The 66,945-nt window shown below is 31.8% G+C and overlaps 2 protein-coding genes across 2 annotated transcripts; both read left to right on the top strand.

Moving 5' to 3' along the window:
* Nucleotides 1-6,735: 6,735 nt before the first annotated feature.
* LOC123202776 (ABC transporter G family member 25-like) lies at nt 6,736-11,755 on the top strand. Its single transcript, XM_044618895.1, has 3 exons — nt 6,736-6,937; nt 7,074-7,914; nt 10,510-11,755. The coding sequence occupies exons 1-3, from the start codon at nt 6,803-6,805 to the stop codon at nt 11,541-11,543; spliced, it is 2,010 nt and encodes a 669-aa protein (XP_044474830.1). The 5' UTR covers nt 6,736-6,802; the 3' UTR covers nt 11,544-11,755.
* Nucleotides 11,756-21,912: 10,157 nt separating this feature from the next.
* Nucleotides 21,913-22,962, top strand: LOC123203601. Its single transcript, XM_044620038.1, has 2 exons — nt 21,913-22,708; nt 22,740-22,962. The coding sequence occupies exon 1, from the start codon at nt 22,049-22,051 to the stop codon at nt 22,664-22,666; it is 618 nt and encodes a 205-aa protein (XP_044475973.1). The 5' UTR covers nt 21,913-22,048; the 3' UTR covers nt 22,667-22,708; nt 22,740-22,962.
* The last annotated feature ends 43,983 nt before the right edge of the window (nt 22,963-66,945 follow it).

Here is a 66,945-nt window from a genome sequence, read left to right as displayed (position 1 = left end):
AACAATAGATTCAAGTGAATGCATGTAGAGTCGACAACTAGTTGTGTTGCCATAATGAAATTGGCACGACTTATCATGCCATGAGTTATGTCATGCTAAGGTTTGCAAACATGAGGGTCTTAATGGATTATGCCAACATATAACATGGTTGATCATATTTTAGTGGGTTTTTGACACGTCAATCTGTTAAAAGATAATTTTTTTTTAAATTTTATTTTTTGTAAGTTGTGTCATACTACACTGTAAACTTTTTGTGAGACTCCAACATGACTCGTTTTATTCACAGGTCACACTAAACTTGGGTTTTGTCCAAAATTTGTGGAGCCAACACAACTTACCACACCTCTAAAATGCATGGAAGGGTAATACTTGACCTTCGGAAGACCCCAACATTGAGCATAATTCTTGCGTCATTAATAAAATTAATTCAAACTACAAATTTAGGCATATATGATGGAGTTGTTACATCCAAGTCTGTTGCTTAATTCCATAATGTGTAAATGTCTAATCTCATTTGATTCACGTCTTTATCAATCTCTTGCTTGTATTATGTGTCAGGCATTAATCCATAATAGCTATGAACTTCGCTACGTTTTCTTGTGCAATTTGTGGATTGTAATACCGGGCTGAAAGAGTTGAGGAATTTAGATTTAAAAAACTAAGTTGAGCTTGAGTTTGCATGCTTGTTGACCCTTGGTCTACGAATTTGACGTGCTTATTGTTTAAGTGTCATCTCATCATAGATGTTCCATTCTTGGTGTTGATCCAATTACTATAAATGTTGCATGCCTCATGCGTCTCTTCACCTCACTTGTTCTTCAGGTGTTATTTTGATCTAATAAAACATCATTATACCTCATAGATTTGCCTCTAGTTCTTCATTCTTGTAGGTTAGCTACTTGTTTGTGTTTGGCTGTAAGCAACAAGTGGTAGTGTTTTGATTTAAAACATATGAATCTTTTGATTGAGAGAATTGAAACGGATCAGATGTCTTCATTTTTGAGGATGTCGGAGGAAGCATAAACATTGAATTAGGAAGAAGAAGATTTTTAGACTCCAAAATTTAAAGAATCCATTATGAATTTGAGTATAAAAATAAAATATAAAATACCATAAAGTTCTAATAACTTAAATAAATACTAATATAATTAAAATAATAAAGAAATGAGTTAATAAATATAAATTAAGAGAAAATTGATGAAATTAGAGAGAGTTTAGGGTAAGAGCTTAGTTAAGAAAAAAGATTGGAATGTTTTATAAATAAAAAGAGAAGTTTACAGCATTTACAATTGGTGGAGGTGGAGAGTACAAAAAATTAATTAATTTTTTTTCAAATTTCTATACCAATGTTAGTTTGACTATTGTGATAATATATATTTGAAAATTGACTATTGTGGTTAAAATTGTAATTTAAAAAAATTAATTCATTTGAGGATGGAGCCTAATCTAAACATTGGGCACTTGGCCAAACCTTAGATCTGATAAATGGATGGGTCAGGTCGAGTGCAAGTAGGTCCAATATAGGTGCAAGTTGAGAACAAGTTGAGTTATATGAGTAATGGTTTTTATAACTCGTATTGTGCAGATAAGGATCGCCTGCAAATTATCAACTAATATTAATTTCTTTCTATTTCTCTTTTTTTATTATTTTAATATATTTATTTTATAATTTTCAATATTTTCTTCTTTAAGTACATTAGGATTATGTGGAGGAACAAAAGTTTAACATAAATTATAAAAATGTTTTCTATAGATTTGAAGAATTTTAACATTAAACATAAAACAAATATTTATAGTAAAGTGTTTATTGCTCATATTCGTTAAATTTATTTTTAACATAACAAATTATTTAATTTTATAGTAGATTTGAGTTTAATTCATATTAAAAAAAGAGAAAATATGTGAAATTTGTATTGGGTCTGTTGCAAATTTGATGTTGATGAGGAAGGAGAAGATGAATATATAAAAAAAAAAAAAAACAAGTGACCTACGAACCCAAGGGCATACCCAGTCTACTCATAAAAATTTATTACTCATGGGTACAGGTTTAAAATAGGAATGGATAAAAGAAATCTAAAACTCATACCCGTTTTTAAGCAAATTACCTGTGAGTTATGTAGGTGATATGCCTATTTTGCTAGGTCTACCCGACCTAGACTTGAACACCCCCTCCCATGTCTGGACCGGCCTATATTATTTTTGGCACCTCTAGTTTATTGTATTCATGCATAATTTGTAAATTTGCATTAAATTTCATGTACATATTCTAAGCGTCTTCAAATTTATCTGAGTTTGGCATCCTTCATTTGAAAATGTTTTTTGTTTTGAAGTTTCGAGTACACATTCAAAACGTCTTGATATATGCATTTGTGTTTCAACGGGAATACATTTTTCATTAAAAATGTCTTTACTTTAAGCTTAATTCTTATGAATTTGCTGTTGGACTACACCCTTCAAAATACATTAACTTAATTTAGAGGATAGATAGTTATAAGTTTTTAATGCACTTATAACGTGGCGTGTGAAAGTTTGCTTGTCCCTATAAAATCAAGGACCTATAGCAGGATATATCCAAATAAAATAGGCCAGAGGGCTATTTCCCCACAACCCGCCACCACCCTCACCAACCCCCACAACCCCCTGCACCCCCAACGCCGCGCCAACCCACCCCACCCTGCCGACCTAGGCTTGAACGCCCCCTCCCATGTCTGGACCGGCCTATATTATTTTTGGCAGGTCTAGTTTATTGTCTTCATGCATAATTTGTAGATTTGCATTAAATTTCATGTACATACTCAAAGCGTCTTCAAATTTGTCTGAGTTTGGCATCCTTCATTTGAAAATGTTTTTTGTTTTGAAGTTTCAAGTACACATTCAAAAATTTCCCCACAACCACCCCACCACCCCCACCAACCCCTACAACCCCCAGCACCCCCCAACGCCGCGCCACCCCCCCTAAAACTTAATCAGTAAAACAAATTCCATTTTTGCTAGTTCCAATTACTTCAATATCATAATATTTGGAACAAATGTCAATTTTCAATCTTCACTAATGTGACTAGTTGATTATTCTTAAATCAACCCATTACTATTATAGAATGAAAAGCTTACCACCCACCTTGGCACAACAAATAAATTTAAAAGGCAAATTATCATATTCATATAAAAATCGTCTTTCATTTGAACTTCACGATTCGCAGTCACGTACTCAGAAGCAGCCATCGTGTATTTTGTTTCTTGAGTTTTAGGAGCACTTGATGAGAAATTTTGTTGTGTTGAAAAAAAAAATTTGAAGAATAGAAATCTAGACACTTTGTTATAGATTTTCATTGTGTCAGATACTAAAATTCTTTGAATCCATAGGAGATATTTTTATAATTTGAGGTAGATTTCCTTTTCTCCATGAAATACTTATCCCCTCTATAAAGTACTTGAAGAGAAGAATTTTGGATATTATGAAACAAATATATTAAAATAATAGGAACAAAAGGGAAGTTATAAAAAAATAATATTAGTGGAAAATCCGTGAATTGACCCGTACTCGTAGGGTCAAGTACAGATTGTAAAAATAATTATTTGTATAAATCAACTCGTTTTTAGCTTGCACGTATTTCACCCACACCTATTTTCACTCAACCCATATGTGGCCCGCCCATCCGTTTGTCAAATCTAAACGAAACACAATAGAACACACAACATCGTATATTATTCTTGTGTTGTACTAAAATTAGTGATAACATCATAGACGTATATATTCTAATCATCAGAGCAAATCACGTTAAAATAATTGTGTCATATCTAGTTTTTTTTCACTCGTGTCAACTCATATTCTCACACACCTGTAACACAATTATCCTATTCTATCGTATAAAAGACTCTAAATTATATATATTAATTAGAAATGGAAAATCGCACCAAATTATATGAATGGTTGAACAGATAATAATAAGCGTAATGAATTCATGTCACATGGGCGTAATGAATAGAATCTTCATATGATAAATGTATTAGATTTATAGAATGATTAATGATGAACAGTTAACCCAATGTCAGTAATTACAGTTACAAAAGTGGCAAAACTTGCAGTTTTCTGCTTCTCCCATCTGAATCTGAAGATAAATCAACATCTCTCTATTCTCAAAGGTTCTTTAATTAGATAGATTAAAAAATAATGATAAATTTGTTCGGTTGAGGATACTGACAAAGAGAATTGACATTCAATGAACCGAAGACATGACACAGGTCAAGTACTGCAACACTGGCTGGGTAGCGGCGTTTTGAACCAGTGACACCAGCTTTGTCAACTACCCACACAACTTTCTTTCTCTTTACTAAATTTTCTTGCTGCAGTTGCAGCTGCTGCTGGGCGTTAATTGTTGTTCATCCCAAATCCCGAAAGTGGCAGTAATTGCCCTTTCAGTTTTTAGGCTGCGAACTACTTCTCATTCCAAAGGGCTTTCTTTATTATACATGTATTGACTTAGTTAAAATAGCATGAAAACTCACAATGGAGTGTGTTTTTACGTTTCGAAAATGTTTTTATTTTTGAAACTCTCTGAAACTTGTAAAAAACGTTTCAGATCATTTTGAAATTTTTAAAAAATTTTGAAACATGTTTCTTTTAAAAGAAAAATAATGACATCGATTGAATACACATCTTTTGTATTTTCAAATTAGAAATGTCTTTAAATATTATATTGAATTTATTTCTTCTCCACTTTTCGATGTGTTACTTATCTCTTATCTAACATATTATATAAATTGGTGAGTATTGTTGTTTTTTTCTTAAATATCTACATGTGTATGCTCAAGAATAATTTACAATAGGTTTTATGATTATATTTTATAGTATTTTTTCTCTTCATTTTTTTATTATTTATTTTTATACTATATAAGTTTATATGTTTTTGTTATAAAAAATTTGGTATTTATAAAAAAAACCCTTATATTTTTCATAGTTATAAGTTTTTTCACATTTTTGTTTCCTATATTTTTAAAAAAATACATTTCTACGTTTCTGTTTTTGCGTTTTCACGTTTATTCGTTTCTGTTTCTGTGCTACATAGGTCTTAGTCATTGAAATTTTGATGCCAAATTCTGTATAAATGTTAAGTGTGTAGTATCTAATTAATGTCTTGTACATACTTTATACGTAATTTTTTTTTAGCATCAATCTACTTAAACTTAGCCCTTGGGTAATAAAAGGATAGAGTTGGACTCCCAGGGGATAATCTTGGATTCAAGTCTCTCCAATGTATTTGATGTGATTGGTTTCATTCGAAAAACCAGTTTAAATTAGATGAGATTTTTCGTTAAAAAATAAATCTACTAAAACATAATACTATAATTAACTTAAAAATACTATGCTAATTAAATAATTATATTATCAATATAAAGTCAAATAATCCAATTATATAATAACATCTCATTATTAGTAACCAATTTGATACTCATTTTAAATGTAATAGACCTGTTTACATCTAATTTTAAATACCTAATTAAATATTTAGATGATGTATTATTATATAATTGAGTAATCTAAATATCCAATCGGATAGAGCATTGAAGTCACAATTATATCGAATCCAGCTAAAAGTAAACGATATATTTTAGTTTATGCTCAATTTTCATACATATGGTTTTAATCTCTCTCTCTCTATACATATATTACTGAAAAATCAAACACGTAACAGGAATTATGTTAACATGCTCGAAAGAAATTGTTAGCTTTAATTAGTTATTATCAACATATAAACTTTATAGGTAAAACATAATTATATTTCAGGGAAATTATAATAAATGGCCAAATTACCCCTCTATTAAGCAAAAATATCTAATTTCTAAGCAAAAATATCCAAATTCCCTATTTCTAAGCAAAAACGCCCTAATTTTTTTTTTAAAATACCTAAATTATCCTTCATCACATTTATATAAACTCTCTCACTCTTACTATCATTACATATATTTCATATATCACTTAAATACTCATATTTACTCTCATTTTTATTTAATATCAATTACTACGAGTTCGTTCAGAAAGAAGAAATTTGTATTTTTGAATTCGAATCGAAAAAAATTAATTCGTGAAAACAACATTGAAAATAATATGTTATGAATAAATCGATATATTGAAATACCTTAGAATGTTAATAATAAAAAAATTACTTAAAAATCTAAAAAACAGATTTGAATTTTAAAAATTATACGTTCAAATAGCTTATTTCCCAAATTAAAAGTATTTTTACTTAAACCTTAGAGATTTAGACAATTTTATTTAACACCCTATAATTTTAGACATTTATTATAATTTTCCTATATTTCACATTATATATTATCAATTACATTACAGGTTTGAAAGATACTAAATAGTTCTATGAAACATCGAAAATATTCATGCATTTAAAATTGAACGATATGATTTTATGTTTGAATAAGGTCCTCTATCCACTGTACACACATTCATGCATGTACATTTGTATATGTATAATTTATGTTATGTCTCTCTGTCTTTCTTTCTTAAGAAAGAGGGAGACAGAAATTAAAAGAGAAAAAGTTACGGAAAGATGAACGGCGTTCAACAAAGCACTTTCCATGAACCCTCCTTCAGAAGCTGCCAAGTGTCACTCCCTACTGCCACGTACCTCTTTTTGCTGTGGGCATTTTCCTTTGACGTGGCAGCCACTCTCCACCAATTCCCCCTAAATAAATACCCCTTCATCTTCTCTACTTTTGGTCTCTCTTCATTCAATTAACCACCATCATTTTCTCTTCGTTATTTTCCCTTCACTTTTTCCTCCATAAAATGCCTAGCTTAGCCGCTGTTGAGCCTCCCTTCGGAGATTCAACCGACCGCCACGATCAACCCTCCCGTCATCCTCGGGATTCGCGTGACCAGCTTCCTTCTTTAATGTCTTCTTGTCATCCCATCACTCTCAAGGTAGACTTTTTTTTAATGTGTTTCAATAACCAAGTCAACAGGGAAACGGCTTGAATCGACGGTGCTTTTGATAGTTTTTAAAAGTACTGGGTTTGAAAGGAAATAACTAAACTTGACGAATTTTTTTATCATGCAGTTTGTCGATATTTCTTACCGGCTAAAGATGGAGAACAAAACGAAAGGGAGCAGCATCAGACGCATGATTAACCATGGACTTACAACGCCTAATCAAAGATCGACGACTAATCTTCAAGAGAGAACAATTTTAAACGGAATCACAGGCATGGTTTCCCCCGGTGAAATCTTGGCCGTCCTTGGCCCATCCGGGAGTGGAAAATCAACGCTTCTGAATGTACTTGCAGGGAGACTCCAAGGACAAGGCTTCACCGGAACAATCCTTGCCAACAACAAAAAACCAAATAAACACATATCAAAACTCACCGGATTTGTCACCCAAGACGACGTCCTTTACCCCCATCTCACAGTCCGCGAAACCCTAATCTTCTGCTCCCTACTCCGCCTCCCAAACACACTAACAAAAGAGGAAAAAACTTCAAACGCTGAGTCAGTCATCACCGAGTTAGGCTTAACGAAATGCCAAAACACGATAATCGGAAACAGTTTTATTCGAGGCGTGTCTGGCGGAGAACGAAAGCGAGTAAGTATAGCTCACGAGATGTTAATAAACCCTAGCCTGCTGATTGTCGACGAACCTACGTCGGGCTTGGACGCGACGGCTGCTTATCGACTGGTATTGACGTTGGAGTCGCTGGCGCAGAGAGGAAAAACTATAATAACCTCTATGCATCAACCGTCGAGCCGAGTTTTTCAGATGTTTAACTCTGTGATGTTGCTGAGCGAGGGGAGGTGTTTGTATTTTGGTAAAGCCAGAGACGCCATGGGATATTTTGCTTCGGTTGGATTCTCGCCGTCTTTCCCCATGAATCCCGCTGATTTTCTCCTTGATCTCGCTAATGGTACGTAAGCTTTAACAATTTGATTCCTTTTCCTCTTCGTTAATCGTTATAGTTTTAATTCATCCCTTTAGGGACTAAAATGAAATTTTTTAAACCTTATGAGCACTAAATTTTCTGGGCCAGACTTCACTATACATTTGTGCCCCATTCATGCTGCACAATTAGTATCATCATCTTTTATCTATTTCATATTTTATTTTTTTAACCTATAGTTTTATTATTATGAAATTCGTTACCATTATAAGCTTCTTTTGACATTATCTACCAGATAAAAATCATATTACTGTTTTAATAACATGTGATATTTGACTTTTTTAGAATCTTCTGAGTTCTTTTATGGTTTTATTGGAAAATTATGCTTGTTCTTGTACACGTGTCTTATTTTCTTTTCCATTATAGTATGAGACATGAGTTTCTGTTCAGAATATTTCGAATATCTTTAGGCTTTTGACCACACTTAGATCTATATATAAAATAAAATAATTTATTTATTATGTATAATCATATCCTTTTCTACAGGAATTTACAATATATGATCTTAATTATGGGCCACATGGATCATATCAATTAAACTTGTGAAATATCATAATAATAAGCTATTGACCAGAACAAACTGAATTAAATGTTTGGACAACTTAGTTGACTTACTTACATTTTGTTACCCATAAGTCGTGGAACTCTTTATCCTGAACAATTAATGTCCTCACATTTATAACATAAAGTCTTTCTGCATTTTCGGCGGATGCCATGCATGCTTAGTTAATTTAGTTCTTATTTTAATTTTTTGAGATTATTAGATCGGAATCAATTAGATTTAAAATAATAATTTTCAAGTGGGTAGTGACAAATAGATAATTTAATATTTATGTTTCACCCCTTAAGGAAGAAACCAATTTGACAACCTTGATTTGATTCAACAATTATAATGACGTGGAAAAATCTTTGAATAGGAATAATTTGGTAGGGTATGTATAATTAATTAATCAAAATAATTCAAAATGCAACTGTGTAGTTTGTAGATGAAGTGCATATCGAGTGGGTGGATCTCTGGACTCTTGTTTAAACAAACTTTAATTAAGATTAAAAGAATCAAAAACAGAAAGATTAACTTTGTTCTTAATTATTTAATTATCTTCTTAAATCTATTCTTGGTCAGCATGATTATTCTAATTAATTTGAATCTTAAGTTTAATGACTAGTGACGACATTGATAGCGTGAGAAAGCATCTTTTGTTTGTTACATAAATATATAATTTAGAGTAAGAGCATTTGGGAAGTGACACGTCGCATCCCTGTCTCTCGATAATGGTTGCCACTAGTTACTTGTTCTCCCTTTATATATATTTATATTATATAGTATTATATTTATATATAATTAACATATATATTATGTTCTTGTACAGCCTGTCTATATATATAAGATATGATTATGCCACATGCCTTATTAAAGATTAATTAGTTTTATATGTGTTCTTTTGTTTCTCAGATTATTTTCTTGATTTTGGTCTATAAACCTGTCCCGCATTCATCATGAATCCAAATCTGAAAGATCTTTCCTCGCTTTCTCCCTTTTTCCTTTCACTTTCAATGTTGAAGAAGAGCACCATTTGTAGAGAAGCCATTGATTCATCTTCATCTTTTTTTCCCATATTAAGAGTCCCATATTAAGAGTCGTAAAGTGTTCTTCTTCTTCTCTTCTTCTTTGTGGTTTAAAAAATTCAAAGAAGAAATAGTAATTAAAATTATAAAGTAAGTGGTACCAAAATAGATAGTGGTAGCTTCCACCAAAGGCTTTAGTGGACCACCAACATCGGTCAGCTTTTTTTTTCTTTCATATTCATTCGATATCCCTATTCTCTTTGCTACTCATTAATATCTGTCTGTAAATGACACTAACTTCGACTTTTAAACATTTTCTTAATCAGCCTTTTTATAATCTAACAGACATCCAATTCAATTCACAAACAAACCCCATTATTCCCCTTTGGACCAATAGCTTATTCACTTTAGGGTTTGAATCAATTTATTTTTTGGTATTATTATTTTATTAATATAATTAGAATTATTATTGGTTTGATCTTTGCTTTTTGCTGCAAATTAAAGCAACTCCACTAAGAATGCCTTGTCAATGTATTGCCTTTTCTCTTTTCAACTTTTAGTTACGTGTGTGTTTAATGAGATTCTCAATGTAATCTTTCTTCCATTAATCCACTAAATAAATTCATTCTGATACGTGTTTTATAAAAAATCTCTATCTTATTTATTCATGCTTTTGAGTTGTTAATTTCCTAATTAAGATTCCTTATTAGTTGCGTCTTCCATTTTATTTCTCCTCCTCGTGTTTCTTCTTTTTAGACCTTAACACTAATGGTATTAAATTAAATTACATATGTTTCATTGACAAATCCTCCCTCCTTTAAATTTTAGATCGACATTTGTAAAGGTTCAGTAGACATTAGAATTATATGGGTCATATTCGCAAAGACCCCAATGTCTTATCGTCATTTGCATTTTTTTACATTTGATTGGAATTGATGTTAATCAAATCATTAAATGTCTAATCAGTTAACTTTAATTCTTTGGATTTTTTCTCAGGTGTGTCTCATTCTGATGGAGCAAGCGAAAGAGATAAGCCAAATGTAAAGCTCTCTCTGGTTAATTCCTACAACAATTTATTGGCTCCAAAAGTGAAAGCTCTATGTATGGAAGCAGCAAATATTCAATCAAAAGAGGCAAATTTTATATGCCATTCTTCCTCGAGGGAACATCGGAATAATAATTACACATTCGGAGTTTCCACATGGTTGAATCAATTCACCATTCTCCTCCAGAGAAGCCTGAAAGAACGAAAACATGAATCTTTCGACGCCTTAAGAGTCTTCCAAGTGATTTCAGCTTCATTATTAGCCGGATTGATGTGGTGGCACTCTGACAACCGAGACATTCAAGATCGCCTCGGACTCTTCTTCTTCATTTCGATCTTCTGGGGAGTTTTGCCTTCGTTTAATTCAGTTTTCGCCTTCCCTCAAGACCGCGCAATATTTTTGAAAGAGAGAATGTCTGGTATGTACACTCTTTCGTCGTATTTCATGTCGCGAATCATCGGCGACTTGCCAATGGACCTCATTCTCCCCACAGTTTTCCTCATAGTGACCTACTGGATGACCGGATTAAAGCCCGAATTCGGAGCTTTTCTGCTAACCCTTTTGGTGCTTCTCGGCTATGTGCTCGTCTCTCAGGGGCTTGGCCTCGCTTTAGGGGCAATTATAATGGACGCAAAGCAGGCGTCAACCATTGTCACTGTCACAATGCTAGCGTTTGTTCTGACAGGTGGGTATTATGTGCATAAAATGCCGTCGTGCATGGCGTGGATTAAGTACATTTCGACCACGTATTACACTTACAGGCTGCTGATCGACGTTCAATATGGCAACGGCGGGAAAATCTCAGCTCAATTGGGGTGCTCGTTACGCCATGGATCAATAGGCGGAGACATGGAAAATGCGAATTGTAAGTTTGTTGAAGAGGATATTGTGGGGCAAATTAGCCCTGCGGTGAGCGTTGGAGTGTTGTTTTTTATGTTCGTGGGATATAGATTACTGGCTTACCTTGCCTTGAGGAGACTTTGATTAATTGAAGCAACTTTCTGAAGATGGCGATTGGAGAAATTTGTTGATGATGATGAGATCGCTGTTGAAGAGGGGTTGATTTAGATTCACACTAACTCATGTAATTTAAGCCATTCTAAGATGGTTTAATTCCGAGAGTAAATGTAAAATAAACAAGTTCTCTATTGTTTTACACGCAAATTAATGCCAACAATAGTATGCTTCATTTCCTTAATTTTTTTTTAAATATATTTATAAGGGCCCAAAGATTTATTCCCATCGCGACTCACAATTGCCTATTTTAAAAAATCTAAAATATCACCTATGAATTAATTTATGTTATGATTTTCAATTAAATTTAAATTTAAAATTATTATTTTAATAATATTATTTAAAAAATATATAATTCATTATATTTTTCTTTCTAAATTTTAAAAATTAATAATTTTATCTTTGTCTAAATTTTTTTTAATTTTGAAAATCACATTTTCCTTATATAAAGTTTTCATCTTTTTTCTATTTGCAATCACCCCCTAAAACTTTTATAAACTTTAGTTTTACCCCTTCTTGAACTTCAATTTCCAATATTCTCTCTGTCTGTCTCTGATCTCCTTCTTTGCCTGTGCCAAACAAACATCAGTCTTGTCTTAATATAACTTGATTTAGTTTCAAATCGTGTTAAGTTTATCTAAATGAAATTTTGTGTAAAAAACCTCAATCCTACTCTAATTTTTTTTATATCGTATCATGTCAAATTAAATAATCGTAGTGAAAATTGTCAGTTTTTAAAATTTATCTCTAATAGAATCAATTGCATTTTTACCATTTCTTCTAATTCATGATAAAGAAACCTTAAACAGAGTTTATGCATTTCAATAGATTAGGTTCTTAACATAGTCAAAAACAAAATAAAATGTCCACTTTGAGCTAAATCCATGGACAGATAACAGAAAAGAAAACAAGCAAATACTATGGACGTGATGGGTAATTAAAGGATATAATTATAATTAAAGTTATTAAAAAATACTATTGCATTCGGCACCTCTACTAATTATTTTTAAAGCCCGTAATTAAAAATGAACTTCGAATTAGTAAAAATGGCCGAAGGACTTATTCTCACCCAAGGTTCATTACATTCTCAAATTGATACCTATTAACAATTAAAAATTGAAATACTCATCTCTGGATAAATTAGCAAAATTAGTTAAATTTTTAAGATAAAATCATTATTTCACTAGTAATATATTAAAAATAATATAATATTTTCCATTTTCCTTCTACGTCTACAAAATTAACAATTTTTCTTAAGATTAAATGTTAAAATATTACATTTCCCCTTAGAGTTTTTTTCTTTTTTCTCTCTCTTTCTCGATGCCATCACTGACCCACTTTTATATCCCTTACATTTTCTGGCACTGTCACTGGCCGACTTCTATATCCCTCCCCTTTTTTGACACCGTGTCCGAATGAAGAATGTTGTCTATGAACCTTGGGTGAGAATAAGTCTTTTAGCCACTAAAAATTAAACGTCCAAAACAAAAATGAATATCATCGACAAATATACATTTAAAAAAAAAGCTTTCAGGTTATATACAATATTTTAAGTGATGGATGAAGAAATAAAATTAAAAATATTTCGCCCTTCAGGTTTTAGAATCAATTTCAGAATCTACAGGTTAAAGTCTTATTATACTAAACTGTTAAGGATAGTTTTGAATGTATCTGGTAGAACTGAAGTGGGATGACGAGTAAATGCCCTACTTGCAATTCTTTTGGGTGACATTGTTACTTTTCAAAACATCAAGGTAAATTACTATCTTGAACATATGGGTTGAATCGGTTATTTTTGTCCTAGTCGGAAGGGGTTGAAAGATTAATACTCCTGCAGAACCACATGTTACCCTTCGCCTCTGGCCCAAATGAGAATGATGGGCCAAGAGCCTGTGAAATTTTGGACCATTAATGAACTCCGCTCTACCTTTGTTTCTTCCATAAATAAGGTTTTGTAAGTGAATTTTCAATTACAAAATTTACCCAATTTTCTTTTATAAATTGAATACAATTTTTTTATATGAGCGGAAAGAACAAATGAACAATTTTAAATACTACAGATAACTTAATATTCTGAAAGAAAAAATTTCTTTAAATTTATTATTTAGTTTCAACAAACCGAAAAACTAAAAAATATAATTTTTTGATAATGAGGAATCCCATCTGAGCTAGACTCAGACGATTCCTTTAGGACTGGACCAATCACACTGAACGTATAAAATTATGAGTTTAATATTTGGTCCTATAATCATTGGCCCAGATAAATTAAGAATTTTTATACATAAAATTTTATTTTTTATCACTCAAATTATCCCTTATGAGATTAAAAACTAAAATAATCGTTTCCTAAAAATATTTGGTGTAAAAAATTTTGTTGATGTCCATTTAGCAATTGATAAAGACATTAAACATGTAAATGGTCAAGGATATATGAATTATTCTGGAGAATAAGTTAAAAAAAGAAAAAATTGAAATCTTAATGTTCAAATTTGAAAAAAAACAACTTAATTAAAATCTCTAGTAAACAAAGAATTAAAAAGAATTATGCTATAAGATTAGAATGCATCGTCTAGAATTATTTAACATTTTTAAAAAAGGTATAAAATAAATATTCTGTCCATCTCAAAATTAAGAATTAATTGAAGGCCAATGAACAATTTTCCACCCAAGGTTTGATGAAATGACAAATTTTTGTCTTTAAATTTGAAAAAAACCAGTTTTTTACAGTCTATTAAGGTCAACCGTTAGTTTTAATGACCAAAATGTATTTATGTTATTTTGTTTAAATATCATGATATGAAGTGAAAGTGGAGTTGTAAGTGTCATTTTTTAAAATTTACTAGGGGCAAATAAATATTTCCTCTATCTTGTTTTAGAAATTATCATATTTTTCCATATATTTTTAAAAATAGAATTTATAAAAAGCCTTAAAAATTTTCATTATGAACCATAAAATTTTTAAAAATTATAATTTACCCAAAACATATGACATTTACACCCTTATTTATACTTGTACTAGTATTTTTTTATTCTTAATTGAAATTAAAATATATTAGGGTATACAAATTATTTAATAAAATTTTGGGGGAATAACATTGTATAGTTAGAGAACTTTTTTGCCTTTTCAATATTTTTATAAAAAATTTAACAAATTTAACTTATGGATTGGAAATTGGCTTCAAGATTAAAGAGTGGGAATATGTCATTTCATCAAACCTTAGGTGGAAACAGTCGTTCAGTTTTAATTGAATTTGCAAAAAATCAAAAGACTATTTTCCACCCAAGGTTTGCTGAAATGATTATCTCACCCTATTATCCAATTCTATTAGTGTCTTTTGTTAGTTTTCAAAATAAATTACCGATTTACCATTTTCTAATGTAATGACAAAAGCACCCCTATAAATTAAAATACATTTAAATTATATATTCATACTTTGTTTATTTGAATGTGCAAAATTACCCTTTATATAAAAATGAAAATTTAATCATTATAATTAATGTTAATTTATCAATTTAATTTACCAATTTACTACAATTTATCAATATAATTAATCCACGACACATATTTCATTAAACATATAACATCCCTTTTCAGATACATACCCTTAATTGGAATAAGTATCTGAAGAGGTGTGTTAACTAAAATTTTCCCCAAACACACGATGCAATAAATAATAACGTAGTAAATAATTCACTTTCATAATCCCCAAAAGTATCATAAAATATAATATCAATCTCATTGTTTGAAATCCAATATCAAAAAATTGAGTACACCAATATCACAAATAAATTTAGATACATCAATATGAACCATCATGCCAAATAACCAAAATGCCCATGCCTCATGCGTTGTCTCGAGCTAACCGTTGGCTCATCGCTATCACCCTGTTACTTTATAATCTTACTTGCAAAACCACAAAGGAAAACAGTGAGTGAAACACACTTAGTAAGTAGGTAACCCTACGATACCCAATGTATTAATACACATCACAGTTAATCCCAATCTCATATGTGTCTTTTGATCAATTTTCTTGTGATATCATGATTCTTTCTCTAGCATCCCCAATGCCCATATGCATAATCTCGGGATCCGGCATCTAATCCTTAATGACGGTGTCATCTCAGATGATTAAAGCCAAATGATGTACGTCAACATTCAGACGCCTGGTGAAACATGAGACATCTTAAATGTCAATTCTGATCAAGCTTCAGGTTATGGATACCATATCATAAAAGTAAAGAGACCTCAGACCTGCCTTGTTATTGCACATGCATCTTAGATGCTAAGACGCCCAACGTCAATGCATGCATTAGTATCCCAAATGCTAAAGTGTCTTACACCGATATATAATCATATTAAGGTATTAAAGTCACATAGACTAGCCTTGATACTTTCACTGTCACACTACACACAACTCAGTGGCTTGATCACACTGCACATAGCTTGATAATATGTCACACTACTCATAGCTTGATGATATTGTTAGAATATGCCCTAAAAACCAATCGCTTTGTTGGTTTCAAGGGTTGTATATCTTGTATATACATTATTAATAAAAGAAGAGTTATGTCATACTTCACATGTTTTCTGTGTCACTTTTATATCTATGTTGTAGTAATATATTACATCCATATTAGCTACATACATGTGACATGTGAAAGGTCCCGATGAATTTTAATAAACATCATCAAATCGTTTCCTGCATAGGTAATCTGTTTGGGCAATAGTATTGCATAGTGGGTGTGTGCTATATCATCACAATATATCAGTGGATGATATTAGATATAGTGGATATATACATGGGTAAACAATAGAATCGTTTGATGATTAGAGAATTGATCAAAGGTTATTATATTATATTGTTTATCGAACGTGACTGCTGAACAATAATCACATGGGCATTAATATATAGTCAATGATACATCGTAAATCATACTAGTGTATAGATCCTTTGACTTAAGATATCACAATTGTGTTTCGTTCTGTAACGTATGGTTTATATGGTGTATACCATAAGGCTAATCATGTCTCGTTCAGAAGCCGTTTTGATCATATGTTGCTTGAGCGAGAAGACAAGTGATGATCATATAAGGATCTGTCAGCTCGACTGCTCCTGAGTTTCCATATGAATATCGAGAAATATGAAAATCTAAGACATTGACCAGTGTAGATAAAAGACCACATGAAGAGAGTTTTGATGTGACATGTTATGATGTATTACTTGATATTCGAAAAGATTAAATATTAGATTTTGATATTTCATAAATCCAAGTTTAATTGGGATGTAACGACGAAGGAATTGAATTACACGGTAAGTGTGAGTAAAAAAGGTTCATTTGACATTATATGAAGCGTGTACTTCATTGTGATGTAGGGGTCATGGGACATTAATAGATGACACCACATGATTAGTGGGAGCTTCGTTTTATAGCGAAAAACGAATTATATTGGTTAACGACAGTTTTGAGTTATATAGTGATATAATGAAACGTATCATTCGATATGGAGCCCACGACTATATCACTATGAACCTTGAAGGCCACACTCATATTTCAAGGAAGAAAATGATATTAAGAAACTGAAAATATTTATCTATGGTTGGTTAGCACTTTTTGAGGATAAAAATTGTGTTTTTTGAATAAAATTCGAAAAAAAGGTGAAATTATCATTTTGCACCTTTTAAATTATTTAGAAAGTTGCATGAATAATTTTAGGCACAAATTATTCAACATATGTCAAATTATGATTTACTTTTATTTATCAACCAATGGGAATTAGACATATGATTTAAACTTGATAAATATCAAGTTTTAGTTTAATAAAAGAGAGAGAAATGTAGAAAAATATTACATTTTCTCTTATTCTTCTTCTTTTGTCGGGAAAGCTTCCATTTTTCTTCCTTGAAGAGTGCAAGTCAAAGATCACTTATTTTAGTGATTCAAGCTTCCAAACTTCAAATCAAATTACAAGGTACAAAGTAGTTTATATATTTATATGTTTTATTTCTTGAAACAACATGTAAATTTTATATTACCATTGTTACATATGATGTGAATATGATCTAAAAATTTTAATTTTCTTGCCAAAATCCTATAGATATGTCACACTATATATAACTTAGTGACAAGTCATAAGATCATAGTACATCATTTTCAGTTTTCAACTCAAAATCACTTTGGTCGGGGTTCGTGTCATTGTTCATATAGTTAGAGACCTAAATTTCCTTTATGCCATCTTCTATATAGTCTGATACATTTATCCAATATTAATCTTATATTGCCTTCGTTAAGGCCTTAATTCATATTTTTCTTTCTTTCTTTATAAGGGTAGTTATTTCCAAACCCAAATACTCACATCGGAACTTTATGTACTTCACATATCTTTTTATCCAATTTTTCCTAAAAGTACTTAGGGGTGTGTTACTCATTCACATGGGCATGCAAACTAGACACATAGAGGGTGTATACTTTGGGCAAGACACATGGTCGTGTGTCTCATACGATATAGGCATGTGTCTATTCCCATTTCCACACTCACATGACTTCAATTAACATGGGAAGAATTTTCCTAAAAGCATATGGGTCCATGTCATAACTTTTCCAGAATTTAGAACTTTGTGTTTTTGCATTTTCTAGACTACCAAACACTGCCATCACCCTTTGAAAAAGTCATATCTCATGGCCAAAATCTTACTACACATTCCAACTTCACAATATATCAACAAACCATTGATTCAAACATAATTAACATGGCATAACACTGATTCAAAAAACACATCCAATTACTCAATCCACATAGCCAAGTTAATCCTTAACTCATACAGTCAAAACCATACTAAAATACCATAGTTCATGCAACAAGATCAAACATTCCTCAAGACGAATTAGCAAATAGGGATTTCTATTCTGTCATTATCCCCACCATAAAAATATAACAAGAAGATAGTCAAATTACAACTAATATTCATTCCTTCTAAACCGAGTATATACATACGTGAAGATATATGAATCAACTAAGTAATAATAGTTCCAAAACATAAAATCAATTACTACATCAACTCATTAATATCAAAATATGTAAATAATTTAGATACAACCACAATTACATATAACATATCCATTCATAACAGTATCGAAAGTTTCAAATTATACAAGGGAAGATCACTTACTTACCTTTCCTCTGACACCCAATAGCTCATCTCGTGGCTAAGATTAATCCCAAAAAGCTTCCTTTTGCATCTTTAAGCCTTAAAGACTCCAAAGTCCCTCTCATCTTTTTATTCTCTACTGAATAATATGTGATTTCCCTCAACCAAATGTGTCCAAGTTCTTTTTATTTTTATTAAAAAATCATGACACATGGGCGTATAGTATTTACATATGGGTGTGTATGTCATTACACATTAATGGTATATTTCGACATCTTTGTGAAACACATCTTTATCCAAGATTCAAACCTCTTGACTATGCAAGTGCATGACACACGAGCGTGTGCCTACTTATATACAGACATGTATCATGGGCGTGCATGTCATCCATACTTAACCAATTATCATACATCAAACAGGAAAATATTATTTTGCCTTTGCTATCACATACATGGGCGTCTAGCCTTCCTACACAATTGTGCAAGCCCAAATCCACCTACACATGATTTATTAAGCACAATCAATCACAAGCAAACTCAAGAGACTAAAAATAAACTTGGATGAATTTGCAGGTATTACAAAGCATGCTTACATTATCACTTTCATCTTCCAATAAACATGCACACACAAGAACCCCATAATAGAGTATCTTTCTTTTATTATTTCTACACTTTATTAATTCATCTAAAAGTCTTTGTTAATCTAACAATCTATTAAAAAATTTGAAAAAAATATTAGATCTTAAATAATTAATATTAATAAATAAAATATGCAATACGATCTAAAGGAGAATTTCAAAATTTAGATTATTTTATTTGAAGATATTTTTTGTAATCCCACCCTCCACCTGTTAGCTTTACATTTATTCACATTAACAAATCTACACCGTCAATTTGTGATTATTAATTTTTTTTCATTAGTCCAATATTGAATAATATGTTATATTAAATATGTTTCATTTTTACATTTTAGAATGACACACATAGTTTTCATTTTATGTGTTCCCACTTACCATGTCTTAATTGTTGTCTATGACTTGCAAGTGTATAAGTCAACCAAGTAATATAGAAAGATGTCGTTTTAACATAAATTAATTATCAAGTACTAATTCGTTTTGTAATTAGGATTATCAAAATAAATAAAAGGCTAATAAAGGAGAAATGAATTAAGATGTAACTAACTAGTCAAATAAATGAAAAGATGTAAACATCCAACAAATAAAGAAGTAAAATATCAATATAAAGAAGTCTAGGGTTTAAGATTTCAATATTAATTAGATGTGAGAGCTAACCTACTTTTGTTGTATAATGTTAATCAAAATCCATTAATTTCTATGATAATCAATTTACCTACAAAAAATTTTATATTTATCTCTGAATAAAACTCTAAGTTTCGTAGAGACATGAAGTAATTATATATGTATTTTTTAATATAACACATCAATCTACAAACAAGCAAGGTTTTATGTCTTAACACTAAATAGGAGATTAAAAACTCAATTACTAAATAAAATATTCATTATCATTGATCATAAATCAAGGCTGATTACATAATTTTTGAGAATTTATAGATTTATCATAAATACTAGAAAAAAGGTTTAGCTACTTATAACAATCATGTTGAAACTACAACACATAGTTAAAGAAAGAGTCATTTTAAATCAATTAAAAAAAATAGAGAAAGATAAGAAATACTTTTAATTCTTTAAATCTCGATTCTCTTGACTTTTTCTTTTTTGATATTTAATCTTTAATCTTCAATCTTTTCCTTATTTCTTAAAGTTTTCTCTAACTTAAAATTCTTTAACTGTTGTATTTTGATGATAGGTGATTAGAAAAAACATATTTTCCTTTACATAGTGTGCCACTCAGTCTTCTAATTCCATTTTCTTCTTTTCTTTTCCCCCAGTAATTATGGGCACGATTATGACTATAATATTGCCCATAATTGATTGTCTTCTTTCATGAAATCTTCCTTTTTGCTTCTAATTTTGTTTTGAAAAGGCTCAAATTTCTTGGAAACATCTAAAGCATGATTCAAAGTGCAGAAACAAAATCACACTGCAAAAATTAATAAAATTTAAAAAGTTCAACAAAATAAAACAAAATTCACTTTAAAAAAATACTATTGTAAACTCTATTTGTGTGTATTTTATACACACATAATTAATGCACAAATTTCTCATTTTTAGAAAACAATTATTTTTGGTCCAACACAATTATTAACGTAATATTTTCTAATTTTAAATCATTTTAAGATTGAATTTTTGAATACTAAGTACTATAACTATTGTATCTCTATGTCTAACGGATTTCATTAACGAAAACATTTCAAGGGGGTATTTGGCTTTTTCAAACTTAATGGATGGAAATTTGTCATTTTAACAAACCTTGTGCAGAAAATACTTTTTTGGCCGTCACAAAACATACATTCGAGAACAATGATGCAATGAAGTGAATGCATGAAAGTATTTGACCTTTGAAAGCAAGTGCAACATTGAGCATAATTCTTCGGTAACTAATTGAAACTACAAGGCAATATTGTGATTATTACAATTCATAAAACATTTAGTATAACTTTTCAAATGAAAAAAAAAAAATTGTTTCATTTTGATTTTTGATCCTATAAAGTTGATTACCTAACGTGCATAAATGAAAGGCCTCCACAGCCGAAATAATTAAAATTGCAAACAAGAGCTATCGCTTTGACCAATGATGGGTTGAAACCATTAATTATATTAATAATTTTATAATCTATATAAATGTGATCAATTGACTGCATAACCAACTTCTTCTTGTAACTCTGGTCCCAAACCCTAAAAGCTAATTTATTAAATGTTTCCATGTAACTCTGGTCCAACTTCTTCTTGAAACACTACTCTTAATAAACTATTAAACACTTCATTCAAATAATTAATATATAATTGCAAAAATTACTTAGGAAAAGAAAGATATAGCATATTGGTTTTTACTAGAACTCCAAGTTACTATGGAGTAAAAATTTGTTACTTGGTAAAACCAGATTCAGAACCAAGTTCTACTCCAGTGCTGAGTCAGCCTCACCCCTCGACTCCATGTGAATCCGATGTTCCCCCAACAACTCCCTACTGCATCCATCATCCATTCAAACATGGCCTTCCCAATTATCACCACCACCAGTTTGTTCATTCCCATTTTACCCTCCCCCTTCTCATTCCCTTTTTATGTCACAAAAATAATCAGCTTCGGGCTTCACTTCTACCTCTTTTGTATAAATAGAAACATTCAAGACAAACAACAATAATTGAAGTATTTTCTTCTCTCTTCTTCTTCTAAAAAGTCTTAAGGTATGAAATCCTCGACTAGTAGTAGCGCTCGTGCCCAAATAGTAGCCAAAAACCCTCCTTCCTGCAGACGAACGCCTTCATTTTCGTCTTCATCTTCATTTTCCTCCTGTTCGTCGTATTATACAGAGGATTCTCCCCTGGGTTCCGCCGCCCCGCTTAGATTTTCTGGTGTGCCATTTTCTTGGGAACACTTGCCAGGAATTCCCAAAACAAATAATAACAATAACAACAACAACGACCACAATAGCTTCCACAAGAAGGAATCTTTCTTGAAACAACTCCCTCTACCTCCTCCAGTCAGAACCCCAAACCTGAAAAAGTTGCAATTCGACGCTGATGTCAGATTCAAGAAGAAAGTCAACTCCAATGGCGATCACAGCTTCGGAAAGGATCCGTTTGTAGCTGCATTGGTTGAATGTTCGAAGGCCGACAACGATAAAGAAGACGACGACGTATTGACGAGCAGTAAGTTGTTGCGGAGAAGTATAAGTGGCAAGTTCGGATTTGTAAGTCTTTACACTTCTTGTAAAAGAACTTGTGCGGTTTCAGAATCTGTAGTTTATCTTCCGAGGTCTAGCCGAACATCTTATGATCTAATTCATCACCGCCGTTCACACTGAACTGAATTGAATTTCAGCCGTTGATCATCAGTACTACTTCTGGTAACTCATTGGAGGCCGGTGATGAATTCTGGAAAAATTATTATATTTCAGTTTTTTTTTAAATTTATTTAAGGATGTCCCAGTTCTGAAATTTATATTGTAATATGTTAATATTAATTTTGATATTATAATTAATTAAGAGTTTGATGTTGCTAGTTTGCTGTATTTCATGTGATGTTAATGAAGGCATTACCCATGTGGGAGAAAAATTTAAAAATTTTTACATTATAATCTTTCTTTTTTTTTAGTGGGAATATGAGGGTTGTTGAGCTAGCACTGTTGATGTTTGACTAGATTTTGACTCTATTTTCAACTCATTTCTGATTAGAAAATTGTAATTTGTTTACTGATAATAAGATTAGGGTTTGTTTTTTCTTATGGTGCCTTCCAAGAGACTTCGATACTGTTTTTTATTATTAAAATAATGGGATCACAAACCCATTTGGGATATTTTAAAGTCTTGAATTAATAAATATAAGATACCATAAGATATTGGATGAATTCAAAGAATTTATTAATTAGTTAGAGAAATTGGATTAGTTAATTTAATTGATCTTTGACCTTTCTTGATATTTTATGTGTTGATCTTGAAGTGCACACTTCTAAACAAGTTTCTTTACAATATTTATTACTTCTTAAGTGTTAATCTAATGTTTTTCTAAAGCATTATATATCCCTGACTTGGAGGGATTTTTCATTGATATTTTGAAGAATTTTTTTTTATAATTTTAATATAGATATAACACATTAAAGTTAATTAATTTTTTCTTTTAACTTTCAGGGTCAACTGAAGAAACTTGTATGTTTACTTGCTTTATAAATTTTCTTTTAAACCAGTGGAATTAGAGAACCAAGAACCTAGTAAAAACTTTTTCAGCTAAAGAGATTCCACTGGAGCTACAAAAAACTTAATTCAATTCATAAAAAAATTCTTCAGAGAACTTTATGATAAGAAACACAGAGAAATTGATAAGCATTTGCCCAATGGACGGACCTCATAATTGAGTTAGCAAAAGAGAAAACCCCACAAAGGAAGTGAAATATAAGCTAAAGTGCATGGATATTTTTATTTCTTCTTTGCCTAGTTTCAGTTGCCCAGTTCAGAAAGAAAAGAAGGCGATAATATTAGGAGCAACGGGTCCACCATCAATGGCTCAGCCACCAAGTTTTTTCAACTTTATGTGACTGAAATCAAATATTATCAGCTGTAAAGTATTAATGGCGAAAAATTAATTACAATCCTAAAATCATGGAAATTCAAAGTCATTATAATTATGAAGTTAGTTATTAGATTTGAGATTTTATTTGTTTGGTATAATTAGTCAAACGCTAATGTAAGCGGCTCAGCTCAAATGGAGTTCTAAAAAAAAAAATTTCAAAGGCATTATTAATATTTATGGCTGTTTATTTATTAATTTTATATAGAATATATAAGGAAGTGGGAAATCATACCATATTGCTGGATCTAATAATAAAAAATAATTCATATAATTGCCTTGCTGGATTTTATTTCAATAATTCATAAGCAAACGACAACGTATTTTAGGTCAAATTTTTCTATTTAAGGACATGAATTTTATAGTAAATTTTGTCTTCATGCAATATTATTTTATGAGCCCTACAGAACTTAGAGATAGAGATAGAGATAGATGCACATACTTTATAATAAAATTTAAATGTTGACACTGTTACGGGAGACACATTGAATTATATATGATAATGATATAAGATAAATTTTTAACAAATAATATGCGTATTTTTATCTATCGAAAATAAAAAATAAACATACCATAACTCGATATTTAAATAATTTTATATCATGAATATATACATGATTCTAACATATTACTATCAAAATATTCAAAGTTTCAAACTAAAGAATTATTATACTAGCAATATTATATGTACATATTTTAAATACATAAATAAGTATACATTTATGTGTATTATTACGTGATTAGGTGTTATTTTATCTTTAATTCAAAATCACTCAATCATTTGATGACACTCATAAGTATGAACTTATTTATGTACTAAAAAAAATACACATAATTTTATTGTTATTATATATATTATCAAAATATGTAGATACCCTTAAAACAATGAACAAAAAAGGCATGAAATCATGTATTTGCCTTTTAAACTTCTTAATTTTCTATATACTTAGTATATTTCTAATATTTGCTCACTCTATCCCCCCTTCTCCGCTTCAATCGAATTCAACAAATTAAATAAATAAAAAAACTGAAATAAAATAACATTTTAAAATAACTGAGAACTTTCTTTTTGTGTTTCCTTTGATATAATGTAAATATTGTAAAGTTTGGGGGACTGTGGAAGTGGGGGACAAAAGAGGCAGAATATCCGTATTGAAGATCGAAAACGATGATTTTTAACTTTAGCGGAATTCATTAATATAATATAGTTTTATTATAAACCACTTCTTGTTGCTCTGAATAATTAGATTCTTCAGCATCGTGCTTCTCACTTTTTCTCTTGGCTGTACATCGCTACATAATTGACTAATCACTAATGTATCGTTCTTTACACGGAAGACATTAATTAATGTTGTATTACACGACTTTCCATCTGGGGTCACGCAAAAAAAAAAAAAAAAAAAAAAAACGAAATTGAAACCAACATAGAAAGTATCTAGCTTTTTATTTCAATTCCTAATTAGAATTGAGCTATTACAAGTAGATTCAGATTTCAATTTTATAGAATTGAGATCTAAATATAAAAATATAGCTTTATATATATAAATAATCTATATAATTTTATATACGAATAATGATATATAATTATATAATTAAATAATTTTAAATTAAAAATAAAATAATATTTAATTATATAATAATATATTATTTATACATATATTTTTATTGAATATAAGATGGGTTCAAATTCAATTGATTTTCCTTCATGGATGGAAGGATTTAATATATCACAATGGATTAGTGACGTGAGAAGAAAGGATCTGATCAAAATCCTCCTCCTACGTAAGCTGATGTAGAAGTTGCCAAGCTTATTGTATGGAGAAAGGAAAGGGTAATAAATAGACTCAATTTTTTTTATATATGTAAAAATTTCTATCAAATAAATAAATTGAATTAGTGATTATTGACATAGGAATTGGTGTGAATGTTAGCCATTAGTTGGTGAACAACCTTTCAAAATTTTGGTCGGTTCATTTTAAGGTATCATGAGAGCCAATAGATGTAATCATGGACATTGCTAAGTTAAAATCCGAGAAAGCTGGACATTTGACAGAATTATGGATAATGTAATCAGAAATATGGTATATGTTCTAGCAAGAACCCAATGACGTAGGTTTCGATTCCTATTTTTATAGTTTCAATTCCATAAATTTACACATGGTATACAAATTTGTGTATAGTGCACATAATGCTACTCAAATTGCCTTCCTTGGCAGTCATAATACCTAGAGTCAAAATTTATGATAAACCATGTATATCCCTCAATATCTATGTAAAAGAGAAATATTATGTGTATTTATTTTTTATATATAATTTGTGTACTTAGATAATATATCATTACGTGATTGAATGCTGTTTTATCTTTAATTTAAAAAAAATCAATTATATAAAGATACATTATCTGTATATATGAATTGCATACAAAATGTGAGTATATATAGTTATATTATATTTTAGTTGAAATAAGTTGGACAATTTAGAGTCAATTAATTACCCCACCCAAGGTTTGGCTAAAGAACATGTTTCACCCATTGATGACATTAACCACATTTTTTCACCCTAAATTAAACTCATTCAAAAAATATATATGTAATGTTATAAGGGTAAAATAATGATTTTATAATCCAAAAATTTTTAAAAATAAAATATAATTATTTTGCAGTCTTACCTAAAACTTTAAAACATAATATTTTTACCCTGTAACAAGTTTGAAAACCTACAATTGAGCCCCTACAAAACTTTAGAAACCCTAACCCCTAGCTATTGACTAAATTATGAAAAGTTTTCTCCTTGTCTTCATTGTCTCTCATGCTTTGGTTGTCATCATCATCGTAATTGTTTATGCTCATCTCTAGTCGTCATCATCGTTTCTGCTTATCTCTTCCATTGGTGTTTTTGCTCACCGGTATCTTGTCATTATTATTTTGTCTTTTTATTATCTTCCATCTTTGTTCATTTTTTTCACATTAATGTCATCATTTCTATTCATTGTCATCATAGCTATTTTGGCTCGTTATTGTTTCCCATCGTTGTTAACACATAGGTGACTTGTGTTTGTGGGAAAGAATAGGGTGAGAGTGAATGAAAATGAGAAGATAAATGTTCAGATGCATGCAAATTTAATTTCTAACGGGGGTGTTTTAAAATTATTGTTAATTTGAGATAATATTATAATTTTGAAAATAAAATATTCACAGATAATGTAATAACTTCACTTGTTGATATTGTTTTAAAATATTTTTTGTTAACTGACTTTTATATCATCAAATGATGGAAAAATGTTTTTAGGGGCAAACCTTAGGTGGAAAAATCTAATTTACTCTACAGTTAATTTCATTATAATCACAAATCATAAAATCATCTATGAAACATGGAATTCAATAGTTTGGAAGTTGTAAAAACCTTTTTTTTTTTTTGGGAAATTATGCTTCAAAAGCAAGCTATATGTAACAATTACAATGCATTTTTTTTTTTTTTAATAAACTAAATGTGAGTCTTTGTCTCTAGGCATCGAGATTCATAAGCAAAATATATATTAGGAGCATCTACTTATCTCTTAAGAAACAATTTTGCTGACACCGATAATTATTTATTTGTATAAGCATCAATTTACCTGTAGATACTCTTAAATTATTATTATTATTATTATTATCTTCTAAATTTAGAAATAATAGATTAAAATGATTCGATGTTATTTGTTAATGGGACAACTAGCTGGCCATCTTCTTACATTTCCCCGTAATTGAAGTTTGAGAAGTGAACCACAAGCGTTAAGCCTACCATCATGGGCGAAACTACTAAAATTTTGGGAGTGAATTACACTTTCTCATCCAAAGTCAAACTCAGTTAATGAAATAACTATTTTATTCTAACTATTTTATTTTTTAAAATTATAATATAACTCTTAATTAACAAAAATTAAAATAAACATTTTAAATAATCAAATTATATAGGAACCCACTTATTTTTGTTTCCATTTACCTTCATCATCTTCTTTCTCTCTTCCTATATATAGATATGTTAATGATCTGTAATAATATGTTTAGTGGTAAACTGTAATTTTTAAAAATGACAAGCACATCCCCAAAGAATGGAATTCAATGTAACAAACTAAAGCTATAAATGTTATATTACAAACTATTAAGTCCACAATGTATTTTCGAAATACATGGGGTCTAAAAAGATTTCAAAAATTGATTTTTGAGTTTTAAAACCCTTTTAAGTGTTAAATTGTCAATTTTAAAATGGTTCAGGTTTTATTGTTGGGCAATTTTTTTTAAATTTTTTTAACAATAATGAATAATAAAATTACTAAGTTACATTTGTACAGTTAGTATTTTTTAAATATAGTTTGATTTTAGATAAGAAAGTGTTATTTATACCAGCTATAAGTGGAAAGTATTTTTAGGTCAAACTTTGGTAGGAAAAAAAGTTATTTACTCAAATTTTAGTGACGGAAATCTTGCCCAAGAAAGTTACCATATGTGTGTACTAGTTAATCTTTATTTATAAGAATTGAGATTCGGATTTTAACTTTGAAACTAAGTGTCTACTTCCCATAGCCTAATTAGAGAGCTAGAAGAACATATTGAACATTTATTCGGTGATAGAGATCATTCATTTGAATTGAATTTGAGGTGGATAGCCATATTTTTGGGACCCAAATTAAAAATCAATTTCTTGATAAACACATTTGTTTGTTTTCCTTTTAACAAATTCGTGGTTAACCAAACATTTCATGTGATGATTTAAGGCTTGGTTACCCTACAATAATTCGGTGGGTTGATAGCGAATTAAATAGTTGATTAGGGCAAATAACTAATGTGTACTATTCTTAATAAAGACTTTCATTTTTTTCAATAGGGGCGGATTTTTTTTTAAGTAATTCAAATCAAGGCATTACAAATGTGACAGAAATTTGAATTCAATTTTTTTTTAAATTCTAATATTTTATCAATTTTATTAATCTCTTATAAATAGAGGTGAATTTAATCCCAGCTAACGGTTTTGTCCTTATAATTATATTATTCTACAGTATATATGAATAGATCTTCACTTGACTACGTTTTCACTTTTTCCCTATGATTCAAGGGGTGTATAAATTGATTGGTAAAGATTATTAATCTTAAAAATATTGACTTTGATAAGGCTAATCCTCACATGTTATGATGTTAACAATAATATAAGTAGTAATTACATAATAAGCATGCAAATTAATAAAATGAAAGAGTAGTGGCTGCATCCAGAATGCAAATTGTCACTCATAAAATTATACAATAATATTATGCTTACATATTTTTCTAATTACCATATTGAGTTCAAAATTTTCTCACTTCATATTTTAGGTACCACCAAACTGTTGTGCTTTAATTTTTCTTGGATAGTCATATATTGTGGCCTTTGATAGTAACGTGAAACACATACTTACAATTTATTGAAGACGAATTAAAATAAAATGAGTCAACTTCCTCAACTAAACTGATAAGCATCGAACTTATTTATTAGAAAGGGATCTCTCATCAATGATAGTTATATTTCGTTTGATATTTACAAAACATATGCATTGTCGGCGCATGCATTGCATGACATTTACGAATGAAACTTTTAATAAATAAACTGTAAAAGTTTATATGTCCAGATTGAGATAGAAGTTGTGATTAAATGATATAATTGCTTTTTTTTTTTTTTTTACTTTAAAATCACTTAATTAAAAATTGCTAGTTTAATTTATACAATAATTTATTTATACACTCAGATATTTATATTCCTTTTGTTTATGGTATATGTACTGTCTTAACCCTCTTGTATCTGAAACTATGCAAAGAAGTTAACAAAAACATCAAAGAGATTGAAAGAGAGAAAAAACTTGCAACTAATTTCTCGAATTCATCACTCTTATAAATACAACAATTACAACATTTGTTACTTCTATACAGACTTGTCAATTTCAATCTCAATTGTTCAACTTGCTTCAATAAACACAATGAACAAATATTTCAGTAGTTGTTTCAACTCCAATATTATAAAGAGGTAGAAGATGAAACCCATTGCTATTTGATTTGAAACAACAGAAGAAAGCTTTTGTTTTGTTGTTGGTAAACCGTTGTGTTTTGATCCATTTCAATTGGAGTTACTAAAACAAAGAATAATATAATTTCCTCTTATAGCCATTTCTTCTTCCTTTTCTAACAATTGTTAACTTCTATTTGATCTAATTCTAATTGGATCTGATTTTAAATGGATCTAATTCTGATTGAATCTGATTTTGATTTGATTTAATTCTAATTGAATATGATTTTGATTTGATCTAATTTTGATTGAATATGATTTTGATTTGATCTAATTTTAATTGGATCTAATTCTGATTTGATCTAACTTTGATTTGATATGATTTTAATTTGTTATTTATTATTTATTCTATTTCATAAGATTATGATTCCATTTCAGATTACACTATAATACTATATATTGTATAATATTTCTTAGATAATATTGATTTGAGCTCATAACTCAATTAACAATTCTACATGACATCAAAGAGGTAAAATCGTCGTGTATTCCTCAATTTAAAAAACCCTAGTTAGTAAGTACGGGGAGCAAAAAAAATGGTACGTGAATTATACGGGTATAATACGGTGAATAATGAAAAATACATTTGTAAAAGAATGCCTTTAAAATTTGTATAAGGGAAAAATATGAAATGTGTATATATAGGTTTAATACGACACATCATCAATAATATGTTTTTAAAAATATGAAAATATTATAATAATTTTAGTATTTTTACAAATCTCCTATTAAAAATCAATATAACAATTCAAATATAAAGTATTTAATTAATTATTAAACCTAATATAACATAATATATAATCAAAATTCTTTGTACAATAAGTAATGTACCAGTTAGTTAGGAAAAAGTAAACAAATTAATCAGTTTAGATTTCAGACTTCAGATCAGCATGAATATTTGTATAAGTCATAAGGGAGGAAAACACAAACTTAAGGCTAGGTATTAAGAAAGAAATGTTGTTAGACTTTTTCTAAATGGCAGTGGTATTTTCGTAAATAATTGAAAATAGAATAGACAATTTTGTATTTTAAATTTAGCAAAAATTCGAAAATATGGTAAACATAAAATACGATATATGATTCGCGTTTAATGTGGGAAGGGCGTAAAATAAGCGTTTAATACGATTTAGGTTTAAAAATTCTTTTGAACGTGTTTAATACGTGAATAATACGCGAATTATACGCGTATTTACTAACTAGGTTAAAAACTAACCTTTCCCCCATTGATCTTTCCCCTACCCAAGTTATTTTTCCTTTTTCTCAATTTTAAAAACTGGCATTTTCCCTAAGTTTAGGGTTGCATATTCTCATATTTTCCCTCTTTGACAGTTGCCCTTACACTTTTAGAAGTTAGCAACTTCACCCCTACTGCACTTTCAACAATTTACAACTGCCTCCACACTTGCTTCATCATCATTCTAGTGACCTTTCCTTTCAGTGACTGGCTTAGGCATTAAGCTTTCTCACTCATTTTCTCCCTATTGTCATGCAAACGTTGCTCCTTTCTCTCACATGATTAAGCCTTATCTCTCACATGATTAAACCCTTATTCTTATCTCTCGTACGATTAAGCCCCTGCTCTTGTCTCTCACATGATTGATCCAACTTTCATTTCTTCCCTTGTCATGGCTTTCCCTCTTGTACTAGTAATTCTTCCCCCACTACTACCATTGTCGCTACCTCTATTTCTGAGAACCCTCATTCTAGTTTTCCAATAATGATGTCAACTCTTACTCCTAACATGATGTCATTGACTTCTCAACTTTTGTTTCAATTGCAGCTCTATGAGCTCCCACTACAGTTATAAGGAATGTTAAATAATATATACATATTCCTATTTGATCTAATTCTAATTTGATCTGATTTTGAGTTAATATGATTTTGATTTGCTATTTATTATTTTTTCTATCTCATAGGATTAGGATTTCATTTTAGACTACATTACAATACTATATATTGTATGACATTTTTTCAATAATATTGATTTAAGTGCACAACTCAATCCATAATTCTACAATAACACTATAGAGCAACAATATTAACAATTTCCAAACCATAATTTTTTCAACTTGGAAAGGCAAGATACAGACACAAGCAAACAATTCTTTAGATCATCTACAATCTTTTTAGTTTAATTTTTTGCTTCATAAACTGTTGCCCATAACATCCTCCCTCAAGCTAGAGAAGATGAACATCTTGACTGGCTTTCTTGTGACAACTTCATTATGTAGACTATGTTCCTCCTTTAGACTGATTTGACTATGCACTCAAGTAATCCTCGTTTAAACATAAAGCCACTTAATAACTTAACCTTCTTTTATTGAAAAGTCAAGTGATCCTCCCTTAAATATTACTACTTGCTGGAGCCACCTTAATAAAAATTCTTCACTAATTCTTCAAACTAAGCTAAAGGTAATGGTTTTGTAAACACATAAACCAATTGTTAAGTTGAAGGAATATATCTCACCTCTAACTCTTTATTCAACACTTTCTTCATGATGAAGTGTATATCAATTTCAAATTCTTCGTCTTTGCATGTTGTATAGGATTTGAGGCTAAAGTTATGGCACTGATGTTGTCACACCAAAGGACTAGAATCAAGTGTCTTCCAAGATAAATGTAAAAGCCACTTGTTGATCTTCTATCATCTAGATTCTTGGCCTAATCAACATTAATGCATCCCTCTAATATTAGAGGCAAAACAACCTAAAAGTGCAACCCATAATTCATTGTTCCTTTTTAATATCTCAGCAACCTTCTACAGGCTTGGCATTGTAACACAATAAAGCTTGCATGTACTGGTTGATCTTATTTATAATATAGTATATATCTTGCCTTGTTAGAGTAACATATTATATCCTACTACCATCTTATACAAACTTCTATCTAAGATTGATTCACTCTTTGTCTTTAAGAGGTTAAAAAAGGAAACCATAATGTAAGGAAAAATTAATGTTTGGTAGATTTTTGTTTTCTTCAGTAAGTCTTTAATATATTTGCATTGAGTTAGACTTTAGCTTTCTTCATTTTTGATAACTTTTATACCTTGGAAATAACACAAGTTTCCAAGGTTTTTGAGGGAAAATTGCTCATATAGATTTTTTATCATACTGGATTATAGTTTCTTATCACTTCCTATCACAAAGATATCATTTACATATACTATAAAATATATTACTTCTTCATCATTAGTTTTTAGTAAAAGAAACTTTTATTTGCATTTAGGTTTTGGGATCCCCTTTTAAGTAATGCTTCTTTTAACTTGTCAAACCACACCTTTGGTGGCAACTTCAAAAAAAAAAAAAATCCTTGATGAGTTTGCATACTATAGTAGGATGCTCATTAATAAAATATGAATAAATTATATTTTTGGTAATTAAACTGTGAATAATATAAGAATTTATATATATCATAGAACTTATATAAAGAAACACAAATCAATATAATCAATATATAACAATTCTAAAAGGGAAAACATATATTTAGAATATATACAAGCCTAGGAAACCATATATTTAGGATATATTTTAAGATAGGAAACTATATATTTGAAATATATCCTAGCATCCCCTCAAACTCAAGTAGACAAAGAATTTGTTGAATTGAGTTTGTAATGCAAGTCAAGAGGTGAAAGTGCCAATGACTTGATGACAATGTGAGTGTAGTGAACTAATAAACTTATCTTTCTCTGTAGGTGATGGTGTGAGTTCACTGAACTAATAAATTTATCTTTCCACGGAAGTGATGGTATGAGTGTACCAAACTAAAACCTCATCTTTTCGTGTACATGATGGCGTGAGTGTACCAGACTATAAACTCATTTTTTCATATAGGTGATGATATAAATGTATCAAACTAATGAACTCATTTTTCTCCATAGGTCATGACGTGAGTGTGCCAAAAGGAAATATCAGTAGGTAGGGCTGGATTCGAGTCGAGCTCGGCCCACAGCCAGCTCGGGCTCGGCTCAGTTTATTTATGGGCGGCTCGAGCCTGACTCGAGCTCAACTCGGCTCGGTTCGGCTCTGCTCGAGTTCGACTCATTTTTGGCTCGGCTCATTTTCGACGCGTTTTTCATATCAAAACGACATCATTTTGTATATATATGGATCAAAACGACGTCGTTTTGTATAAATTTTTTTTAAAAAAAATCTATTGAGCCAACCCGAGCTAGCTCAAGCTCGGCTCAAGCTCGATCGAGCCAAGCTCTGCTTGGCTCGTTTCGGGCTCGAATCTAGCCGAGTTCGAGCTCGAGCTAGCTTGGCTCGAGTCCAGCCCTACCAGTAGGAACACTTGGCTCTGACACTATGATAAAATATGAATAAATTGTATTCTTGGCCTATTAAATTTTATGAATGACAGATAAATTTATACATATCACATATCTTATATAAGGAAATACAAATTAATATAATCAATATATAATAAGGTAAAAAGGAAAAACATATATTTAGAATATATATTAACCTAGTAAACTATATATTTAGGATATATTTTAAGATAGAAAACTATATATAATTGAAATATATTTTAACACTGAAAAAACCAAGAATTGATTAGAAAATAAGAGAGAAAACGTAGATTGAATAACTGCTTTTTTTTTTTTTTATTAAGGTTTTTCAACAACTAACTTTTAACATGAGTTGTATTTTTAATAGGGAAAAGGACTATTTCCCACCCGTTTTTTATCCCATTCTCAAACTGATACCCACGACAGATCAAAAACCCTTTCTCCCACCCATGACCAAACTGCCGTCCATTTTTTCTATAAAAAGAGGGGTAAATAGTCATTTTATTGTTTATATTAAAAAATTAAAAAAATGATTACTTTTCACCCCCCATAGGTTTTAGAAACTAACATTTCACCTTTACCTAAAGTTTTTAAACTTTAAAAAGTAACATTTTCACCCTCAAACCTAGGGTTTCTATATTTTTTAAAACGCAGCTGCCCTCTATAACTTTCAAAAATAGCAGTTTCACCCCTGTTCTTCAACTTAATCTTTCAACTTTGTCTTCAGCGCGTCACTGGCCTCCTCCTCCTAGTGGGACGACGGTGGTGCGACGAGGAGACGGAGATCTCTTCGTCGCATGATGAGACGAAGAGATGAAGATCTCTTCGTCATACCACCATGCGACTCTCTCTTCGTCGCTCCACCCAGACGATACCTTGTTGCATTATCCAGACGAGACAACGAAGCATCGTCCTTCGTCTGTTCTTTCAGATCTGGACGACGCTTCATCGTCTAGATCTAGGAGACGAAGGGTCATCTTTCATCGTCCTTTATAGTCGGAGATGAAAGATCGATGGAATGCATCGACCGTCAGTGGTAGCCAGAGAATGAAGCAAACCCTAGGGGTGAAACCTAAACTTTTTAAACTTTGAGGATGAGTTGAGTTGTTAGTTTTTAAAACCTAAAGGGGGGAAATAGTGAAATTTTAAAGTTTTAAGGTTTTAAACAGTAAAATATTGATTTTGCCCCTGTCCCTAACTGAGAAATTGGAAGGTAGTTTGGTCATGGATGGGAGAAAGGGTTTTTGATCTGCTGTGGGTATCAGTTTGAGAATTGGGTAAAAAATGGGTGGGAAATAGTCCTTTGCCCTTTTTAATATACACAAACTACCGTCTGATAGCTATCACCAGTTATACTACGCAACCTACACCGTTGATTTCTTCATTTGAAAATGATTGCTTGAGATACAATCACCGTTTGATATTTCTAGGCTTCAAACTTCAGTAGATGCAAAACTTAGCTTATTGAATGGACTTCTCCTTATATTGTTCATTGTGTCATTTTTTATTTTCAAGCTTTAATAAAACGACATCGTCCCACTAAACTCTATGCATCGTTTTACTTACTTCGTATTCATTATTTGTAATGTTAGTTCTAATGTCCTCTCTCAAATCAAGAGTGCAAGAACTAACATTGCAACAACACTACAATAAGCCATTATTAAAACTCTGTTTTTTTTTTTTTTTGTTTTTAGTAGTAACATCTTCCCTTAATTATAACAACTTCCTTTAACATTGTAGCAACATTGCAATAAGACATTATTAACACTCATCTTTTTTTTTTCTTTACACAAAAACACCTTCCCTTAATTATAACAACTCCCTTTAACATCAACATCTTCCCTTAATTGCAACATCATTCCTACTTATCAACTGACATGTTAAAGTTTCCATATTTTGAACTTTCCTTTCTTCCTCGTCTACTTCTGCTATCTTCTACATTCTTTATTTTTCATATAAAAATTTGTAATCAACCAAACTTAATTTTCCTCTCAACATACTAAACCTATTTGCTGATAATAGCTTTGTCAAATTTTCAACTATCGAGAATTCTGAGGGCATAAAGTGGACAAATAAATTCCCTATTGTTACTTGCTTTCTAATGAAATGAACATCTAACTCTATATATTTTGTTTTACCATGAAACATAGGATTAGAAACTAATGATCTTGCTTATTGGTTATTACACCAGATAACAGGCTTATTAATTCAATTCCGTTTTTTCAGATTTTACCGTTTTACGAGATATGGACTCGTATTTTTCAGATTTCCAAAGAATTTTTCGATTGTTGCCATTCTAGGGTATTTCAACTTTTAGAATTCGAATTTCAATTCTGTTTTTCTGAATTTTATCGTTTTACGAGATATGGACTCGTATTTTTCAGATTTCTGAAGGATTTTTTTATTGTTCCCATTCTAGGGTTTTTCAACTTTTAGAATTCGAATTTTAATTCTGTTTTTTTGGATTTCACCGTTTTATGAGATATGGACTCATATTTTCAGATTTTTGAAGGATTTTTCGATTGTTCCCATTCAGATTTCTGACAACTTTTCGATTGTTCAGAGTCCACGGACAGACCATCCTGCAGTGGAGGACCACCCTGGACTAGAGGACGATTCCACCCATCATGCCACCGAGCAATGTCCCCCATTCGTATCACCCAGTTTTTCTATATTAGATGCTACATTAGCACACTGGGGTGCTACGATTTTACGTCAGATATCGAGTTTTCGTGACGATATCTCTTCCCAGATGACCTGATTACGTGACGATGTCTCTTCCCAGATGACTCGATTAGAGGATCGTATGACTCGTTTGGAGGACATCGTCACACGTACATATCCAACCTCCGTCGCTCAGGTTGTAAAATCACTTTTAATTTATTACTTACATAAAATGTCTACAGTGTTATTATTCTGATAACTATTATTACATTCGCACAGGAGAGGGACGAGGATATCCCACCGACATCCCCTATTGATACCGCAATACCATCCCGTCACCCACACGAGGTCCGTATGATATTTCAAATTTATATTTATTGTTAAATGTCATTATTATATTATAGTATTGTTATATATGAAATGTCACTAATTAAGTTATTATTACTAATATCTTAAGGTAGTGGCCCGGAGGACGCACCAGTTAGTCCTTCTGTTGCATCGATCGAGGGTTCTCCCCGAACACCTTCCCTGGAAGTTCAGGTTAACTTTATTTTTAAATTGTCATTGACTGATCTGTCTTTTCAATTATATTATTTATTTAATGATGTTTTGACTGTTTTTCAGGACGAGCGATTATGGTTACTTGCTGATATCCCGAGCTCGACCAAAAAAATTGTGGATATTGGTTCACAGGAGGAGGACTTCCAGGAGGACGATTTTGAGGCCATCCCTATTGAGATATATCAATTATACTTAGTATATAAATAGTTGTATATATTGGTCATTGAGATGTTCAAAATTTGTATTTTCTAGTCTGTCGATGGAGCACGCGTGGTGGACTTGACCGTGTTTCAAGATTCTCCAATTAAACCTCCTCCCGCATACGTGGAGAAGGTAAGATAAATCGATTAATGTTAATTGTTGCGTAATATGAATGATGAATTAATTATTTTTTTGGGATCATACAGATGATTCGTACAGCACGTGGCCGGATCGTCTGGAAGGGTCCGCTGGTTCGCACCCCGTATACGAATCCACTCAAAGGGAGGGCGAAACGGCAACCTACGGCCATTCCATCCTCTACCTCTGAGCATGAGGAATCTTTCCTCACATGGTACACCAGCGCTGCGGCTTCCGACTCACATGATGTCTACTTCATCGGGTCGAAGTCAAAGGACAGCTTTTGGAGGCTTGTTGTAGAGTTGCGCGAATGGTTGACCGACGATGTGAGTTGTCTATACTATATAATTTGATAAAAAGCTAGATATATTTATTAATAACTAACACGTGAACTTGTTTATACCATTTTAGCATGTGGATTCCTTTTTGGCTTTATTACGTCGGCTGCAGGATGATCACCAGTCGACTATCTCACAGCGTTGGACGACTGCCCACACATTCTTTGGAGGCCATATTAAGATGGTCTGGAAGAGTTGGCAGACCACACCGATTGGAGAGTTTGGGTTTTCGGGGCTCTTCACGAGGATGGTTGATGCATCGTACACCCCGGGATTGTTGTACAAACCATGGGGGATGGTCGATCAGGTAGAGTTTATATATATTTCTATTATATTCAATTGGTTAACGACAACGAATTGTAACTAAAATGTCTCGTTGTTTATAGGTTTTCATCCCTATAAACTTCGAGAATGCACATTGGGTCGTCGGAGTTATAGATTTTCGTGAGTGGTTGATTACGGTGTATGATTCAGATGTTTCATATTCGGGGAATATAGGGACTCTGGAGCAGCGCATGCGACCGTACATGACCTTTATTCCCGCGTTATTAGAGGCGACGACTTTTTGGACAGCTTCTAGGAGGACTCCACGACGTGATCCCCTCACTTTACATCGAGCGTCGGATGTCCCTCAGCAGGGGTTGGGCTCCGGTGACTGTGGCGTTTTTATGTTGCGATTTTTTGAGTGTTTGGCGTTGGCACGGAGCTACGTTTTTCCCCGAGAGTCGTCTACCTCTATGCGTCGATGATTAGTGACACAGTTGTATTTTTATTGTATCGAGTAGCTCACGGATGTATATTTATCGTTATTTCTATGTTTAGATGTATATATTTATTGTATGTTCATATGTATATGATATACTTTATTTGTGGTTATATATGGATGTGTATCGTATTTGAGTTCATTTTTTAAATAATCTTGTCATGAAAAAACAATAAAAATGTATAATTACTCAAACATTTACACAATTGAAACAATTAGAGAAAATAAAGTAATACTGAAATAAAGTAATACTAAATTTATTATATCAAATGACAATACAATTACACATTTGAAACAATAATAAAAATACATCGGTTACATAAACCTGAAGTACAACAATGAAGAATCATATAAAAAATAAATCCCTCGAATGTTGTTCCATAAGGGATTTTAATCAATTGTTTGGCTCCTCCAACATATTTCATTGTGTTGTTGCGACCTTGAATCCATTCTCCCTGGTAATGAACCGATGCATAACCCTCCATTTTAAATATTAATCCTGCAATGACAAGTTTTTGAAGATAATTATTCAGGTATAAAAAAAAAATCAATAATAACTATGTAAATCAGCTGTACAATTATTAATAATTAAAAAAAACTCCTCATATTTTTTCTAATATGTTATTTATCCCCCTATAATTATTTAACAATTTATATAACACTTTCGTATGTTATCTTATATTAAAATGCATCTATCTGTTTGTAACGTTCTATTTAAAACGTTTTTATAATATCTATACTTTGAAATAGATATTCAAATTCTATACTTTGAATTACTTTAAAATGTCAATAATAAATAATTTCTGCAGAAATCTGAAAAATACTAGTGGATATATCCTAAAACGATAAAATTTAAAAAAAACTGAGCTTAAATTTGAATTCTAAAAATTGAAATACCCTAGAATGGTAATAATCGAACAATTCTAAAAAAACCTGAAAAATACGAGTTGATATATGCTAAAACGATGAAATTCAAAAAAACAAAACTGAAATTTGAATCCTAAAAGTTGAAATACCATAGAATGACAACAATCGAAAAATTCTTCAGAAATAAGAAAAATGTGCATTGATATATCCTAAAGCGGTGAAACTCGAAAAAACCTATAATTTTAATTATAATGCGCCTACAATGTTTAATATGAAAATACGCCCTAATTTTAATAACATTTCATTTGACACCCTTGTATGCCGTCTTGTATCAAAGCAATCCCTATATATTTTTAACATGTTATATAAATCCTGTATATATTGTAAAATATCTAAAACCCCATAACAATGTAAAATATCCAAAAACCCCCTATATTTATCCTAAATTACATTTAACCCCTCATACTTGTTAAATATTATATTTAACCCCTATATTGCGACATAAAAACTATACTTAACAAATAAAATGAAGTTTTAGGGTAAGATTGACATAAATACCTTTTTTTGATGAATAGTATTTTTTCGAGTCGAATTCAAAAATACGAACTTCCTTCTTCCGAACGAATCCCTACTAATTGATGTTAACAAAAAAAATGAAAGTGAGAGTGAGTGTTTGAGTGATATGAGAAGTGTGTGGAAATAAAATGAGTGAGGAGGGTTTATATAGATGAAGGGAAGAGTATTTTTGACATTTTAGAAAAAGTAATGAAATATATAAATAAATATGAAAATGCCTTTACAATGTAAAATATCCAAAAACCCCCCATATTTATCCTAAATTATTTTAATCCCCCATACTTGTCAAATATTACATTTAACCCCCATATTACAACATAAAAACTATACTTAACAAATAAAATGAAGTTTTAGGATAAGATTGACATAAATACCTTTTTTTGATGAATAGTATTTTTTCAAATCGAATTCAGAAATATGAACTTCCTTCGTCCGAACGAATCCCTATTAATTGATGTTGAAAAAAAAATGAAAGTGAGAGTGACTGTTTGAGTGATATGAGAAGTGTGTGAAAATAAAATGAGTGAGGAGGGTTTATATAGATGAGGGGAAGGATATTTTTGACATTTTAGAAAAAGTAATGAAATATATAAATAAATATGAAAATGCCTTTACAATGTAAAATATCCAAAACCTCCCAATATTTATCCTAAATTACATTTAACCCCCCATACTTGTCAAATATTTTTTAACCCCCATATTACGACATAAAAACTAACTTAACAAATAAAATGAAGTTTTAGGATAAGATTGACATAAATACCTTTTTTTGATGAATAATATTTTTTCGAGTCGAATTTAGAAATACGAACTTCCTTCGTCCGTACGAATCCCTACTAATTGATGTTGAAAAAAAATGAAAGTGAGAGTGAATGTTTGAGTGATATGAGAAGTGTGTGGAAATAAAATGAGTGAGGAGCGTTTATATAGATGAGGGGAAGGGTATTTTTGACATTTTAGAAAAAGTAATGAAATATATAAATAAATATGAAAATGCCTTTACAATGTAAACTATCCAAAAACCCCCCATATTTATCCTAAATTACATTTAACCCTATAGTGAGGGAGGAGAGTTATATAAATAAAGGGAGGGGTAATTTTGTCACTTTAGAAAAAGTTTTAAATAAATAAATAAATATCAAAATGCTTTTATAGTGTAAAATATCGAAAACCCCCCTATATTTATCTAATATTCCATTAAAACCCCCATAGTGAGTGGGAGAGTTATATAAATATGAGGGGAAGGGTAATTTTGGTATTTAAAAAAAGGCATAGGCATTTTTTTTTAGAACAGTGATTTTGGGCATTTTGGCTTGGAAATAGTGATTTTGGGCATTTTGGCTTAATGGGAGGGCATTTTGGCCATTTTTTAAAATTTCTCTATTTTTAAAAAGTTGTGATTGAAAGTCAAAGTCAACCTGCCAATGGTTGACGAATAGAAATATTGTTCTCTCTTATGATTTTTGTGAGCATCAAAGCAGTCAGGGCAATTGTCTTCCCTTGAAGCACGGGCAAGAAAATAAAAAGTTCCACAACGACAATCTAAGCTCATTTCTTCTTAACCAAAATACAATTAATGTCGCTAACAGACAATATAATATCTTCTTCATTCTTAACAAGTCATCTCTTTAACGGTTCCACCAATTACTATAAGACCAAATCTCCCGAAGACTTGATCAGCAACAGTCTTTAGTTAAGTCGCTCCAATTTCTATTGATTTGCTGAAAATGGTAACCAATTTCTTGATAATACTCAAGAAGTGATGGCCTCACAACTGCCAACCTCTATCAAAAAAAAAAAAAACCAAGAAGATGCACTTAGTGTTAATTTGATCTATCATGTTGTATAACTGGGATATTGAAAAGTCAGGCCACAACTCTCTTCCTATTTATGTAGGCAAGTTAATCCCGAAGAATAAATAAATCAATAGCAATATTGTTACTTATCATTCACTTGTTAGCTGCTTCCTTCTGATCATTATGTTCATTGCCCTTGGCCCACTCTTGCGTCACGCACTTCTTTGTCATCCTATACTACTATTTACTACTTTATCACTGCAACAAGTGTAACACCTACAACAACAGGTGAACATTATGTCAAGGGATAATATAAATTAAACCAAAATTTACTAAGTTGACTATGTGGGCAATCCTAAGCTATAATCAATATATACATCTTCTAATCTAATTACTGTTTTTTTAGTCTTTGACTCTCCAATCACTATAGTAACCTAAGTTCAGATATACTAATGAACCAAGTAAAGACTCTGATGAATGCACTTAAAAAGGTAAAACTCATAGGGTACAAATAGGTTTTCAAGAAGAAAACTGAAATAAAAAGTAACGTGCTTACTTGTAAAGTACAATTGGTTAGCAAAGAGTTCACCCAAAAATATAACATTGACAATGATGAAACCAATTTACTAATTGTGATGTTTAAGGCTATCAAGATTTAGCACTCGATGCATACCACTACTATAAAATCTAGTAGATAGATGTCAAGACCACATTTCTGAATGGTAACCTTGTGGACGATGTGTATTTAGCACAACCCAATGGTTTTGTTCTTGTTGGACAGACTGATAAGGTATGCAAGTTGTAAGAGTCTATTTATGGATTGAAACAAGCTTTGAGGAGTTTGAACATTCATTTTGAACAAGTCGTACGTGAGTTTGGCTTTATTAAAAACGAAAATGAACCATATATGTATAAGAAGGTTGGTAGGTGTATAATAACATTTCTTATATTGTAGATCAGTAAAGACTTGGTTTGCATCCTTGGCATTAATATCAATCGTGATAGATCTAGTAGGTTGTGTGGCCTAAGTCAAAGCACGTAAATATATAAGGTGCTGACTAGATTCAACATGGAAGAATCCGAAAAAGAATTTCTACCAATGTCCTATGATGTATATCTCTCAAAAGATATGTGTCCTCAGACACAATCTTTGACGGATAAGATGAGTCGAGTCTTATACGCATCTGTGATATAATTGATCATAATGATTTGATATCTCTTATGATTTGAGCTTTTATAACATATATCAATCTGATCTAAGTGAAAAACATTAGACAACTGCTAAGAATATCATAAAGTACTTGAAAAGGATTAAGAATACATTCTTGGTTTATGGAAGAGACATTAAGCTCATTGTGAGAAGATACAATGATACTATTTTTCATAACAAAAGCATACGACATTAGACAACAAAAGCAAGATAGGCATTTAGCCACATATGACATTAGACATATGAGTAATTTGTTATAATGCAAATGAAAGATTGTTAGAATAGTGTCTTAGAGTTAATCAGTTTGTACATTTGCAATATCATAATTTATTTATTTATTAATAAAAAGACTTTATGATTCATTCATATTAATACATGTATAATATGTTTGTATAAATAATATGCTATTAAAATGGTAGAATTGTGACGAGATGACTGATTATGAAAACTCTATGAATACATTTGATGGTCATTCTAGAAACGTCTATAATCTCAATATTACTTTGACCAAGGACGCAAGTAATAGTGATGAGATTATCATAGTGTTAAATAACCCTACTAAAAGATGGCAACAATTATCATATGTCCAAGTGGTTAGTCGATAATTTGATACAATATATGGGTGCACGTCACTAGACCAACCCGACAAGAAGATTTCTATATAGATAGTTGTTTCAGTGCTTATGGAACAAATCTTTTAACTTATAGGTGCATGTGATTCTCAAACTAGAGGTCATTGTACTATCTCATACAAGGATCAATATGGTTTAACGCCACCTAACATATCATTGTAATTAAGGTAACCATAAAAATGGTGATTGACTATATTGAGATCAATATGAAGGCTATAGTAGATTAATAAAGGATTTGTTACTTTTGAGTATAAGAAGTGATATCTCAAATGAAAATGAATTTCGTTTTTTTATTTGAAAATTTTATTTTGTTGCCTACGTTTGAATGTGTACAAAATTTTGAATTACCAAACTATGAACATTTTGTACACACTTTATGCAATCAGTGATTACACTTTCCAATGAGTTCATTTACATCACACCTAAAAATGAATTTTGTTATTTTGTGAGTTTGTTAAAATATCTTTAAAACACGGTTTTTATTTGGATATGTGTCTCCTTCTTGTTCATGTGTGATGGATATTTAAGGTAATCGTTTTCATCCATGGGTGAACTTGGATTTTTTTATGTTAGAGCTGATCTTGGGCATATTTTGTTTGACATAACATAATACCATTTACACTTTTGTGAGCTTCAAAACCCAAAAAAGAGTTGAGCTCTTCTAAATTGTGAAGGAACAACCATATTCACCTTAGACATCAAATCTTGAATCATTTTAAAATTTGTTCCAACTAAAAGTGTGTCATCTATATACTAACATAAAGATTGTTTCATTTTGATGCATGTAATAAAACAGGCTAGTATCAACCAACGAGTTTTTAAATCCCTTTTAAATCAACACTTCTTTCAACCTCTCATACTAGGCTCTTAAAGCCTGCTTTAAACCATATAAAGCTTTAACAAATTTGCACACATAATCAAATTTTTCAGGATCAACAAATTCTCTTTGTTAAGTCATATACACCTTTTTCTCTTAAAATCCCATTCAAGAATACATTGTTGACATCCATTTGATGTATTTTCCAACCATGTCTCACAACCAATGTAAAAATGATTCTTAATGTTATAGGCTTGATAAATGGATCGAAAATCTCCATGCAATCTATTCCAGGGGTTTGTTGAAACGCCTTGAACGTTTGTAGTGTTCCATCTACTTTCAAACTAATTTTGAAACCCATTTATGATCAACAATGTTCATATTAGGCTATTGTGGTACTAACTCCCATGTATTATTTTTCTGTAAAGGTAAGAACTCATCTTTCATTACTTGAAACCAGTAAGGCTTGTTTTAAAGCCTCTACAACATTTCTTGGTTCAATCAACTCCTGAGTTAGTAGACTACTTGCAAATACTCTTAGTAGAGGTAATGAACTAGTTCTTGATCTCATTACTATTGGTGTATTGAAGTTACAAATGTCTTTTATGGCTCAACTTTATCTCTAGACAACAAGCTAGACTATATTGACAACTCAACTTCAAGATTAATAGTATCAAGATTCTCAAATATGGATATAATAGGTAATGACATTATTTCAGGCTATTTTTCTATAACTTTGAATGTTTAGAAGTCGTTGGTTGATCTACCATTGAAATATGGTAATTAGTGGTGGTGTTTTGTAAAAAGCATAGGGTTTTAGGCATTGTTACAGCTTGAGTATTAATGTGAACTCCTATTTCATCAGGGTAAAAGCTAAACTCATTTTCATATGTGAATTCAGGAATAAAGAAATTGTCTAAAAAATATTCATCTAGAAACATTTGATTAGAAGTAGTTGAGCTTGATTAAAAGAATTGCATATATTTTTTAAATGGAAACTCAAACTTATTAAAAATCACACAAGCATAAATAAAAATCTTGCCAGAAGCGAATAAACACTTGTATCCTTTATGTTGCAAACTACCTTATAAAGACACATTTTTGTGTATGAAAGTTAAATTTATTTTTGTTAGTCTTAGATAAGGAAAATAGGTACACTCGAAAGTTTTCAAAAAAGGAGTAATCAACAACTTCTTCAAATAGCACTTGAAATGGAAAAGCTAATGAAAACATTGGAGTTAGGAGTCTGTTTATAAGAAAGGCAATAGCTTGAATGGCTAGCCACAAGAAAGAAAAAGGTAAATGAGCTTATAACAAAAAAGTTAAACCTGTTTCAACAAAGTGCCTATGCCTTCTCTTTACTTTTCCATTTTGCTAATAAATATAAGGACAAGGGTGCTTAAAATTTATACCTTTCTCTTGCAAAATTGGAATAAGGCTCTTAAACTCACCATTCTAATCACTTTGAATGGTCTTAATTTTTCTTTCTAATTGTTTCATAATAGTAGCCTAGAATTTGAGAATATTTCTTTGGTTTCACTCTTTGCTCCTAATGGAAACACCCACACAATCCTTGAGTAATCATCAACAAATACTTTGTAATATCTAAATCCTTCCAAAGACATAATAGGTACATGTCCCCATAAATCTATATGCACTAGCTTATGAGGAATTTAGCTCTGGAATCAAAATTCAAAAAACTTTTTAAGATGGTTCTTTCCAAGCTGATAGTCATTGCAAAAGGGCATTTTATTTATATCAGGAAAATCAACTTTCAAGTTCTTGAACACAACATTCATTATTCTCATACAAGGATGGCTTAACCACCTTTGCCATATACTTAAATCTACTTTCTTAACATAAAAAACAGAATCCTTAATAACATTATTGATTTGACAACTATCATACTAATTAGCAAGCTTTTGGAATACAGTTGTACAACTAGTAATAGTACTTGGCTAAAGCTGTGCAATCCATCTGTCACAGTTCTTTTGAGAAGAACAAGCCCAATCTTCTTATCTTTAACAAAAATAGGAATCAAAATTAAACTTCACTACATCATTATTGTCTCTTGTTAATTTGGATATGCTAAGAAGATTCTTGGTTATATTTGACACACATAAGATGTCTTTTAGATGCAAGCATTTGTTAACTAAAGAGGTTGAGAGATAGGAAAAACCTTTGCGAGAAATGTTCAAGTACTCTCCATTCCCTACTTGTAATTGTTGTCTGTTTTCATAGCCTATCTTGTTGTTAAGCTAAATAGAGCTTGAAGTAACATGGTTTATATCCCTATAATCCATGTACCATGTAGATTAGTTATAGTAGTTGGTGTAGTAAAATAACTTTTTCTCATATCACTAGCATTGATATTATCTTCACCACCCTTCTGTCTTACATAACTCTATGCATGTCTATTACCTCAAGACCACTGTGAGTCTATTTTATTTCTCATTTGTCCACCATTCTGTCTGGTGTTACCAATCATACTTGACTGTCTCAGCCTGTTATTTTCACCAAAATATCTTGTTCTACCAAAATTTGCTTTTATAATATATTCATTCTTTTTAACTTTGGATTGAAAATTACTTCCTTTATATCTTCCTGAATTACCAATATTCCCTACATAGGTTATGTCAAACTTATATAGCAGTGTAAAGCAACATGACAACTCTTTCCAGATACTTGACATATCACCTTAGCTCTATTATTAAAACCTCTACCTTTTCTCCTTCCTTAACCATGCTATAAATTTTCATATTCTACATCAACCACATTATGCATTCTTTGATTTCTATACTTTCTGTTGTTAATATCTCTCTCTCCAACCTTATTAGCTACATTCGCAAAACCTTTATGTATAACAAAGCCATAGTTAGAGTATTTCAACATTCTCTATTCATGTCTCTGTAAGATGACTTTTGCATCTCCTAAGGTTATAATACCAAATCCTTCATCTAACTTCGAGGTAATATGAATCATAACTGGATCATATTTAGGTCCAATTCCATCTAATAGCAACAATATCAATTCTCATTCTTTAACATTTTGACCACTGGATATCAATGCATCTACAACATTTTTCATTTTTCTAAAATATTTATTGATTGTAGCATATTGATTCATTTTTCTACAACATACTCCCTTTCTTCATTGATTGTAACATATTTTTCAAACTTAAAACTCTCAACTTAGATTCATTTGTAAAGTAATTTTGCAAAGCAATCCAAAATTTCATATGCAGAACTACACTAAGCAATATAACTAAACATGTCTTACAAAATTGAAGCAACAAGCCAACTTATTAGCAAATTACCAATTTTCTTCCACCTATGATATTCTGGATTTTGTTTCTTAACACTTCCACACACTTCATTATCAATTTTAACAAAAGAAGATAGACACTCTATAACACCATAAGTTGTTCCTTAAAATTAAAAACACCAATAATACATAATACTTGAGTATGCCAATGCTTGTAATTGTCCTTACTGAGTTTAGGATTTTCATTCTATAGAGTTGACACCAAAACACCACTTGATACAAAGAAGTTTGGATTAAGAACTTCTCCACAATTCATCGACTTCATTGAGATGTTCTAAACATTCGGTAAAGAACTAGCCATTGATGACAGTCAAAGGCTTTGATACCATGAAAAGACTAAGAATTGATTAAAAAAACAAGAGAGAAAACATAGACTGAATAATTACTATATTTTTACTAAGGTTTTTCAACAACTAACATTTTACAAGAGTTTCATTTTTAATTTACACAAACTACTGTCTTACAGCTATTATTAGTTATACTGTGTGACCTACACCATTAATTTTTTCACCTGAAAATGACTGCTTGAGACACAATCCTTGTTTGATATTTCTAGGCTTCAAACTTTAACAGATACAAAACTCAACTAATCAAATGGACTTCTCCTTACATTGATCATTTTTCCGCTTTTCATTTTTCAAACTTTAACAAAACAATACTGTCCCACTAAACTCTACGCACCATTTTACTTCCTTTGTATTCACTATTTGTATTGTTAGTTCTTAACAAACACTCATGATCTTCAAAAAGCTCAAATTGCATCATGTACATAAACTATTGTTCATGACTTCCTTTCTTCAAAACAGAAAGGTATAAAGATGAAGGATGCTGATTTTAGAAATTCTGGGTGTTCACTTCACTACCTAAGTGACTTATATTCTTACTCTTGAAAATAATATGAAACATCAAGATTTACTATATTGACAAGATCAAACTCATCAACAATGTTTGACATAGAACTACCAAATATTTAGGCGTATGACAAGCATGCGACCACTGGTCTTTACCACCATATTTGTACCATTTATTTTCATTATTTTATGGTATAATCTACAATATTCTTCCTCTTTCATGTTTTACTTTAGTTTTGTTCTATTTTTTGGTAGTGTGATTGAGATTTTTTAACCATTTCTAGACCAAAAATTATTTATTCAATGATCTTGCCCATGCCCACAATTACTACTACTAGTAGTCATGTTCACTTTTGGGAATAGTACAATGCCAATAGGGTGAGTTTGATGGTTACTTTTTTAATAATAATTCATTATTTTGTTTAGCAACGAACAAACAAAATATTAATTTAGAATATTTTTGAAAAATTTGTTTCCCGCACAAATTTAAGGGATAAAAAATGGAGAATGTTTTTTTATAACATATTTTTCTTCATATATTCTCTCTTTACATATCCTTAATTAGGAAACAATTTTAAACATAGCAAAGATGTACTCAGTTACAGATTTATAATTTTATAATCGCAGATGGGTCAATTCATATTGAGTTATTTGGAGTATTACTGATTAATTTTTGATGTTCGAATCTCTCATTTAAATTTCTCTATAATTTTAGGTAATCCGTTATATCCACATATTCATTTCGCAATTCTTCATAGATATAATGTCAAAGAAAATGACAACCTTGGATTTGTCCTACTAAGATGCTTTATTTTTTTCTTTAATTACCTTCTTTGAGTCTCTTAGCTTTTAGGTGGAGAACAATGTCAAGAGCTTATTCTATATAATTTTCATCATCTAATCTTAGAGCAACCGTATTGTTTCATATTGGGATTAATTGTTTAAACTTTAAGTTCAAATATTGTTTCATATTCGCAAACTTCTTGGTTTGTGATTAACATCAAGAATTTTGAATTTTAAATTGTAGTATTTAAAACCTTAGTTCATGATTATACTTTTACACAATTTTTCAAATTTCAGATTGTAAATAAGATATAATTGTAACTATAATTTGTAGAAATATCTACAAAATGCATTCACAAATTTCAATTATGATGGTAATTTAAAGACCATAAGTATAAATATCCACTATTTACATTTGCAAATGGGAAAGCAGTTACAAAAATAAACATTGATATAAATAATTACAATTTGCTTTTGAAAAAAAACAAAACAATTAATTAAAAAAATTAAAGTAAATGTCCGTGATCCGCATTTTACGAAAGAGAAATAGTTATCATAAGAATATAAATGTAAATGTTTGCAATTTGTATGTACAAAAAGTAAAATTGTTATAATAAATAACATGTATAAATTTAAACAAATGGTAAATTGAATATATATGAATGAGCTATTCGTGTTAATAAAGCGTCATGAATGTTATGGATCAGACTAAAAGAATATCGAAATATAATATACTAGAATAATTCTTTGATGAGTCTAATCTTCTTCAATCATTAAAAACAAATGAAACTCTTAAATGACTCCCGAAGGCCTTCAATTCCTTCATTGGCGGGAAATCATTATTATATAATAAATAGAATATTATAGAATAAATTTAGTAGTTTAAATATTTATAGATTATTATTGTTTAAATTATTTTGCCTCCCACTCCTTATTAAGGCCGTTATAAGACTTTTTCTCCTGTTTAGTAACATAATTCATACGATAATTTATATAAATCACATTATTTATATCTATTATTAAAAAGTAAACTTCAAAGGAGAACTTTGTTTATAAACATGAATTGAATCTATCTTGTTTTATATGTATAAACAAAGGTGAGCAAATTATCCATTCAGAATAAAAACTGTCGGATACTTAACCATCGGTTATAGTTTAGATCTAGAACTGAAGGAAATATGATAGTTCTGGGTAAGAAACTAGAACCTACATATTCTAAAACCAATTCTGGTTCTTAGCTATTGGAAAATATAATAGATTTGGAACCTATTTGATTCACTCATTTGATTACTAGTAATTTGAAAAAAAAGAACTAATACATAGAATAATGCCATACATTGTTTTATGTATTAATCGGGGAAACCTTATTTCCCTTTGCTTGATTATCTCTCTCCCAATCTTTATCTCCTTCCTTGATTTGGTTCTAGTCTTGTAGAGGTTTGAATTAGAGTATTAGATAGAATCAGAAAAGGATTGTAACTTGTCTATTAGCGCATCTGTAAGCATAAATAATACCAATTCTAGGATCACAGAAAGTATACCGGGTTTGCTGAATCTGACAATTGATGATGATTTGGTGATTCGATGCACTTTTGGGAGTATCCACAACACACTTTGCTGATTTGCTTTCTCGTTTCTACAAGAATTTTTCCAAAGTATTGAATAGAAAGGGTTTTGTATTTCTTTTGTGTTTTTAGCGTAAGTGTTCTCATGCTCCCAATGGAAGTTACGCATTATTAAATAAGAGGGAGAGTGGTAGTTATCTTTAATAACTGCTAAGGGCAAAATCAAAATATTGCATATCATGGGTTAATCTTGAATTTGTAACCCTAATGGACCGGGTCAACCCATTATGGGTAGACCGGATCTAATATCTCTCACTCACACATGATGGGGTGATCTGAATCATAATACTCATCTACAGAAATCTTACAGAACAGAGCAATTCATACTAGCAAATGTGTCGTGCGACCTTGTGAGCAACCTGCACTTAGAAGCTAATTTATTATGCATCTGTTAAGAATAACATAGTCGCTTCAACCCAAAATAAAAATAAAGCGCTAGTCTTGCAGTATCCCAAACTTACTCGATAACACTAACTTCCTTTAATCCCTCATTTAATATTGTGTTATATTCCTATGTATCCATGATCAAGTCCAATCTCTTGTATGAGTGACATGACCGACTAACCAATGGACACACGTAATATATAAGTCTTTCTCTTTTACTCGAAATTCTCAATTTAAACTTAGCTACTTTTCTAGTCATGTTCAATAGACCGAATCATTCATGGCCATAGGTTCCAAGCTAAGATAGCAACACTAAGAATAAACATCAAATAACAGCAAAGAGTCAAAATGTACCTTCATGAGGTAATCCTCATAAAGTTTCACACAATGAAGGAGCAGGAATTCATCCTTCCACTACTTTAAACGGTCGTCTTATTCATGCACACATGGTATGAATCATGTGCTATATTGTGTATCTTTTCAAAATGTCCTTACCAATATTGTACAGATCTTAGTTCAGTCACTGCACTCAACGTCTAACCTAAGTTCTTAATCATTTCTCCAATCTTACAGGTATTTTTATCTATTAAGAACTCACATCTGACATTCACAAGTTATTTGGACATAGGGAATCCAAATTGGTCATTTTCAAATCTATCAAGTCATGAACTTATCTTGATTAATCATTAAAGTGACATATCATATAACTCATTTCTTGAGCAATTCTCATTTTCTAAGTGCGCTCTTTTAGCGGCATTAATCTCAAGAAACATGTCTCATCTTTGCATGCTCGCCTCAGCGTCAAAGGCGATTGCTCGTGTGAGAGAGCCAATCAAACTTGTGCGACATTATCATCTTGTTGAGTTTTCAAAAAAACAATGTGTATATCCATAAACATTATGAATTCAAACATATAAAATAAATTCAAATTCTTTGATGTTCTAATGTTGTGTTACAAGTACAATATATATTCAACAAGTCATCTATCATATTCTATGCAAGCGAAGAGACTTAACATGTGCAAGATATACATCTCTTGAGATCGGTTTAGTTAGAGGATCAACAATCATGTTACGCATAGATATATATTGTACCATCACTTCTTTCTTCGAAATGATGTCTCTGACAAAGTTATATCTAGTGTCGATATGTTTGGTTCTATTGTAGAATTTGGGATCCTTTGTGAAAGCTATCACAGTTTGATTATCACAATGCATAACTATAAGACCAACTGCTGCATCTAATACACCTAAATTCTCAAAAAATCTTTTCAACAAAACAACTTCTTGTACAGCAACAGAACATGTTACAAATTATGCTTCCATTGTGGATAAGGCTATGCACATTTGTTTCTTACTGCTCCAAGATATGACGCCATTTTGGAGTAAGAAAGCATAATCTAAAGTTGATTTGCATTGGTCTAAATCATCACCCTCGTCAGCATCTGAATAGCCAACGATACGTAAATCCTTTCCTTAGTAGCATAAACAATAATCCACAGTGCCTTTTAGATATCTCAATATCCTCTTTATAGCCTTCCAGTGTTCCCTTCCTGGATTCAATTGATATCGACTAACCAATCACACAATAAAGCATATATCGGGATGAGTACACATCATCGCGTACATAAGACTTCAAACCTCATTTGAATAAGGTACTAGAGACATTTCATTTCTTTCGTTTTGAGTCTTTGGACATAAATCTTGGCTCAATAAGTCACCTTTTGACACACGATTATCTACGGGCTTGCAGTTTCCTATGTTAAATCATTCTAGAATCTTTCGGATATATCACTCTTGTGACAGAGCCAAAAGTCTCTTTGAACGATCCCTTTTGATTTTTATACCTAAAATATAATCTGCTTCACTCATATCCTTCATGTCAAAATTTGCGGATAGCTAATTTTTAATGATTATCACATATTCCAAATCACTCATAGCTATTAACACATAATCCACATAAAGAGATAGAATTGCAAATTTGTTATTAAACCTTTTCACATAAACACAGTGATCTTGTTCTAACATCTTAAAATTATAAGACAATATTGCCTTATGAAATTTTAAGTATCATTGTCTTGATGACTGTTTTAGGCCATATATAGATTTTTGGAGCTTTCATACTTTGCGCTTTTGGCCTTTTACCACAAAACCTACAGGCTGATCTATATAGATTTCTTCGTCAAGCTCTCCATTAAGAAAAGTTGTTTTGACATCCATTTGATGTAATTCTATATCTAAGTGCTCTACTATAGCTAGAATGACACGAATTGAAGTAAACCTCATAACAGGAGAAACAGTTTCTTCATAATCTATACCTTCTTATTAGGTATAGCCTTTTTGCTACTAGGCGAGTTTTGTATCTATCTATTGAGCTATCCGTTTTTTGTTTAATTTTAAGAATCCATTTATTCCCGATAGGTTTTCGACCCGACGGTAAGTCCACTAGACTCCAAACTTGGTTAAGTTCCATGGATTTCATTTCTTCCTCTAATGTTTCTTGCCACTTTTCCTTATTGAGGGATGAGAGAGCTTCTTTGATATTTTTAGGCTCATCGTCTTCTGGAGGAATAGTTATGAAAACTTCATTTTCAATTTCGTAACATCTCTTAGGGATTCGAAAATGTTCGTTTCTACGTAATCGAGGATCTTTGCTCTTACTATCTAAAATAGTTGGAGCATAACCTCATTGCTCCACTATCTGTAATAGGTAGAGACATTATCTCTTGTGACACAATTGATGGTAATTGAGATGAACCTTTTCCATATTCCTTTTCCGTTTCATACAGAGGAAAACTTTTATCAATATCATCCTTTTTAGGAAAATCATTTTCTATGAATGTCGTATCTCGAGATTCTATTTTAGTCATTTTTCCATCAGAGTCCTCTCTTATGAACACGTACCTTTTAGAGTGTTCAGAGTACCTTATAAAGATACATTTCTTGCTTCTTGGACCCAATTTTTTGAATTTATGGAATGTGTCATGGATATATGTAGCAAACCCCCAAGGGTGCATCATATTTAATTCAGGTTTCCTACTTGTCTATAACTCATAAGGTGTGGAAGTTACTGACTTAGTAGGAACACGGTTAAGTATATAAGTCGCAGTCAATAAAACATCTCCCCAATACAAAATTGGAAGATTCTCTTGCGCCATCATAGACGTAACCATTTCCAACAGTGTTCGGTTTCATCTCTCTGTTACACCATTTTGTTGCGGAGTTCTAGGAATTATCAATTGGCCCATAATTCCTTTTTCACTACATAATTCCTTAAATTCGATAGATAAATGTTCACGACCTCGATCAATTCTCAAGGCTTTTATTCTTTTGTCCAACTAATTCTCAACCTTATTCATATAATGTCTAAAGCAATCTATTGCTTCTGACTTATGGGAGATCAAATAGACATAACCAAAACGTGAATAATCATCTATGAAAGTGATGAAATAGAACGCTCATTTTTTAGCTCTAACATTCATAGAGCCACAAATATCTGAGTGTACAAGTTGCAGAGGAACTTCGGCTCTAACAACTTTGCCAAAAAGTTTTCTTGTAGTTTTTCCTACTAGACAATGCTCACAAATAGGCAAATCTACTTTCGTGACAGGTCCTTATAAACTTTCACGGGCCAGTCTATTCATTCTCTTTTAGCCAATATGCCCTAATCTAACATGCCATTTATTTGCATCCACATCTAGACTATTAGGAGTTGCAAATAAGGAAAAATTAACAGTATTATCATTAATACAATTTAAGGTGTCCAGCACCATGAAACCTTTAGATAGAAATCCACATCCATAAAACACATCATTATAATAAAATTTAACCAAGTTTCTAGAGAAAATAAAATAATATCCTAGTTTTAACAGAACTATTACAGAGACCAAATTTCGTGAGCATATAAAACATCATGTAGGTACAAGGTTTGACCACCGCGCAAAACCAATTTGCATGTGCCCATTCCTTTTACTTCAACTTTGATATTATTACCTACATATATCCACTGTGTTTCCCTTGATATTCAACGAAATTTTACGAATATGTCTTTGTCACGAGCTACATGGTCTGTGGCTCTTGAGTCTACATTCCACAGTCCACAGTCCACATAGGATGAGATTTAGTTAAGAAAATGGTATTGAAAACATAAATCTCACAATTTGAGACAAGATAAGGTAATACCTTTTTCGGCTCTGTGCATCACGGGTGAAATGACCTTTATTACCACAGTTATAACATGTTAGTTTAGACTTATCTCTTTTCCCAGAGCGTTTGCCTCTTTTTCACTTGAATCGTTTGTTCTTGTTCACAGGTCTTTGGACGATCTCTTTCCCTTTTCCAGATTTTTGCCATTTTCTTTTATAGCTAGAAAACTTCTTCGAACTAGACTCAACAACATATGTATGAGTATTTGGTCTAACAGTCTCTAGGCGCTCAGCTTCTAATTCAAAATGGTGAGCAATATCATCAAAAGTCCTGATATTGTCATTATGGGTCGTGTTCACTTTCATGTGCTCTCAACTATCAGGAAGAGATTGTATAACAACCTGTATTTACTGTTCATCAATCAGTTCATGCCTAGTTTTCTTTAGCTCAGTTATCATGTTCGACATTTCCCTCAGATGTTGCTTCATCGGCTTATTAGGAACTTTCTTATATGTATCGAACTTGATGGTTAACTGCCTTAGTTTAGAGACGGTCGTTCTTCCAAACTTTTCTTTCAATGCCACCCACATAGCATTTGCAGTTTCAAATTGTTCATATTGATAAGTAATATCATCATTCATTGAGCTGATAAGTATACCTCTAGCAGTCGAATCTTTTTTTTTCTAGGAATTATAAGCGTCCGTATCACGCTTATGTTGGGTATTATTAGGATTCTACCCCTCAGTCAGCTAGGGCTCTTCCATGACCTGATTAATAGCTTCCAAGGCATCTTGTTCATCTAGGATATAATGCATTCTCATTCTCCATATTTTATAATTGTCCCCATTCAATCTTTCTCTCTTATTCAAATCAACAATTATGTTTTTCGGAGCCATTTCAATATATAACTACAGAGATACGTAACACAACACCAACAATAAGATATATACACATTTTATTGTCACAATTGTGCATTAAAAATTAAAATATGTAACATAAGACATAAAGTCGAAAGTTCACTATGTTTCCAATCATCGTCTATGACACAAATGTTTCACATTTTAACAATTAATCAAATCGCGTTAATATACATTCTAGACGAGAATAATTAAATTCTACCAGTCTCAGAATTCCTACAAATAACCATAAAATATATTATATTATATCAACATGGAGTTCAACATAGCCATAATTAATAAATAAATAAATACGCATGAAAAATAATACAGACATGAAATTCAATGACTATGACTAATTTCTGAACTATCCATGACTTGAGATTTATACGATTTAAAACAAGGCATCTTGTTAATCAAACGCTCTCCATATTTATAGGAATTTGATCTCCACCAATTAGATTGAGAAAAGACTTTTTCTCTATCTCTAACAATATTAGGAGTAACTTTATCTAAGATAAAGTTATTATCATGCTTGTGATAGCCTACATACGTCGCTCTTCATTGATTTGGGAAAATAGAGAGTGATGTAGATTTTCTTATATTTATTACAATTTTGCGTTCTTCAGCAAGCTGTAATTCATCCACATATTGCCAATAATTCTTGAATTTTTTGTCTCGGACAAGATTAGAAATTATTGAAGTCCAATAATCTAGCAATGACCTTAGTAATCCAGATATCCTCTCCTTTTCAGTTAATTTTATGCCCTTGTCTTTTAAATCATAATATCTCTCATGCATGACACCAAAGTGAGTGAAAAGATTGTGCACTGGATTCATCTTATAGTTCATATAGTAGTCTTTAGTCAATATGTTCACCCAATATATGACCAACAAATGGACAATAATAAATTATACATGCATAATAATATAAACAACACATGTTTAGCAATGTATAATTCAAAACCATGATCAAAATAACACCTATAAGTGTTCAATTCATGCATAAACAGATCACACAGAATAGAATCTGAGCTAATATAAGCTATCGAGCATAAATAGAAGCATGCATGTGCTCCTACTCGCCAAAACACTGGCTCATGCACTTCCACGCATCGAACAACTCAATTCATACGTCGTCACGTCCCTCTACGCATCGATCTAGGTCATCACGCGTCGCCACACACATTCACGCCCGGTTAACTCATAGGTTAAGATTCGGGTTAGGTTGACCTGGTTGACTTAATGGGTTAGGTCAACCTGATAACTATTGACCATCGAGTTTGACCAACCCGTTGACCAATCGGGTCAGGCAATCAGGTTTTCCTAACCTGATTGCGACCTGCATTGTAGTATGAACCCTAACATTTTTTACGATGAAATTTGTTGTCTTCCGACCACCTTCCTACGACGATTTCATAGGGCTTTTGAAGCCTGTGATGTGCATATTAAGTTTCAGCAAATTTTCGACAACAAAGTCACCAGATTTTGGTAAATTAAATGCAAGAAAGTCACGGTTTTTGGGTGAAACATAAACCACTGAATTTCGTCTAATTTCATGTAGTTTCGGTGCAATGTTTTTTAATTAAACATGCAACTAATATCCTGAATTCATCCTAACATGATTCTAAGCATCAATTTCACAAAAATTGCAATGAATCCATCAATAAGCAAAAACGTCTGTACGCATTATTTAAAAAACAAATTACTGCTCACATAAATTTAATATCTAAACATGCTTCCTAATCATGTTTATATCAACAGTATCACAATTGAACAGATATAACATAGCTCTGATACAAATGTAAGCATAAATAATACCAATTATAGGATCACATAAAGCATACCTGGTTTACTAAATCTGATAATTGATGATGATTTGGTGATTCGATGCACTATTGGGAGTATCCACAACATACTTTGTTGATTTGCTTTCTCGTTTCTGCAAGAATTCTTCTAGAGTATTAAATAGAAAGGGTTCTGTATTTCTTTTGTGTTTTTAGCGTAAGTGTTCTCATGCTCCCAATGGAAGTTATGCATTATTAAATAAGAGGGAGAGTGGAAGTTATCTTTAATAACTACCAAGGGCAAAATCAAAATATTGCATATCATGGGTTAATCTTGAATTTGTAACCTTAATGGATCAGGTCAACCTATCATAGGTGGATCGGATCCAATAGTATCCAATTAGGCTTACCAAAAATCTCCAGTTATCTCGCTCTCACTCTATATCAAAACCATACTCTTTGTCAAGGTTTGTTGATTGTTACCTTTTATTTACGTGCGTTGGTTACTTTGGGGTTTGTTGTTGGTTCTAAGGAGGATACTTTATTGTTATTTCGGCAAAATGTGTGTATAAGGAAAATGAAAAGGGTCTATTTGCCTATCCTATCATGTTCCCTACTTGTATGAACCCCAGTTGTAAATGTTTTAGTGGTTAAATGTCAGCTCTTGTTGTGCCTCTAATTATATGAGTTTATTTCAAAAAATGAAAATATTTACAAAGGAGATTAACCTAGACTTGACTGATTCAGGTTCCTCTTGTGGCTTCAAATCGCATTAGGATAGAAATAATTGAGACATAGCTTGGAAACAGTAAGATTACGTTGTATCAAAATTCATTTATAGTTGGTGGTACTCAGTTCTTCTATTAGATTGCTATTTATATATTAATAAGACATGTCAGTCAGTACGAATATCGCAATAAAGTTGCATGAGTTAGAGCAACAACTCATATTTCTTCTATAATTATGTCTTGTTATATGACCAAAGAAATTGTTAGGGAAATCATAAATTATATTAGGCCAAAAGTCTTACTCCCATCCAAGGTTTAGTTTATTCCTAAACTCATACTTGTGGATTTCAAAAACTCAAATGGGTAATAATTTCCCTACCAAATAGTTCAACCACCTTCTTAGCAATGTACGGATGTGAAAGAGGTAAAAAATGACTATATTTGGAGAGGCGATCAACGACCACCAAAACAGTGTCACCTGTTTTGGTATGAGGGAGGCCTCTAATAAAGTTCATAGATATATCTTCCCAAACCTTCTCCGGAATAGGCAGTGGTTGCAATAGTCTTGTTGGGCTCATAACTTGATATTTATTCTGCTGACATACCTCACAACAAGCTACATAATCCTAAATAGTTTTTTTCATGCCAACCCAATAAAATACGGCTGTTATTCTTTTGTATGTACAAAAAAATCCTAAGTGACCCCTAAAAGGAGAAGAATGAAATTCTGATAAAATTATAGGAAGAAGCTTAGATCGTGGTGAAATTACCAACCTCCCCTTAGAAATAGTGTGTTATTCTTCAAGGAATAATTAGTATAACTGGTAGGATCACGTAATAGTCTTTGAATGATCCTCTTATAATGCTCCTCAGACTTGACCTCCTCAGACAAGATATCACCCTCTACCTAGTGGGTTGTAGACATAAATGATAAGGTAATCGACTCAGTTGATAAGCAAGATAATGCATCTGCAGCCTTGTTTTCTGCCCCAAGTCTATATTGAATTTAGAAATCAAACCCCAAAAGCTTCATCACCCACCGTTGTTGATCTCCACTAATAATAGTCTGTTCCATGAGATACTTAAGACTTTTTTGATCTGTGCGGACTATGAAATGATTGCCCAATAGATAATGCCTCCATTTCTGCAATGCAAGTATTATAGCCATTAATTTATGCTCATACACCAATTTTGACTTCCCTCTAGCAGTCAAAGTTTGACTTATAAAGGAGATAGGTCGTCCACCTTGCATTAACACCACCCCAATCCCTGTGGCCGAAACATCAGTCTCATCAACTAATGTTTGTGTAAAATCAGGTATAACAAGCACTGGTACTGTCGTCATGGCAAGTTTAAGAGCTTGAAATGCCTAAGTAGTTGCCTCTGTCCAAACGAAAGAATTTTTCTTAAGTAATTATGTAAATGGGGTAGCGATTTTACCATAATCACAAACAAATCATCGATAGTATCTAGTGAGTCCCAAAAATCCCTTGAGTTCACTAATATCCCATGGTAAAAGCCAATCAACCATACTCTGAATCTTTTTAGGATCAGCGACGACCCCATTAACTGAAATGATATGTCCCAAGTATTCCAACTGAGTGACAGCAAAGGAACATTTCTTTTTATTCAACACCAGGTAATGTGTAGAAAGTAACTCAAGTGTCATTTGTAAATGACCCATATGATCTGCTAGAGTGCGATTGTAAATCAAAATATCATCAAGAAACACTAAAATAAATCGACAAAGGTAGTTTCAGAAAATCTCATTCATCAAGACCTTAAAAGTGGTTGGGGCATTTGATAACCCAAATGACATTATGAGAAACTCATAATGCCCGTTATGTGTTCGAAAAGTAGTTTTCTCAATGTCGCTATCAATAATTCGTATTTGATGGTATCCTGATTTCAAATCTAATTTATTGAAAATAGAAGCTCTTGTAAGTTCATCAAGTAACTCATCAATGGTTGGTATAGGAAACTTATATGGAATAGTAAGCTTGTTAAGCACGTGATAGTCCACACAAAAACACTAACCTCTATCTTTTTTTTGAATCGATAAGACCAGGCTAGAATAAAGGGCTAACGTTTGATCGAATTATTCCTGCTTGGAGCATCTTCTTGACTTGTCTTTCCACCTCATTCTTTTGATGGTGAAGGTAACGGTATGGCCTAATATTTGGTTGAACAGTGCCTTCGACCAATTTGATGGCATGGTCATGTAAGCGATGTGGTGGTAGTCCTATAGGTACCACAAATAAATGGTTGAACTGATTCAATAGTGCTTCAATTTCAAGGGAGTCAACCTTAGTATCTTAAACATCTATTATTGCCAGCTCTATCCAGTAACCAAGGCTTCCAATTTAGATGGTTTTCCAAATCCCTTTAAAAGTGGTCTCCTAGGTGATAAGGGATGGGTCTCCCTAGAGGGTTATCGTTTTGTCGTCCCACTCGAAACTTATAGTGAGGTCCTACCAATCCATGTGAACCACCCCTAAAGTAGACAACCAATTTACTCCAAGAATCACGTCAACATTACCCAACAGAAAGACATAATAATCACGCGTAAACTCCACTTCACCCAGCTACATCGAGACTATCGAGTAGATACCACCCTCTTTAACATTTTCTCTATTTCTAATAGTTACTTGAAAATTTGACTAAAGCACTGAAAGTTTAATTTGAGTCACTAATTTCTAAGAAATAAAACAGTGAGTTGTATCACTATTTACCAATACCATTGTTGGCACTCCGTGAATGATTCCCAAAAGCTTTAGTGTCTTTGGAGAGCTAATGCCAACGACAAAGTGTCAGGAGAGTTCAAACGTTGCCCCTATTGCTAGTAAAATGTCATTGGCTTTTTCGTATATTCCGTCATCCTTTGCAATCTCCTCTTCATAAAGCATAAATCAAAGTTGCCTATAACAACATTGGTGAATAAGTCCGTATTTTTCTCCACACTTAAAACATAACCCTTGAGCAATTCTGGATTGTATCTCTGGTTGTGAGAGACAACGTGAACCAGAAGAAGATGACGACAATGGTTGTTGTTACACTGTAGAGGCTATTGATTGGACGGGTAGATTTACAGAGTGGAGGCTGTAGTGGCTGTGGTGGTTGATCCCACGTTTGCATTGGCTGGTGGAGAGGTAGAGAGAGCAGTGTCTGTGGTATATTAAAAAACTATGTTGGGTGTGAATTTAGGTCAAGGTATTGTTGTGGTTTGGTTGTTGGGATGGGTAAGGGAATTGTTTTTGGTTTTGATGAATATGGTGGATATATGGTTTAGGGTTTGGATTATTATTTGGGTTAAGAATTGGGTTTATATTTGGGGAAATAGATGGGCTATTATATGAGGTTTGATTTTGGTGTGGCGGTAGAGATGTTGTGTTATTAGTGGGCTAGAGTTGGGTTGTGTAATTTAGGTTTGGTGTGGAGACTAACCCAGTTATGGCCTAATCTCTTTGTTCTACATCCAACGCCAGCTGCATCAAAGAGCGCAAATCTGGAGGTGATAGAAATCTTATTTCTGCTTGAATTTGCTTTGACAATCCTGCTAAAAAGCCCCCTTTCAACCAATCCATAGACACTGTGGGTAGCATGGCCACTAGCTGCTCAAATCGTGCCCTGTATTCTACGACAATGTCTGTTTACTGGTGGAGAATCAGTTGCTCGTAGGGTGTTCGATGTTGGGACAAGCCGAAACAGAGCAATAATTCTTCCTTCATCTCTCTCCATTCCCGGAATGGTTGCCACAGTTCTCGAAATTCCCAAAATCTAAAGGTGATAGAAGTCTTATTTCTACCTGAATTTGTTTTGATAATCCTCCTAAAAAGGCCTCTCTCAACCAATTCATAGACACTGTAGGTAGCATAGCCACCAACTGCTTCAATTGTGCCTTGTATTCTGTGATAGTGCCTATTTGCCAGTAGAGAATCAGTTGCTCGTAGGGTGTTCGATGTTGGGATGAGCCAAAACGAAGCAACAATTCTTCCTTCATCTCTCTTCACTCCCGAAATGGTTGCCACAGTTCTCGAAATTATAATTAGCTTAAAGTTTCCCCTTCGAAACAGAGGATTACTGCTGGTACCCACTCTCTTTTATCCATTTCATACATCTGGAAATAGCGTTCTGCTTTGGCTATCCACCTCCATGGATTTTCGCTGTTAAATATTGGAAGCTCTAACCGCCGTGGGTGACTATCGCGTCGCCACCCTGGTTCATAAGGAAAACGCCGTGGTGGAGGTTGTATTCTAAAGGTTTCCTCATTCCTCATCCTGACACCGTTCATCATGGGAAGTGGTGGGAATTGTTGGTCTACTTGTTGCAATTGAGGCTAGAAATTTTCCCTTGTGATCCCTCCAGTTTCATGTGGGAATAGAGGATGCTGCTGCATTATTTTCTCAATTTTGGTAGTTCTTCTCAATTTTCCCCTGACACTCGTTCAACCAAATTGCGGTAGTTCTTCTCAATTTCTTCCACTCGTGAATCCATTCTTGTCGTTACCATACCCCGTTATCAATGGCTCTGATACCAAGTTTGTTACGAACCTGCAATGGTGGCAAGCAAGCCTCCAATCTGTTGGTTCCAGCACACACAACAGCTCTTTCAGAATGGTCCCAGGCTAAGATCTTCCCACTCCAATCAATCACACAAAACCCACTCAACACAAACAAGTTGATAGCAGCAAAGAAAATTAGAAATTAATTGGGGTAATGCAACTAGTTTGAAGGTACAGAACTATAAAATAATAATTCAATATTGATATTATTAACTCAACATAAGATTCATATGTCCTCAAGTCCCTTTAACAAGACCTTTTAAATAACCACCAAGAGGTAATACTAACTTACTTTAGGAATCATATTAATAATAATATTTTTAAATCTAAAGAAAATATTTCCTAAGTCAACTAATATTTTGTTGCCTATTTTCTTCTCTGCTTTCTATTATATGCTGTTGCGGAATATTCTGTTGCCTATTTTCTTCTCTGTTTTCCTTTATATGCTGCTGCCGAATATCACATCAGGATTCTCGAAATTGGTAGCTTCCATATCTTCTGAATTTCCCAAGCTGCCCCCTTCTGATTTTCCTAAATTGTTTTCCTGCTTCCTTCCTTTAATTGCACTTGTGGGCTTGCGCGTATAAACTTTTGTTATTAGGCTTCCATCAGTTGTATATTATTTTGTTTATTAACTTTCCGTTTTTATCACTTCTTCTCCTCATTTTATCACACGAATCCTTGCTAATTTAATCTGCCTGATTTATTCACTGATGTTTATTTCCCGGGAAAATCCATAGAGGAAATCCGTCCATGCCTATGCCTTAGGCCAGTGGGCACGAAGTACTATCCTTGGCCCGGTCTATCTAGCTCTTTCTTCTCTAAGACTCTGATCATAAGTTGCATTTTTCGTTTATTCGTAATTTATGTGAACAGAAACTAAAAAAAACTTACATAAAAATATGGGCAGACAACACAATTCTTAGTCACGTGTTTTATTGACGTAAATGCATAAATTGTGTCGATGAATTGTGACCACAACCAACATGTTTGTTACTGACGGACTAGCCTTTGAAAAAGCTTTATGACCTCATCCCTCTTTTATTCATTTCATTTATGTCTGCATACATTTTCAGCATGAATTCAAAAGATACAACTAAGTAAGACACATTCAGATAACGGAAGAGTATAAAACTAATTGGAATGATAAAAAAATGCTCAACTAATTAACCACTTGGTGAAGAAGAAAATAGGAAATGGGCATCAAAACAAGTGGGAAAATAAAGGAAGTGGGACTGTAACATGATGTTTAATTAATAACGAAACACATGAGTTTTATGACATAAAATCAAAAACTAATTACTTGTAACATGATCTTTTTACGGTGTACATTTTTAGCAAGTGACAAGAATAATTGTACCATGCGAGAGCCTTTTATTTGCAGTTGTGTGATCAATTCAAACGATTGTTGCGGCATCATTTGGATTGTCTATGGAAGATTTGTCTTTGATGTACCAGGAGGCCTAGGGTCGCTTGGAGGAGCATAGACTCTGGAACGAGGACCTAAAGGCCTAGTGTCGGTTGAAGGAACATAAGCTCCGGAATGAGGAGCTGAAGGCTTAGGGCCGCTTGGAGCATAAACACTGGAATGAGGGCCTAAAGGCCTAAGGTCTCTTACACGAAAGCCTTCAGAATTCGCCATTAGAAGGAACATAATGATCACCAGGTAGGAACAAATAAGTGAACGAGAAGTAATAATAGTGCTAGCCATTTTTGTATTCTTCTTGCTTCTTTATTAGTAACTAAGAGATGAACATGCCTACATATATATAGGAAGAGAGCAGTGGCCTGGCTTGAGAAATCATATTTTAGCAAATTTCATTTTCTTAAATTTTTCTCATTGGTAGAGGTTAGCTGTCAGGGGGCCATCACTTGATGAAAAGTTATCAAGAAAGTTAATTCTAAAGCGCGTCTGCTTGACCGGGTTGCTGAAAATGATAAATGGAGGAAAGCAGTTAGCAGCCACCTGCGAATTTGATTAGAAAACATTTATTGCTTTAACTCATTTGTATAATCCAGTAGTGAGAAAATTTTTAATTTTGAAAAACCCATTTACCCCTTAAAATTTTATCTCATTTTTCTCTCTTAAATCCTAAAAACTAATAATTTCATAAAAGAGATAAAATTTTAATTTATTTTTAATAGTATAGATAAAATAACGATTTTATCTTTAAAACTAATGATTTAATTGTCTATGGATAGGTAAATAGGTTTTTCAAAGTAAGATGAAAATTTCGGAAAATTGCATACTTTGGGTAGGAATAAGTTCTTTGGTGTTAAATAAAATATCTTGGAAGGACAAATCCAAAGCTACTATTTTCCAGACATCACATCCTTGAAGAAATTACAAGTCGAATATGTGAATATAATGATAGATCTACTAGATTCGTTGAGAAATTTAAAAGATAAATTTGAATATCAAATTCAATAATACTCCCAATGACTTTGTAATTTAATACAACTCTACGATGTATAGAATTTTTCTTTGATTAAAGTAATGTGAAAGAGAAAAAATTCTTCACCTTTCATCTTTATAATATGCTCCTATAATAACAGTATCGGGAAAAAAAATTCTGAATTAATATTATGTTTGCTTGTTGATGAAAAACCACCAAATTCACCTCATTAGCACTACATCGTTCTCTGAAGTGAATGCAATTACTGGCAGAAATTATCATGGATGTGTAACACCCCTCTCTAAATTAATACCCCTAATGGGAATATATCAAAGGAGATGTGCACAACTAAACTATTTAAAAACTTTAATGCATGATCATAATTATAAAGTGTGCACAAAGGTGATGTAATAAAAATAACTGTTTTATTAATCAATACATGTAAAATAATAACCATTTGAAAATTTTTGATACAATATAAGTGTATAAATCATGAATAATCATTGTGTCTAAAGATACTAATAATAATAATGATAGTTATATGTCTAATAAAACTGAAATGTCAAAAGCTCTCTTCCTCCTCATGCAACTGCTTGTTGGACCACAGGATCTCCTGC

The sequence above is a fragment of the Mangifera indica genome, chromosome 19, assembly GCF_011075055.1.
Source record: "Mangifera indica cultivar Alphonso chromosome 19, CATAS_Mindica_2.1, whole genome shotgun sequence".
NCBI lineage: Eukaryota > Viridiplantae > Streptophyta > Magnoliopsida > Sapindales > Anacardiaceae > Mangifera > Mangifera indica.
Note: the sequence above shows the minus strand (reverse complement) of the source record. Positions and strands in the feature narration are given on the sequence as shown.

Excerpts from the sequence above, each read along its gene's own strand:
- LOC123202776 (XM_044618895.1), top strand. The coding sequence starts at position 6,803 with ATGCCTAGCTTAGCCGCTGTTGAGCCTCCCTTCGGAGATTCAACCGAC. Across the intron at positions 6,938-7,073 it reads GTCATCCCATCACTCTCAAG|TTTGTCGATATTTCTTACCG; the intron begins GTAGACTTTTTT and ends TTTATCATGCAG. Across the intron at positions 7,915-10,509 it reads TCTCCTTGATCTCGCTAATG|GTGTGTCTCATTCTGATGGA; the intron begins GTACGTAAGCTT and ends ATTTTTTCTCAG.
- LOC123203601 (XM_044620038.1), top strand. The coding sequence starts at position 22,049 with ATGAAATCCTCGACTAGTAGTAGCGCTCGTGCCCAAATAGTAGCCAAA.